This window comes from Mytilus galloprovincialis, chromosome 7, assembly GCF_965363235.1.
Source record: "Mytilus galloprovincialis chromosome 7, xbMytGall1.hap1.1, whole genome shotgun sequence".
Taxonomy (NCBI): domain Eukaryota; kingdom Metazoa; phylum Mollusca; class Bivalvia; order Mytilida; family Mytilidae; genus Mytilus; species Mytilus galloprovincialis.
The window spans coordinates 27,423,193-27,495,281 of record NC_134844.1 but is presented as its reverse complement, the minus strand read 5'-3'; the positions used below and the strand labels follow the sequence as shown (position 1 = coordinate 27,495,281).

Below are 72,089 nucleotides of genomic sequence, written 5' to 3'. Positions count from 1 at the left end.
TCTACTTATTTAAATCGATAAAAAATTAACAAAAAAACACGAACATATTGGCTATGTATGTGTTCTGTTTGTAGGCGGGGGTGTATGTTACCGGATATATTTATCCATTTTTGTTTCATTATTAAGTATTTCATATTATTTGTGTTTTCAGTGTTATATGTTTTCCATTCATATCATATTCATTTTTCATATTCATGTTTCTTGACGATTGACGACAATAATTTTGCGCTGCGTATTTTGAAATAAACTATAGCTTTGTACGCTATGTTTTGCTTTACGTACTGAATATTTAAATTAGTACAATAGAAAGTTAAAGCGATTCTTATTATTATTTAAATGATATATATTTATATTCAAATAGCATGAGTTATGCATGAGCTCAAAGCGCGGCAATACTAACCATATATATACTAATACCATTTCACTATTCGAGTTAGTCACTGGTCATTTTTACAATCAGGAAAGCGGAAGACTAAAGTCACCGCTGCAGGTACTTGTAACTTTATTTATTCTTTTAGCCATGTTTAAAATGTTTCAATTAAAGTAATGTTACTTTAGTATTTCATATATAGAATTCAGTATGGCTTGAAAGACGCTTTTTGGTATGTAAGTTAAGGTCACATTAAGCTTCCGTTGCATGCAAATATTTCAGTCAAATATATTGTTCGTATTTATTTGAACATAATTGTAAACTTGGTTTACAATTTGTATACTTGCAGATTATATAATAAAGTATATATAAATTGGACGACTCATTAAATGCAGAAATGGCTCACACGCATTACCACGATTAGTTTGTGGGTTTATGGTGACTTATTCCTCATCCCAAGTCGATGTTATATTGGTGTCCCATTTTTCCTGCGACATTTTGGATACCATGGAATCTAATTTATCGTCGAAAACTATTTGCGTTATTGAAAACACGTCAACAAATAATTTACAAAGAGGCTATATAGTAAAGCCGGGCGTGTCGTTACTAACTGTTATAATATTTCGGATAATATCGGTTTTTGGAATTATCAGAAATAGGATAAAATTGATTGTATTGTTCAAAAGAAAACTTTGGACTTCAGTTTATATGCCTATTGTGATTATGTCGTTGTCCGATTCCCTAGCACTACCGTTTATCACTAGTACGCAAACACAGAAGTTCCTGGGCAAGGACATTTATTGGCTGACAACACCGGTAAGAAATATTTTTATAACAAGTAGCTGCATCAGTACAATGACAATTGGAATGGAAAGAAGTTTTGCCATAAAATCCTTTAAAATTCAAGAAAACATGGAGCATTAGTCTAATGGTAAAACTGTATGTTGAAATACAAGTCGTTATGGTAATAATTGTTTTCATAAAACACGTGTATACAGAGATTAATGACCCGTTCTACGAAAAACATTTGTATGTGCCGTATTATATACTAATTTTTGAACTTCCTTTCTCTATTATCTTGCTGAAGAATATACTTCTTGTCTTTGGACTGCCAACAAATTTACCTATTTTTGAGCAAGATGACAAATAAAATGTCGGAAAAGGAGAGAATCCGACAGGAAGCAGCCATCACAAGAATGGTAATGGCTGTTACCAGTGTAGACTTCATCTGTATGGTACCTGGTCGCTTATTACTTGGTGTACTGAAGGCCGTCTTATTATGTAATGAACGTCAAATGATATATTCAATTCTAACTTACCTTGAACTCTCTAATTTTTTCAGTTAACACCGTTATTTATACAATAACAAGTTCTGATTTCAAAGAAGTTTACACGAATCTTGATTGTATCATGCTTTGGTCGTAGATGTAAACAGGGGTCAGTCGAAAGTCTCACTCAAATATCCTCACAATGGACTTTACGACGCTAGTTTAATTCTGTCAATATTGAATTAAATTAATGGGTAATGGTTATATCTAGTCATGTAATATTTGCTACTGGATTGCAGGAAACAACTATCAATAGTTGTTTTCTTTGATATCCGTTGTTCTCTTTTTATACTAGTCTACGATGTTTATTGAATATTTCCTCTTTTTTACGTCACCTGGGTGTACTATTTGAGCAGCGGGACATCTCTGGGTCCTGGTTAATTGTAAACCAAATCATCTGACAAGGAGATATTATAAAGTAATTGATTGAAAAATTGAAAAATTGATGTAAAATCTTTTTCATCGACATGTGTGAAAGAAGCATGAAATTTGAAGTGATCAATAAAGTCTAAAAAAAGGGTAGAAGTAAACTTGATTTTTCTTTTTTCTTTTTGTTCTCTGATCAAGAAGTTGAAAGGATAAAATGGATATTTTAAATTTCGTGTCCCTTTTTAATTATCTGCAATTTCGACTTAAATTCCGATTTTGAATATAAAACTTTCTGTAAAATCTAATAAAAAAGGGGCAAAAGATACCAGAGGGACAGTCAAACCCAAAAATCGAAAATAAAGTGACAACGCCATAGCTAAAAAATAAAAAGACTAACAGACAAATAATAGTACAAGTATAAGTTTATTTATGTGTGTTTTATAATCAGATTTGGTCGCGTTGTATGTTTTATTGGTAGAGCTTTAAAAAAATTAACAAGGAAATAATGCCGGACACTGAAAATGACGTAATCCTGTGATACATTATATCACACTTTTAAATCAGCTTACAAATCACCTCTTTTTGTTTATTCTTAATCATAGTTTATGTTGACTCATCTTCGCAAGCCAAGGGTTACGATCAAGTCCCCTCCTCTACACATTTGGCAGATTGCGCCTACGATTGATATTACAATGCTGCGCCATCTATAAATAAAAGTCACGCCCATTCCGTCATCCTTATCTTTATACAATGCCGCCACCTGAACTCTCTTCAATGGAGAGGTGTATAAATGATTGTGTCTAGTATTTACAAAGTTCATGAAGCAGGCACTGAAATATATGTTGACATTCCAACATTTATCTTCGAGAAAAATACCCAGGAACTTCAGTAAGTTAATTATTTGTTTGTTTCGTTAGTGTGCATTTTTGTTTTATTAGTTGTACATGTTTTGTATTTCGATTGTTTTGAGTTGTAATATTTTGTTTGAGTGTACGAAATCATAGTCCAACGGTCGGCATTCAACAATGTGGAAAACTTATACCATATAGTTGGCTATCAAAGGCCCCGATAAAAAAAAATTGAAACATTTAAAGCTAAAAAAACTCGCGAATTATTTATTGACGAATAACAAATATGATATATCTATATAGCCATTGTACTACAGGCTCCTGATTCCAGATGGGCGCATAAAGAATTAATGCGTTGTATTAAACATGTGAGCCCTCAACCCTCTCCCTAACTTGGAACACTGGTGTAACAGCACACCATGCTTAAAATAAAAAAAGTACCGTTGCAATTGGCTCAACTCAAAATATAGGTACATGTACAAGGCACACAAACAATACACATAAAACACGAAATTAGAGTAATCAGTGTAGTAACTGATAGTTATTTCAAAGCCAATTACAACTAAAAGGTAAACTATGTTATTCAAGACTAAAATACCAGTCAGTATATATACAACGGATCAAGTGTAAAGAATAATAAAAACGCATGAACTTGTGCAATGCCAAATATAAGAAAACAGTATCGAGATGATGAACGATCTCACGAGTTCTTATAAGTGTGGATGCATGGTAATAATATTTAGTTATGTTTAGGTTTTTCAAAATCAAATTCAATTGCTATTTAAACAACATCACGGTGAACGTTATGATGTGATATCTCGTTTTAAGTAAGAATTCGACAGGTGGGGCAAAACTTTCTAGCCAAATCTGAATAATCAATGAAAGAATTTGTTGAAGTCTATTGTCGTCTTTTGTTTTACACCACTGTCTTATTTTAAGCAGATGATGGACTTTCAAACATATTTAACCCATTCGCATTATGTACCAGTGACCCCAAAGGGTGACTGGGAAATATAGATATGGTAACCTTGGACTTTTTCCTAACTGCAGTAAAACTCTCGTTGAAGTTGGACACTCGTTTAACTGTGTGGATGTACAAGGCCGCAGCCAAGTACAGTCAGAATTGGAATAATATATCCAATTCCTCGTGTGTAGAGAGCACCAAGCTCTCTACACTTAACGAATTGAATCCTTGCAAAAACTCAATATGGGGTAACATTTTTGCATTTTTCCAATATACCTCATTTTATCTAGTGGCAGTCCAAACTTCCCCAACGTAATTCCGGTGATCCTCCCTCGAGAACCTACCTGTGTTTTGTGTCGGTACTTTGTGCTCATCCGGAACAAGCTTGAAATATTTGCAAGTGAACGATAAGCAACCAAAAATCAGCCATTAGGTACGAGTGTCATTTACAAATAGGGGTTTATAAAATTTTCAGGACCAACTTTGAAACGTCTCATTTTTTATTGATAACTATAAAGAAATGAAAGAAGCAACAAAGCAAATGTCTAAGGTAAGGTATATAATTGATGCTTCACCCAACCGCATTATTTGCCGATGACCCCAAGGGTTACTGGGGAATATAGATATGGTCCCTTTGGTTTTCTTCCGACAAACAACTTTTTGAGGAGCCCATAGGACGAAATTTTGAAGAACCAGTCCATCCCCAACCACCAACCCCATCTCATCCCTATCAACCTTCATATTTTATTTTGGTAATTAATGATTTTCAGGCATAAATATTTACCATATTACGCTAGGAAAACAACTATCAATCATATTGTACGTGCATCATGTAATCCATTTATCATGTGTTTCCTTTTTTCAAGTTCAAATAGAATAAACAGAAACCTGCTGACAATTTAGAAAATGGCAAAAAATAGTGTTTAGAAAAACACAAACTTTTTGCGTTTCTATATGTATTTTACCAAAAATCCAACAAACTTTTTTTTCAAATGATAGTTCACTGGGACTTAACAAGTTCTTCAGATTTGTGTTTTTTGTGGTTTTCCATCAAGATAAGAGTGTCCAATGTAACATACATAAGTCCAAATTTGAATGAAATTTATATGGGTGGTTATAGACTGTAAGATGCTTATAATAACCATAATGAAAATTAGTTGTGGATTTTGACATCACAGTAAAAAGACTGTAATATTGGAGGAAATTTAGCATAACCTTTATACCTTAAAGATATAAAAAACAAAAATTTAAGAAAGCAAACTAATTAATGATGACAATCATCTATTCGCCTTTACATCTCCACATGCATCAAAGAAACTGTATTAGTTATAAACAATGGCTTTAAAATAAACGTTCATTGTATTAACATGGTTTTAACTCTATCATATTCAATAACCCCCTTGAATTCGCTTCTGAGATTCAGGCCAAAAGCCTATAATCCAAGGATTGTCATTGATTACCAATGAGATAACTCTTCACAAGAGACCAAATGATATAGAAATGAAAAACTATAGGTCACTGAACGGCATTCAACAATGAACAAAGCGTATATCGCATATAGTCAGCTATAAAAGGCCCCGAAAAGAAAAATATAAAACAATTTAAAGGATAGAAATTGGCGGCCTAATTTATGCACAAAATACTGCAAGAAAAACAAATATATAACCACTGAATTCCAGGCGAATACAGAATGTTGCGAGGCTAAACATGTCAGTGGGAACCTATCCCTTCACCTAACATTAGATAGTGGTGTAACAGTTCATTGTATGTCAACTATTTAACTAATTACTATCAAAATGATAATCGGACGAGGATATCCGTTTGCTCATCTAGTGATATTAGCATTTGTCCAATAATTGTATTTTCTTAGCAATTTACACTTTCGTATAGATAATGAAATGTTTAGCATGTACAAAATACCTCCAAAAGTGTTTTAATAATACCACGGATATTATAGGTTACTGAATGCATCTTACGGTGGTAAATTGATTTTTCTAAACATGTACGTATATAGGTTAAAATCATATCGAAGCATTCTTTTATACATAGAAAATTCATTGACAAATACAATAGTGTCTCAACGAAGCGTACAGTAAAGAAAAGTGTAATGATAACGAACCGAACACAGCATGAAAACAAAGATACTTTAAAACGGGTGTTTTTGTTTTTGTTACTAGATACCACATAAATCTACGACCTTTATAAGTTTGTCAACTCTAAACAATGAATTTTCTAAAATGTATGTTTTAAAAACAATGAAACACGAGAAACATTATGTTTTAAATATATAAAAATACCAAGCATGCTTTTGTCAGTGGCATTGTCGTGCGTTTTTTTTTCTTCTAATTTGTGCCTGTAAAAATGTCACATATTAAAAAAAAACACTTAATGAGTATTCTAGTAAAGAATGTATTGGAGCTAAATATCCGAATTATGTATAGTATTTGCTTTAAAATTACGATTTCTTAACTGTCATAATTCAGTGGTACACGTGTACGCTGTGTTCGATTAGAACGCGTCGACGTCTGGATTAATCTGTATCAGGGTCATACAGGTGTGATCATAGACTTGTAATTGCAAGCAGTCATTAGATTTTATGAGTATTGTTTTTATCTGTGGATTAACGAAACAGATGATAACGTTAAGATAAATCTAATTGGTATATTGGATCATCTAAATTATAAGTTTGATACTAGACTTTCATCTTCTTACGTCTAATACATATTATTACTCTTCAAACGCTGACAAATTAAAAGAGTTCAGAGACGATGGAGTTTCGAAGAACATATATATAATTAAGAGATCATCAAACTAAGATCTGGATATACATATTTATTAAAAACATTATGCATATATTCTAGCTTTTTTCGTTTCTTTGAAAAACTAAGAAAATACATAATACTGTATTACTTTTGTGAACATCAAAACTATTGAATTATACATGCACATAAATTGAGTCAAATTCACCTAAATAATTATCTGTCCTGAATATTAAAAGTTTAGAGAAGATGTTATATATATGACCATCAAGTTACTTTCATTTATACGAAATTCACAAGGAGCCACAATTGCTACAAACAAACAAACACGAACTTATTGTTTTTTCTTTGTTTGAATACCATGTAATCAAATTTCTCATTGAGAAATAGTTGCGTTACTGAAAACACTCCATCGTATAATTTCCAAAGAGCCGGACGGTCGCTACAAACTGTTTTTGGATAACATCGTGTTTTGGAATCATTGGAAATGGGATAACAATTATTGTTTTGTTCAAAAGAAAACTTTGGACTTCAGTTAACATTCTTATTTTGATTATGTCAATATCTGACACCCTGGCACTTCCGTCTATCACTTGTATACCAGCACAGAAGTTCCTGGGCAAGGAAATTTATTGGCAAACAACACTGGTAAGAGTAGCTGCATCAGTGCAATGATAATTGGGATGGAAAGAAGTTTTGCCATCCGAAATCCTCTTAAATTTAAGGAGAAATGGAATATCGGCCGAACAGTAAAATTGTATATTGTTATACTGGGTATGTGATTTTTATTATTGTGAAACATTCTTTAAACCTGAATGTTGGTGTAGCTTTTGTCGATAGATACTTGTATGTGCCGTATTGTATACTAATTCGTGGAATTCCTTTTACTGTGATCTTGGTGACGAACATACTTCTTGCACGTGAACTGATTAAAACTAACAGACTTTTGACTACAATGATCAATGCTAAATTGGAACGGGAGAGAATGAGACAGGAAGCAGCCATCACAAAGATGGTAATGACTGTTACCAGTGTATATTTCATCTGTATGGTACCAGGTCGTCTATTAGCTGGTATAATGAAAGACGGACTTTTGCAGAATGAACGTTCATTGGTTTATTTAACCATTACATACCTTGAACTTTTTTATTTTTCTGTTAACACAATTATCTATACTATGACAAGTTTATTCTTTAGAAATGGGTACAAGCAGCTTATTGTGTCGTTTTTTGGTTGCAGATTTAAACAAAAACCGGCTTAAATAACAACCGAAATAAACCAGATTCTGACAGTGTGATATAAAATGGCGGCATTAAGTTCGTGTCTTCAAATGAATGATGCCAGTGGACGTCAAGCAGTATTATAACCAATCTTATATATGGACAAGTAAAACATGATCAACTGACATCTTTTTCAATATTTGTTTATCTTTATTCACAAAATAAATATTTCTATTCATAACTGACACGTTGCAAGCATCGGGAGCACCATCATATTCAGGGCTTACCATTGAATATTCCAAAAGGGAAACGGATCATTTGAAAATGTAAAGATCAGTTATGATAACCGCTGATATGAATACCGGTGAAAAAAAAGTTTACACTGACAAATTGTGATCATTTCATACTATGTTTAAATTCACATCTCTGTTGGATATCATGCATAATGGTTTGGCATTTGAAGTGAAGCAAATCATGTACTAATGTTATCAGTGAACAAGAAAAACCTGTTTACCTGACATATTTTTAAATTATTTTCTGCAAACTGTGGAATTGAATATTTCTATTCATTACTTGCAATTTGTAAGAATCGAGAGCACCCTTTGATTTAAGCCTTAGCTTTTTATTTGCCAAAGCGAAAATGTATATGGTTATATAGTAATCAATTTGATCATTTTTAAATTTCAAAAACGTTATCATAACCATTTTCCTGGTCACAAGCAAATATCTTAAGTATGATATTAATTTTATGTTATCGAATAAAACATATAACTTGACTAGGATAATGTATCCTTTGAAGAGGCATTTAAAGAAGAAGAAAGTGAGAAAAATAAAATTAATCCAGTTGAGAATGATAAGTGTTGTTTTCCTATAGATCTGCATGAAATAAAACTATATGGATTGAAACCTGAAACATAAGTGGGATGAAGACCAAAGTAATATTCTTTTCTCCTTACGATAAAAGAAGGTCAAAATGTAACAAAATCAAATCCACTGCATTGGTCGCAAAAAAAAAATTCGAAAATAACATTTAATTATATACTTCAAAATAATCTCACTTTGTTTATTCGTGAATTGTAAGCTTTTAATATAAATATATATTTATTTCATATTTTGGTCTTCAATTATATTGTCTTGTTTAAAGGAAATATCTAAAATAAGTTAATTATGCAACTTAATCAAAAATTCGTTTTAAATAATTATAATGATTCTCTTCAAAAGAACCTCATATCTTTAGTATAATGTTTATTTTGAATTATTGCATAAAAGTCTATACATATCATGACAAGGCTTTGGATGCATTGTTTTATTGAAAATAATGATTAAAATGAAAACAAATCAAAATTATTTAATTAATATATCTTCAGCTCTTTAACTTTTTATTCATCATTAACTTTCAAAAAATTAACTCTCATCGTTCATGTCAAAGGTTAATCCAGAAAAACGATTCGGACGCATACAATTTATAAAGTGTTATTTTTAGTCAACAGTTGAGAATGAGTTTTTTTGTTTAAATTTAGATCCGTAAATATAACAATAAATACATTGAATTTCAATTAAAGATACCAGAGGAACAGTCAAACTCATAGATCGAAAATAAACTGACAACGCCTTTGCAAACAGACAAATAATAGTACTAAAAAACAACATAGAAAACTAAAGACTAAGCAACAAGAACCCCACCAAAAAGCTAGGGGTGAGCTTAGGTGCTCCGGAAGGGTAAGCAGATGCTGCTCCACATATAGCACCCGTCGTGTTGCTTGTCTTATTACAAATCCGGTAAATAGTCTTATTCGGTGGGTCACATTCATGAAAAGGGAAAGATATTGTAGTTACGACATTAGGAACATATCCGATCAATTTCTTGTAAACGTTTGATAAATTCAATATTACATCATTGTACTTTAATAGTTTAATCTATGTCCTTAAACTAATACCTACCTACCTACCTACCTAGTCCTTATTATGCCCGGGGGCACATAGGGCAAGGACTAGTTCTTTCCACTCATCTCTTTTCTGTGCTTTCTTTTCTATTACACCCCAGCTGATTCCATGTTCTTTCATTTCAGCTTCAACTGTTCTTCTCTAAGTTGTTTTTGGGCGTCTTTTCTTCCTTTTCCCCTCAGGTGTCCATCTTAGAGCTACTCTGGTCAAGTCCTCTACTGGTCATCTAAGAACATGGCCAATCCATCTCCATCTTTTCTGCTTCAATAAAGTCTTCATGTTGTTGGATCCTGTTGTTTCATGGAGGTCTTTGTTTGTAATCTTACGCGGCCAGAATATCCTTAATATCTTTCTAAGGCAACCGTTGTGAAAACTGGAGAGCTTGTTGATGTCTTTTTCTGTCATTCTCCAGCATTCCGCCCCATATAGTAGCACTGCTAGTACACAACTGTTATATAATCTAATTTTGGTGTTCTTACTGATGTTGCTTGTCTTCCAGATGTGTCTTAGTTTTAAAAATGCAGTTCTTGCTTTTCCTATTCTGGCTCTGATGTCTTTGTCTGCTCCTCCTTCCGATGTTACGATGCTGCCCAAGTAGGTGAAAGATGAAGTGCAAACTAGGGGTGTCCCATTTAAATCTATTAAAGGAGGCTCTGAGGTGTTAAGGGCATGACTTCTGATTTCTTGATGTTGATATTAAACTAATACATATAATAAAAAAACAAGAACATGATTCCTTGTAATGTTTTCCTACATAAAAGATGTCACCTAAGTTTCATACTTTTGAAAAATAAAAATATTGAATAAATGTAATGCATAGTGTCTACGTGTTTATAAGTTCCAATGGTGGAATAATGTACTCTTGTCAAACATTGTCAAAGTACCTTGACCGAAAAGACTAGCTATATGTATTCTTATAATTTTTTTATTGAATCTTATGAATACTTGAAAAAAATATTTTTGCAGATATTTAAGCTTAAACCTCCCTGCCCGTTTTTACTTTTATATATACTTGCTAGGTTCTTAACAATTATTTTGTAGTGAAGTATAAGCGTTAGGTTGGAACTTGTGAATGCTGCGACATTAAATCGCTTGGAAACTTTGATTTGTTAACAATGTTTCAGTGGTACGTCTTCAAATTAAAAAACAAACTATTACTAAACCCATAGATACATATGAACAATTACATATAGGAACTTCTTAGGGAAAAAGATAAGAAGTTAGCAATATCCTTTAACTCTACTTTCCGCTATATAGATGATGTTCTTTCACTAAATAATTCAAAATTTGGTGACTATGTTAAACGCATCTATCCAATCGAACTAGAGATAAAGGATACTACAGATACAGTTAAGTCGGCATCATATCTTGACTTACATCTAGAAATTGACAATGAGGGTCGGTTGAATACAAAACTTTACGACAAAAGAGATGATTTCCAATTGTGAGCTTTCCATTTCTAAGTAGCAATAGTCCGGCAGCACCTGCATACGGGGTATATATCTCCCAATTGATACGATATTCCCGTGCTTGCATTTCCTATCATGATTTTCTTGATAGAGGGTTGCTGCTCACAAGGAAGCTATTTAACCAAGAGTTCCAAATGGCGAAGTTGAGATCATCCCTTCGTAAATTTTACGGACGCCATCACGAGTTGGTTGACCGTTATGGAATAACCGTTTCACAAATGATATCGAATATGTTCCTTACATCGTAACTAGAATCCCCTTCCCTTTCATGAATGTGACCTACCGAATTAGCCTATTTACCGGATTTGTTATCAAATAAGCAACACGACGGGTGCCACATGTGGAGCAGGATCTGCTTACCCATCTGGAGCATCTGAAAACATCCCCATTTTTTGTTTGGGTTCGTGTTGCTTAATCTTTAGTTTTCTATGTTATGTCATGTGTACAATTGTTTGTCTGTTTGTCTTTTTCATTTTTAGCCATGGCGTTGTCAGTTTATTTATGATTTATGATTTATGAGTATGACTGTCCCTCTGGTATCTTTCGTCCGTCTTCTACAATTCGTCGTACGGCATTAAACAACGCGGGGAAAATGTAAACAGTTCACTAACCAGGTAAACAGCATGCTGCATAAAAGTATAACAATAACCAAAAAAGCATTGTGGATACCGACAATCTCTGTATCTCAGGATATAGGTCTTGGACTGGCACATTTAGGATTGCTGAACTACTCCTAATTTAGAAACAGGTGTAATGACACAACACATAATAAATTGTTTACATCAGTTGGAAAAAAGTTGACTTATATAATTTTAAATATAAAAGACAAAACATATCAATCTGAGAGTACTTGCATTTACTTAAAGCTAGTTAGAGATTTATTTCCAATACACATCCGAATAATTCAATGTTTAAACAGTTATTTGAATAAATTCCTGTTCAATTGACATGTATAAAATAAATAATCGGATACACAATTAAATCAACTGCAATATTACCCTTATCGTTCAAACAAACGCAGATCTTCGAGGTCAAATCAAAATATTCTTTAAATAATAATAAATTGAAGCACCTTAAGGTGGTACCCAACACTTTTTTTTTAGATTTATGAGTTTGACTGTCCCTTTGGTATCTTTCGTCCCTCTTTCACTAAAATTAATTTGGTTCGTTTAATTTTCATAAAATTTTGTCAAAGTATTTACTTTAACCCTTTAACAAAAATATAAAACTTTGAACCAACCGTTTATCAGAAAAATTACACTGGTTATATAGTAGTTTGACAAACACCAAATTTGATCATTGAGAAGCCTCATGTTCCTTTTACAACACAACGTAATTAAAACGTTTAGCTGACTCTACAGAGTTATTTTCCTGTAGTGTTAGGTACCTACTTAAGCAAAATTTCGTGTGCAGTTTCAATAACTATAAGGCCAGGACCTGATAAAAAGATTTTTTTTCTAGCTGTCTTTTGATATTCTTAATTGAATAAAAACAAAGTACGAACGTCCCTTCCACCATAAATGCACAATTCATTTAAGGTCTCAACGGATTTCATCTAATTATTTAATTTAAAAAACTAATCAAATGAAGAAAACATTAAACAATTGTGACAAATGTAGCAGTATACGCATTCCCGTCATATATAGTATTTGTATTTCAACTTTCTTTTGACTTCCGTATGGATATCAGTTTGAAAGAAAAGATAAAAAAGAAAAAGAAAAACATAAAATCCAGTAAACAAATATCGATCTGACGATTTTTAAACCTAAAATTATATCAATACATTAGTAAGTCTCAATCATTTTAAACATTTGAACTTAAAGATGAAATTATTTTACTTTCAAAAGTAAGATTACATCATTATTTTTCATGAGTTAATTTATGTATCTATATGACATATAATTCTCTTTCATAGTCTAAACACAATGTTAAGCCCGTATTGAAAACAGCTACATGGACATGTTATAAAGATGAAAAACGAAGAAAAGAACTTTGGCAGGTTGTATGGTTGATGATTTGAATTTGTATTCAGGCCACCTTTGAAAGTATACATAAATAAGTCAATTTGTTTTACGAGTGAACATTTGGAAATATTCGTCTTTCATTTCGGGGTTCTAAGTGTTGTTGTATCATAAATCTCATCAGAAGAAACTAATGTGACAATATTTCGGCCAAATATTTAGAGCTTTGCCTCTTGTGGGGAAAAAAGACACATTGTAGCTTTACCTGTTGGACACAAACAAAGACAGTGCTCTTGTGGTGAAAAAAAAATAATCTTTTCACAAAAACACAGACAAATCAGTTAAATGCATTTTGCCAATAATTTTACATCATTATTTTACATAATATTTGCATAATCATATTCAGTGTGACATCTTGTATGTAGTGAATAATCACCAGGAAAAACAGGAATGTTTAATACATAAAAATATATACAAACATAAATTAAATGATGAAAGTACAAACATGTTATCACTATGTTAACGAACGTTTCCAATAACGAAAACGTGTAAAAATAATAGAGTATTTTAACAGTACATGTAGTTTTGTAAGATAAATGTACAAAAAACGCTGTTAGTAAGTTTCATTATTTCTTATGCACCAAAAATACTGCAAACTGATTGGTTAATTACCCCGATGTAAATAACATCCCACCCTTGTTTACCCCGGGATAAATAAAAATTTGCCAAAAAAATTTAAAAAATAAAAATTTGCCAAAAGAAAAAAAAAATCAAATGTAAAAAAAAAAATCAAAAAAATCAAAAATATAAAAAAATCAAAACTTAATAAATTTGAGGATAAAAATTTGAAAAATTTGAAAAAAAAAGAAAATTCTGGAAATCCCCTCCCCCCCCCCCCTCCAAAAAAAGAAAACAATTTACACTAAAATTGTTACACTGAAATTTCCATAGGCATTTTTCAGTTTTATATCCCGGTTTAAAAATGAGTAAAGGAATTGTTTCATTCGTCTCAACTCGGTCGATTCCAAGGAGAGTAGCAGATTATACCGAGGATTGTCGTATGGGAATTGTTCATAAGAAATAAATTCGTTATCTTTGTGTAATCAGGGGTGTACGGAATTTTACACCGTTGTTGAAAATTTATATACCCATTCGGCTGCGCCTCAGGGTGTATGAATTTTCAACAACGGTGTAAAATTCTGTACACCCCTGATTACACCAAGATAACTAATATTATTTCTTAGGCAGCAAAAATACTGCAATCTGATTGGTTGACTACCCCGGTGTAAATAACACCCCACCCTTGTTCACCCGGGGATAAATAAAATTTTGCCAAAGTTAAAAAAAAAATGAAACTTTGCCAAAAAAAAAATAAAAAATAATATTTTCACAAAATAAAGAAAAAAAAATTTAGAAAAAAATAATAAGAAGAAAATGCTAAAAAAAAAAAATTAAATTTTTAAAAAATATTTTTTTCTTTTTTTTTTTGTACTCAAAAGAACACAAAAATTTTCTGAATTTTTCCAAAATAAAGTAAAAAAGTATTTGACAATGTGAAGCAACATGGACATTGAAATAATATTACACTGGAAATTTTTCATTACCATTTTTACAATTTTACGTCCTGGTTTCAAAATGAGTAAAGGAATTGTTCATAAGAAATAAATTCGTTATCTTGGTGTAATCAGGGGTGTATGAATTTTCAACAACGGTGTAAAATTCTGTACACCCCTGATTACACCAAGATAACTAATATTGTTAATATAAATCATGTACACCAAGTAATCCCCCCCCCTCCCCCCCGAAGAGTGGATTCTGAATGTGCTTTTATCACGAAAGAGCAGTGAACATAAATTGACCTTTGCAACGAGTCCTCATTTGAGGTTTTGTGAGTTGTGATTTGCAAAGTTAGAAGTTTCCAAACCCTTTATATATATACAAGATCAGATCAAATTAAGTTAATCAACATACAAAAGCGTGAAAGATTTGTCGTATTATCAATATTGGTGGAACTATAGTTCGCCCAACTAATCTGACCAAACTTTTTGTTGATGTTTTCATAGCAATTAACAGGCAATAATGTTACAAGTGATGTGCTATCTGGAACCGAAACCGAGATGATAACACAGCTTTCAAATTGTATAGACCTGATTTCAAATGGTCTTTAGATCAATATTTGCTAATGTTTAGAATTATTAAGTGTAATATGTGTCATTGATGTTCTAATAACATTCGGATTATTTCATCAAATGTATGATTACAGGTTATTCTGACATCTATTTAATTTTTAATGACAGTCAAACCAAAAATGAAAGAGAAAAAAATCTAAAAATTCCAAAACTTCAGTTGCAAATAAAAAAAGGTCTTTTGAAATGAACACAATTATACGTTTCTATTAGCTGATCTGGTGTTGACCTTATTTGGCAAAATACTAGACTGATTATATTTATAGATTAAGTTCAGTCGTGTGTTTATGATTTTACTGATACATGTTTAAAAGCAATGCATTTAATGATTATCGTCACAGCATGGAAATAAAATATAAGGCTATAATTTAAAGGTAATGACAAATAGTCAGTATTTAAGTAACAAATAAATGTGCTATCTTACAGCTAGAAAGGTACGTGCGTTATTAAATATTAATCGAATATGATTTGTTTAGGAACTTTCTAAATTCAGATTTACAATTTTCTGTGAGTTATCAAATGTTGTCCCGCTGCCATATTTGGATCAATCTTTTTTACTTTTAGGATCGACTATTTCATCTTGGAAATCAAACCAACATATAAGTTCAAACAGATCACACTTCCTGTTATCAGTATATACAATGTAACTGAAATCTTAATAGTTTATGATAGTACATAAATGTAGACGAGAAGAATTATGTGAACCCTTATAAGATTGTATAAAAATTTAAATTATTTTCAATAACTGTTCTGATTTGGAGCATTACCTAATATAATATGGTTTAAATAAGTATCAAATCTTTCTTTTAGTTGACAATAAATGTAAGGAAAAGTAATCAAGCACAATGGTCCATTCCCCATCGGCGTATTATATTCCTCCTTTCTAAGTATATGATATCACCGACCTCATGCCATGACGGGTGCCACGAGTTAAAAAAAACACCCCACCCTCCCGGAGTACCATAGACCAACCATGGTGTTTGTTTTGTTTTGTATTGTTTAATCTTGTGTTGTCGTTTGATTGTTTAGTCATTTTGTTTGAACGTTATGTTTTTCCGTATTCCTTTGGGATGTTTCTTTTTTTATCAATAACCAAATAATTACAATTTTAACATAAAGATTTATTTATTTAGTGTCAGCATTTAACCAGTGTCAATTGGTATTTTGTTATCGACGTGCTGAAAATGTTATGTTCGAAACAAGATGTAACAGCTTTAACTACATACCACGCATACTACGTAGATATATATAAATATATATATATATATACCTGGCTGTTCAGATCTTCAAATCTTTACAGAAGAGGTATTACAACGACGAACATTTCTGTTTCGTCTAAGAAATTTCAATACAGGTTTGTCAATTGATAAATTATATCTTTTTACTTTGAATAAGTTTGTCTGAAATGATGCAATATTGATCTCATAGATATTTTGCATAAATAAACGCCTAGAATGATCGCGAAAATGAAAAAAAAATATTAGTATTTTTGCAGTTATTCATAAGAATACTTTGGATAAAGATTGCATAGAAAATGAGAACAAACTGTTGATGGTTTATGTCATATATATTGTCTTTTGTTTTATTTCTATACAAACATGACACACAGGTATATTTTTTTACTAGAATATATATAAGAGAATTATATTTGTTACGTTAGTGATTAACAACTTGCCGAAATATCTCCACTTTCATGAATTTGATCTTTAGAACAATGCATAGTTTGAGAAAAGACAACGCAAACATGATTTTTTTTTGTATATCGCAGAATTTAAAATCCTAAAAAAACAAAATGTAGATTCTGTATTACTGTTTTGTGGTTCGGGGCAACGAATTTGCAATAAAAGAACATCGTTAAATCAAAGACAATGTACCAATTGAAAAGCAATCGTTTTAACCGATGTAGCTGAACAAAGTGACAGTATTCTCTCCTGGAAAAATTGTCTTTAAGATTCGTTTATTTTCGTTTTTCATATGATTTGTTGTTATGTTTCATGATTCTTCGCTTATCTCATTAGTTTTGCATTTGTTTTTTATATGTCCATGTCATATTTAGGGTCAATTAGATATTGGATACATGTAATAGTTATCGGATGTTTTAGATTTCAGAAGTAGAGTTGTTAGTTAACACAAAGATGTATCGAGTATCAATCGTCAGCGCATTTGTCGGTAAGTTAATAACGTTTTACCTATACATTTCGGTGACAGTATTTTTCCTATTTTCAAGTATCGTAAATCTATTTGGAAGGGACAAATTAGGATAACAAATATAATAAGTCAGAGAATCGCATGAACTTAAAACAAAACAATACCAAGTGGGTCGATAGGGTAAGCGTCAAATATTATGTATCGTCACAAAAAGTAAATGTATTTCAGTCTTAAAAAGCCACTTTTATCTGATCATCAAAGTGAACGTTTGAACGATCAATTATTCAGTTGTATCTATATTATTGTCAGACATGGACAATACGGGACATTCAATACTGTTCAGAACTTTTGATTTCAGTACAGAAATAATTATAGCAATGAAAATGATTATACAAGTACAATTGTTGTAAAAGTATTTTCTCAAACGAATGCAATATAAAGATAATGCTAAAAAATACAATGTAATAATTATAATGATGATATTGAAAATTTAACTTTCTTGTGTATTTGTAGTGATCTATATTGCTTCGGTACGTATATATCATTTATTAAAGATCCAATTCAACTTTTATAAACAGTGTTGCTTATGAATGAACATCAATGTGTTTTAACATACATCGGTTTTTAAAGGAACACAGCAAACTTTGTGGTATCTTGCAATTCAAAAAAAAAAAGAAAATGAAGATTAGATTTTGTTTTAAAAGAAACAAACTAACGAAACATATTAACGGAACTGTAGTACTTCCTATGTTACATGTATGATGATATATATATAAAAAAAGAAGATGTAGTATGGTTGCACATGAGAAAACTCTCCACAAGACACCAAATGACACAGAAATTAACAACACTAGGTCACCATAAGGCCTTCAGCAATGAGCAAAGTCCATACCACATAGTCACCGTTTACAAAGCCCCGTAATTAAAAATGTCAATTAATTCAAACGAGAAAACTAACGGCCTAATTTATGAAGAAGACAAATGAACGAAAAATAAATATGTAACACATGAACAAACGACAACCATTGAGTTATAGGCTCTTGTTTTTGGAAAAGGCACATACATACAGAATGTGGCGGGGTTAAACATGTTAGCGGGATCCCAACCCTCCCCCTAACATGGAACAGTGGTGCAAAATTACAACATAAGAACGAATTATAAAATTCAGTTGAAACAGGTTTAACTTATCAGATGGTTATTAATAGATATACGTCTCACAAAATCTTTTGCATTCACTTGATGTACACGAGTTTAATAAACATATGACTAAGAGAGAACTAGAGAAAAAATGTCAAATTGACCAAAGGCTGTTGTTTAAATAGTTTATAAATTGATCAATGGACGTTTTAAGAAACGAACATGTTGTGAATAAAGTCAGTACCAAATCACTGATGGATAAATGATGACATCCACAGAGATCATCAGAGGTATCGAATCAGTGCTAGCAGTTAGAAACCAAACACATTTAATAACATCCCTGATGAGCAAACTGTAGCACGTCCGATTATAAAACAATAAATATCGTATCTTCTTGTATGCATTATGTCACAGAAAGTAACATCTAGCATATTTGTCTTCTGGTTACGGAGATAAAAGTGTAAAAGAATATGATGTTCTTGGCATGGCTTTGTTTGAATTTGTTTGTTTGCTTTTTGGTCTTGAATGTTTGTCCCTAATATTTTATTAACTGTGCATTTACATTCAGATATCGCAGATCAAATTTATTCGTTCATAGTGTTTTAATTTACGTTTTTTGATTGAGTTAAGCCTGTCGATTGATATTTTATCTTGTGTTTTTTTATGTTGTGATGTTATGCTATTGTTTCAGAAAAAGGGAGAAAGTTTGGTACCATTAAAACGTTTAATCCCGCTGCAAATGTTTGCACCTGTCCTAAGTCAGGAATCTGATGTACAGTAGTTGTCGTTTGTTTATGTAATTTATACGTGTTTCTCGTTTCTCGTTTTTTTAAAATTCAGATTATACCGTTGGTTTTCCCGTTTGAATGGTTTTACACTAGTAATGTTGGGGCCCTTTATAGCTTGTTGTTCGGTGTGAGCTAAGACTCCGTGTTTGAAGGCCGTACATTGACCTATAATGGTTTACTTTTTTAAATTGTTATTTGGATGGAGGGTTGTCTCATTGGCACTCACACCACATCTTCCTATATCTATTAGCTATTTTTGTAGAGAATCGGTTTTTATAATATAGTATATGAAACCAAAATTATATGTAGTTTTGAAGAATAAAGATACTTATATAGACCGCATACTCGACTTATCGCCTTATTTGATGTCTTCGATGTGATCCGTTACAGACATTATAATCTTTTTTCTTGGGAATTTGATTATGACAATTGTTAAACTAGTATCATTTTTCAAAATATGCTAAACTTCGTGTTTTAGGGGAAGATACGTTTTTGAGCTTCAATAGAATTGTCTTTACTTTGAATACAAAGTTATCAAAGGTACCAGGATTATAATTTAGTACGCCAGACGCGACGTTTCGTCTACATAAGACTCATCAGTGACGCTCATATCATGTCTCAAATTGATAATTATCTTTAATGGTAATTTAATGATGAAATTTGTTTTATTGTAATCAGAGAGAAAGTTGACAATTTTTATTATCGCAATAATGAAACCGTCTTAACTTGTTGATTTATTGATATTTTTTTGTTTTTCATTTCTCTAGTCGAAATGATTTTACTTGGGATTTGATAAAAAAAAAATATCGTTAGAAATAAAATTGAATGGAAAGTATTTTTCAATAACTTTTATATCAAAATTTAGACTTTTGCGGCTGATACAAGTGTAAAGATTATTAATGGTGAAGAGGCCAACATAGAAGATCACCCATGGATGGTTTCAGTTCAGGCCAGAGATAATGAAGGCGGCACTTTTACTCATATTTGCGGAGGAGCAATTCTTGACAGAAGTTGGGTTCTTACAGCTGCACATTGTGTCGTTTATAAAGCTTATGAGTAAGTTATTCTTTTTACAGTTAATGTATAAATCTTAAATTAATACAAAAGGGTTTCACATTCATGTGGAACACACAATAATTAAGCTAGTAGAGCTTTAGAGATAATTCGAAGTTTCTAATTGAGTTTATATTACTAAGTCTACACTATTCTTTGTAACGTTTTTTTTAAATTTTTGTTGATCGATTGTTGGTCAATTAATGTCTTTTTTCCTTTCTATTCATATTGCATTTTTGACCATGTTCTGACCTATGAATTTTGACTTTCCTTTCGTTATCCCATACTTTCTAATCTGTATAAATGTCCATGAATAAGATATTGTACGTTTGATATGAATTAAAAGAATTATGGCTTGAATCACAAACGTGTTTTTTCTACTTTTTACCTTCCACTTGTTAATTTTGGTTTGATAATCTTCTAAATTATTATTACAAAAATGATAACTCTTCAAGAAGTAGCTGATAATTATTTATTCCTACCAACATCCAGTTCATTTGTAATTGGATACATCAAGAACTTTGAAACATGCTTCTCAAAATGGACTTGTTTTGTTCGTTCTGCAAATAGTTTATATCGGAAACTACTTTAATTAAGATTTCGAGTATTTAATTTTTAATATTTTAAATAACCGGGTGCAATAGTGAACTAAGTAATAGAGGTAATTCCATAAACGTGTGAACAACCAGAAAACTTATATTGTTAAAATTACTGAACCATTTCCCCTTAATTTGTTTGTCATCAGCAATCGAGATCTATGATTTAACGCTCGTCTAGTCTTACAGAGGCCTGCCAATAGACATTTAAATACTTAAGAAAATAATATTTATACAGTTATGTTTGTGCACGGGAAAGAATAAAACGACACACTCCATCGCTCAGAAAAAAAAAGAATAGTCGGTGCATAATCATGAATACGTTGCCTAGTTTTTTTTTTTATTTTTGATATAGTTCTTTGCAGAACAGATCCAGTTTCCAATATACACCAATATCAAAAAAGCACGAAAAGACCGAAGTAAGGGAAAGACCATTCAACTTCAAAATGGGGGCATGTTTTTTTCCTAAAAAATATTTTGTCATCCCTAAATTATAAAGAAAAACGTAGTCAAGCAGATGAAAAAAAAATAATTCTGATTTCAGATATGCCCAATACCTTATAGGATTAAATTTTGAACTAAGTAATTTGATTGATAGCTTCCAAAAATAAATTCTGATTCAGACAAAAACATGAAAAACAAATAATTCCTGCTCATACCTTGCAGTTAAAATGTTTCTTCCTTATGTACATTTTGTGTATATTTTGTTTTAGCACAACTATTGAAAATTGATAATGGATTGTTTCTAAAATAACATTTAAGACAAGATAGAAATTATAATTTACTGAATGAAAAATTAGCCGATTGAAATTGTTAAATCTTAAAACTTTTTAAGTTATTAAATATGTGTATGTAAAATAATAATCATTCGATTTGACCTCAGATTACTATATAAGCGATGTAAACATAAATAAAGATATGAATAGATTAATTAAACACGTGCAATTGGATTTTTTTAGGTCTGTTTGATTTTATTTTATAGATTAAAAATAGAAGTTTCTCATTGTTTTTAACCGTATAAGAATGATTTTATGTGCATCGAATTAGTAATCAAATGATTTACCGTAGTTTCACTTTCATTGGTGCCATTCCTTTTCTTTAAATAACCAGTACACGTACAATACATGCGTTGTCAATCTCTAGCTAAGGGTTAAATTGAAGTTCACATGAATACGGATTTAAAGAGGTCGACTCATTCACTTGCAAGTGAATTACTTATTATCAATGTTTCTTAGCGTAATTTGACAAAATTGAACCGTTTTGGCTGCAAAAAGCGAATTGTTATTTCACTATTTCACTTTCATTATTGATTGAACAGAAAAAAATTAAACTTTAGATTTTTTATATATCTCGTAGCTAGTGCCCCTTTAACTGAAAAAAATAAGAAACATATATACCAAAGAAACTTGTTACATGACATGCATGTAAACCTCTCCAAATGACTTTTCTTCAGGACATGTGGCATACCTTGATGTTGCAACGCTTGGTTTTGTTTGTTCAACGATGAAATAAGTGCTGATGTGTCATATACTTGTTTATTTTCCATCATAGATCAAAGGTCCTTAAACTCGAAATTGAGGACAAGATCCTATGTCAATTCGACAATTTAGATATTTTTTTATGCTATAATTTCATGCTTAAACTTAATAAAACTAAAAGCTTTCATACGTCACTAACTTAAACTGGATGTAGATGATTTGTTTCAACGATATACTGGAAAACATATATTTTAAAAGTCCTTTTTAAACAGGGGGTACTATACGGGTTAAATTAAGTAATATGGAGCTTTGTACAAAAATCTCGAAAATATAATTTGCTGATGATGAAGATTGTGTCATTTGGTCTCTTGTGGAGAGTTATCTTTTTTGCAATTATGCTACATCTTCTTCTATATAGTATATTAAAATCTGTTTTCATTATATCGCTACAGTGTGATTTTATTTTTATTTTAGGCCAAAGAATATGAGAGTAGTAGCCGGAAGCTCCTTTTTGAGTCAGATGAAACAGATTATACCCTTGAAAAAATACTATGTGGTATGTGGACAATAAGAAGTGAATTATATACCGAACTATTCATTGACATAGGTGTATATGTAATATTATACTCATCCTGCTTTCCTGTTTCACTGTTTATACGTTCGTAAGCTTGGACAACATTAATTTGATATGTCGTACATTTCTTATGTATTACTGAACAAGATGACTTCATACATATTAACCCAATATTCATTTTAAATTGTCATTATGACATTAAAAGCTGTTAAAACACTTCCAATTTTGATTGATGATTGTCAGTTTATTTGCAGAGTTATCATCAGCTGTAAATTCAGAACTGTTCATACAACTCGCTTGTTGTCAATAAATTCCGAAGATTTGTTTACCTGCACGCTTAAACACGCTGCTCAATTAGCTGCAAAGCTTCTGAACAGATATAAATTTTATTTATTTAACATCGCTCAAGCATAAGCTCTCTGGATAACAAGGATCCACATTACATTTTGTATTCTACAGTATAAAAATCAATCGGTCTTCAACAGAAAAAAACGGACCAGAAAACTGGTCGTTACCGGACCAATTTAAATGTAAATTTACAATGAACAGTTGATTCTCTTTCAAGATTGATGTAATAAAACATGATCGCGATTCGCTAATTATAAAATTCTAATAAACATTATTTTTTAATCATATCTTCCTGTTTGCCGTTATTTGAATATATACGTTTGCGTCACCAGCACAAAACAGAATAATCTAATTTTGGATGTAACGTGTCTTCTGAATACTTGACGTCGTTTATCAGCCTATAGACATAATTTTGGCATGTGACCGTGACGTCATCAACGTTTTTCATGATTTACTCCGGTTTAAAATGGAATTAAGAATTAAATTATAAGAAATGACTGTAATATTGTTTTCTGCCTATTCGAAATAACATACGCGCATTATTAAAGTGTGCACCACATTTTTTATGTTATTTCTTCATAGACAGAAAAAGATTACAGTCATGCCTTAAATAACCTTTTTTTTTAATTATACATACATGTACTTTATTAAAACTTTAACATTTTTTGGTTTGATACAGAAAGTACCGGTACCTTAAAAAGCGTAAATAACTTAAATATTTTGGCAGCTTGGCATAAGTGGTTTATTAAGTTTTTATGCTATTTGAATTCGATACTTTACAGGGTACTTTTCATGATTTAGGAGAAATGCTGAAACAAATCGAAAGTCAGTTAAAAAAAAATGTCTGTGGCAAAACAAATTTTATCGTTGATTTGCAACATAATTGAAGTGTAACAAAAGTAGAGTAGTTAAGGTTTTTCGTGACACTATATATTTTATTCCTTTCCTTTGCTTTATCTTTTTCCACTTAGAGATAACTGCGTGAACATCTAATACTGATTATTTAAATGACAAATGGGTCATTGTATATATGTATTATCTTTTTAGAATCTCATATCCATTTAGAATCTCACATACTTTTTCGGCAAATATATTTAACAGTATTTTGCAGAAATAGCTAGTGAATGTAGTATTCTAATTGAAATTGTTGTAGAAACGATTATGCTCAGCACATTGTTTGATAGAGAGATTTTTTACTCAGTACCCACTGCACAAGTTATTCCAAGAATACATGTATAATAACACAACGAAAGGAAAATTACTCTATCTATGGAAAGTAATTTCAATCGCCCTTAGTTTTATCGTCTTTGGGATTATTTAGTCAAATAACTGTACGTCAAGTTTAAGTTGAATTATTTAGTCAAATAACTGTTTGTCAAGTTTAAGTCAATATCACGACTTTAACCTCCAAACATTTTACGTGGATATTTAGAACTAAACATTTAAGTGATTCCAACTCCGAAAGATTCTTTGATCGATCAAGTTTTATTAATCTATTAGTTGCTATTCCGTATATTATTGAATACACCTAAAATGACGTAACGTCAAAGGATATCATAATATTCTTTTCATGATAGTATTCCGCTTTCAAAAGTCATTACATTTTACCAGCAAGAAACATTCATAGTACAACTTCATACTCAGTTATAAAGCTTAAGTTCTTCTCGGAAGAAAACAATCACGATTTGTTTTTCTTTAGTTTTATATTTGTACAAACGTCAATCATATCGTTTACATATACTGATAATACAATAAACTAAATTGTGTTCAATATGTTTCAGCACGAAAAATATGATAAAATTGGTGAAGATGGAAACGCTGACCTGGTGCTACTACAGCTAAATACGCCGCTTAAATTTGAGTCTACCATTAATAAAATCGACCTGGACAAGGATACAGGGAAAAATTATACTGGTGAATTGTGCACAATATCTGGATGGGGAGCTACCGATGCTAGTGGTAAGATTTATCATGAATTAATTATAGAAATTAGAGGCTTAAGATACCAAAGGGATAGAAAAATTCATAAGTCTAACACAAAAGGACAACGCAATGAACAAACAAAAAACGAAAAAAAAAACGAAAAGACAGACTGTACTAGTATAAGAATAGCAGCACAACTAAATATTAATCAGATACCTTGACTTTCTAATTTGTCTTTTTTTTTCTCGAGAACGTTTAACAACAGGATTAGAAGATTCAGTGTTTGGTATTTTCAAGGTTTGAACTATGATAAAGAGAAGTGTAAGTAAAAGGACTTAATGAGAAAAACTTAAGAAAATAAAAAAAACAAATGACTCGTGATTAAATACCTAAACGACAGAAGTGCAAAAAATACAATAAATAAGATACGAGGTAAACTCAAATAACAGATATCTTTATATGATAATTAAAACAATTGTACAAATGGTTCATCATCAAACAGTACATCTAAAAGAAAGCCCCATACTAGTTGGTTAACCTTTTTGGTCCTGTTTGGAGTAAAGTTTTTAGCACGCAAGTAATTTAACTGTATTTTTTTACAATGACAATGCAATTATGATAACGTGTGTTGCCTTTTTTGTTATTCAATTACCAAAACTGATATGCAATAAACTATAGTACTTTGGCATGTAATTGACCCAGGTCTGATTTTAACATCCTTTCGTCTCGTATTCCAATTATATTTGCGTGTATGCCGTTAATAAAGCTAGCGACATCTTTAAAAGATAGGATTGACACCGCCATTCATGCTGGTTTTTAACGTTCAAGATTTTTAACTGGTCTTATATTTCTTTCTCCGTGATAAAGAATTTGTTTAAATGACATGGAGGAGGCTCGTTATTGTCATTAATTTCTGGTTCCGTATAAGTATAACTTATATAAGCAAAATCAACGTTCGTGATCTCTGACTTATCTAATGGATAAATAAACATTTAGCCATCATGCTACAAAAATAATAGGTGAATCTCTGGGTTTGTTTTGTAAAATTTCATACAGACTTGGCAATGCACCACCATTTACCAGGAGGAATATTTGTGTCAATAAGTTGTGATATCAGTTGGCAATTATGATAACCTTTTGCCTTTTTAACTAAACTGATATCTTAGATGTTTAACTTTATTTAGTTTGTCGACACCTTCGTGCTATGTTTCCAGGTCAAAACTATTGTTATATCCGGCCAATTTTGTCAAATATCTCTTATATATCTTGAATGTAAAAATTACGAATTTCGGTTATTTTTCCCAGCGATCTGGAAAGTTTTCTCTTTGTTTTGAATTGTATTTCGATGTCTTGTTTCTTATCAAGCTGTTTCTAAATGTTTTATCATTTGGCCTTTCCGTAATAGGTATATATCTAATGACAATACTTTAAAATGGTTTGACAAATGTCACATCTATATAATATATATTATTTGAAATAAAAACAACACCATCTCAGTCAGTACCGATCAACTGGTGGTTAAGAACATCATAATCTGCATGCGTAAAATCCCGAATTTGCCTTTTAAACGAGTTTTGTTTTAAAATATTAAATGAAATTTCGACTGAAATAACGTCATCCCAGTCAGTACCGATAAACTGGTTTTTAAGACCGTCATAATCTGCACGCTTACAATCACGAATTTGTCATTGAAATGAGTCTTGTTTTAAAATTTTAAAATTTCGATTGAAACGGGAGAATGATGACTGCATGTCGGTGTAAGAACAAATACTGATTTAATATAATTATTATAATTATTTAATATAATTTCGATAATTCACACATAATTCAATACAAGTGCCAGTTTTGGTTGTAAAGTAGACTCCCAAACATCAAAATCTAAATTTAAACGATTGAGTAACTTTTATTAAAAGGAATAGCTCACTCGCATGTGCAACTTACCTAATTTTATTAAAACGAAATCAAATTTGAATTTTGATGTTATCATTATACCGGCAAAACAACTGCGAAGTCCACGACAACCTACAAAATAAAAAAAAAATAAAAATGAGAAATATTTTATACATATCCATAGAGGTCTTAATGATGAACCAAGCAATGTCATACTGGTAGTATATAAATAGTTATCTAACTAAACGTAAAACTAAATAGTTATCTATCTAAACGTAAAACTATTTCAAAAATACAGGCATTCAAATGGAGGGGGGATTTACCTCAATTGCACTTCACTGAATAGTATACGAGCTTCGAATGACAATATAGTATGAAATTCAAAACAGTGTGGCTGTGGCCATTGATTGACACATTAAATTCATCCATTGACTGGGACAATTTACGTGAACGTTTGTCGGTAACGACCACTGTTCACGACGTACCTACGATAGACATTTAAACTGTGGGGTCACCAAAGGTTTCTTAACGCCTTTAATTATAAAGTAATTCGAAAAAATAATCAGGAATAACCTTTATGTTTTGATTTATATAATTGGTATAAATCAAAACATCGTGTTATTTCTGATTAATTTTTTCGAATTACTTTATTGAGGTGTTGAGAACCTTTGGTGGCCCCATAGTTTAAGTGTCTTTAAAAAGTACATAGTGATCAGTGGTCGTTACATACAAACGTTCACCTAAATTGTCCCAGTCAATGGATGAATTTAATGTGTCAATCAATGACCACAGCCACACTGTTTTGAATTTCATTCTATCTTAACTTACTTTAACAAGGAAACTATTTGTGCTTTAAAAATACAGAGCTATTTCCATCCCAAATATCATATTCAATACATTTACACAATGCGACAAATATTGACCAATCCGAATTATCATATATTTAAAATACAAACCTGTGTTTTGATATAAACATCAATAGATGACCGTTATTTGCATAATAGAAACACGTGTTTGATCAACTTTGATAAATACATCCATACTTATGTCATTTATTGTTTATGAGGTCTAACTTCGGAAGTAAACTACACACATTACTGTATACTATTTTGAAATCCTTTTTATTACTTTGGATTTTGCTCAAATCCTATAAAAGATGTTCTAATGTTTCAATTTCTCTATTACAAAATGTACAATTTGGATTATTATCAATATTAATTTTATGGAAAAAAAACTTGTTTGTAGCTAAGATTCGATGATTGGATATATACTGCAGCCATTGTAATTTAGTATTTTTTGAGAAAACAAATGGCAGTTAATATTTTTTCTTCCATGATTTTGACCAAAGCAAAATTTCAGTCCATCTTAACTTATTAATTGGGAACACTGATATTTTTATTTAAAATAACATACATATCTTTAGATCCTTTTGAACTTTTAACAAGTCTTATAATAGCAGATAGAGTTAACGCTAGTTCCAGTTTGTATTTTTTGTTTTCATTAAATGATTTTGATACTTGATGTTCAGCAGATATAGTAGTATCATATCTAATGAAATTCACATTTATCTGGTATATTTCTTCTAATTTAAAAAAAAAAAGAAAAAAGTCTTAATACTAATGTCACACAATATTGGACTAGCAAGAAAGCATTCCCAACTGTCATATTCATCTATTTTCTATGAGAAGTTGTCATGCTTTCGGAATTGTAAACTTGACATTAACGAATGCAGAAGTGAGAAACACATTTAGATTGTCTATAAATAGATTCTGGTAATACTGAATGTTTGAAGACAGATGTAGATGATATCCAGTAAGGTTAGTGTAACAATTTTTCAGTTACACCAAATTCGAAGGAAACGTATGTTTTCCGGAAAATGTCACAAGATGATATCATCGTATGACCTTGGTCAATGAAAACAAAGCAATAAAGTGACGTGGGTTTAAAAACATCTTTATTACAGTTTTACTGATACGTCACCTGAAAGAATGGTGACACTAATGTTACACATAATATAAATTTTACAACAACAAAGTAAATTTCAAACTTATTATTTTAAGGATATTAACAACATGATTAATTTGGACTATTAATCATTTTGATTACAGAGTCGAATTATCCTGACCGTCTGCAAGTAGTTTCGATGCCTGTTGTCACAAGTGACTACTGTCATACTTCCTGGTCTTTTCCAAACACGTTTTTGAAGAACATCATTTGCCTTCAGGATGAGAAAAAGGATTCTTGTAATGTAACTATATTTCATTAACCTACATAATAGATTCAAAGTTGTTAACTCGTTTCGGTAAATTTCACATTGGTTAGGTAATTTCAAGATAAAGGATATTTGATGATCAAACTAATAAGCTGTATTTGCTTTCAAAAATCTTTCGAGCTGTCTGACTATATCTAAATTATTGTGTACACGTATCATTACTCGTAATTAACCCGTTCCCTCGCGCGAAAGATTGTTGACTTATATCTGGACGTTTTATTTATAGATACATACAGAATAACCATACATTGTCTCGAAATATCAATGTTATTTGTACAAGGCTTAGAAACAGGTAGAAAGCGAGGCTGTGCCGAGCATTTCTACCTGTTTCGAGCCGAGTACAAATGAAAGATTGATATTTCCAGACAATGTATGTTTATTATTTATATACTGCAACTCTTATAACTGTTCAAAATGAAGTATTTAGGGTAAAAACCGTCATTCTTTAATTTTGAGCGGACAACGTAAAATTGCCGCGAACCTGTATGTTTTATTGACGTCATAAATAAAACCCTACGGAAACACATTGTCAACGTCATAAAGAAGGTGATATACAGTCAGTGACTGTATATCACAAATGAATATACGGTCAATGTAATTTGACTGCTCAAATAGCACAGCTGCAGTATATATATGATTACACTTCATATACATCGTAGAATATCGACACCACGTTCCTCGGTTCAAATTTTAAATCTGTTGATATATAAACGAGAGACTAAATATATCAAAGAGACATTCAAACTCATAAGTCAGACAATGCTACGGCAAAAAGGACATAAACATCAAAAGACAAACATTACACTATAAAACACAACATAGTAAACTCACGACTTATAAACACGAACTCCTTACAGCGGGATTGATCTCAGGTGTCAAGAAAGGTAAGATCTTGTTACACATATGTCACTTTCATGTTATTCGTAAAAGTAGAAACACGTCAATAAGTCTCATTCGGAAGGTGAAAAGTATTGTGGGATTATGATAGCGACGAATGGAATTCATCCGCCCATTAAAAAAAATGAGTTTCGATTAACGGTTTTTATTTACTCAAGAATTCGGTTTTGTACATTTACATTGTATTTATTTTAAGATATTTTTTTTATTCAGAGAGATAGTGGTGGGCCTTTGGTTTGCAGTAAAAAGCTTGTAGGAGTATTATCGTTTGGTCCTACCCCTTGCGATGGAAGGACTCCAAGTGTTTATATCAGAGTTTCTGCTTATACAGACTGGATTAAAGAAAAAATGAAAAATAAAAATAAGAAGAATAACAAAAATAAGAAAGGCAAGAACAATAAAAATAATAACAAAGGAAAGAAAAATGCCAAAGACAAGAAAGATAACAAAGAAAAGAAAAATAACAAAAATAACAAAAATTGAATTTGACACTTGAATAAGGCGAATAAAGAATGTTATGAAATCGTTATATGTTTATTGTTGACCTGATTAATTCCAAGTCTTAAATCTCACAAGTATGCCAAAATGTTTCTAAACTGGCATTAGTAAAGCTTTATCCTGTCAAGTTAATATTTCATTGATTAATAGATAATAACCACACTAGAAATAAACCAATCAAATTATCCCTCCTTTTTTCTGATAAAGGCTTAAATAACCATGTTACCTGAAGTTACACATTAATTTGTAGAAACAGCAAATTTATAAAAAGGATGGTTATTTATGCACCCAAGAATTTTTTCGCTATGAAATGCAGGGTTAATTTCCTAAAACTGTTAAAATGAACGGAATATTTGTTTTAAGTCCCTTTTCGTATGAATCCTGTGACGTACTCTGTGTCCTGTGTGTATCACTCCTTTAATGTCAATATATAGCTAAAATTGAGACCATAAAGCAACTATAAATAGATGTCTTTTATACCGTCAACAGAAATTTATGATATACATATTTAACGTGATTAAATGTTGATATCAATATACTGTGTGTTGTCTAAGTTTGACTTGTTAGATCAGATTTATCTTCCGATATGATCATGAGAATGCCAGTTTAGCTATGAGTATCCGACATTAGCTGTACAATATATACCATAAACATAACTATATATGTTTGGGATACTAAAGACAAGTTTATTGGATTAATAAAGAGTTTAATCATCTATGAAAAAGAAGATGTGGTATGATTACCAATGAAACAACTCTCCACAAGAGACAAACAAGACACATAAATTAACAATTAATAAAATTAACGGTATAAATAAACAAAGCCCATACCGCATAGTCAGCTATTATAGGCCTCAAAATAACAATGTAAAACATAACCCGAATAATCCAGTCGTTATATTACGATCACTATAGCTATGATCGTTCCATTGACGCCTGAATGCACTTACAGTTAAAACGCGTCAATCGGAAATTTAAAAAACGAGTTGCATCATGGGATCAATATATATTGACGTATGGCGCGAAATAGAGGAGGAGTTTAAAATTGTTTGTAAACATGTGCAATGGAGCAAGAAACGTGTTTTCATTGTACACACGTGTTTGATCTGAAGATTTTAACGAAGGAATGCAAAAGGAATATTCATAAGATCACGGTAAAATCAATAAATTAGAAACTTTGAAGTCAGTTTACCTGTTTACGATGATGTTAACTGCATGATTTCAGTGGTTTTGAACAGTAAGTGTTATAATATTATACAGGGTATATATAGGAGTCAGAAGAAACTTTCTACTTTATACCAGACTCTTTGAAAAGTGTAGCATATACAAAATTTGCATCGCTAAATCCAGAAAACACAACTGTAGTAACGCCATGGATCAAATCATGTTCACTTGCACAGGAAAATCAATCTCCAACCAAGAAAAGATCGAGGGAATGTTTGACTCCAGTGAAGTCGGGATACACAACCCATGGAAAGAAACCATTGGCAGCATTATGTGAAACTCTAAAAGCAAGAAGAAAGAGATTAAATTTCAACAAAACCCCACGACGGACCCTAAATCTACTAGAACATCTCCTGTCAAACCAGATCCAAAAGTGAAGGTTAGTCGTTTTATAATAAGATAGAATCACATTCTACATGGTATTAAAGTTAATGTGTTATCAAACAGTAAAATGTGTACTTTTTAAGTTTAATTCAGTGCCACACTTTTGTGCACATGCAATATGGACATACATGTACATGTATACTTAAGGATTTGTATAGTGAGACAATTTTCTCACATAACTTTATTGCTACTGAGTCTGCGTCATCCATTTGTTATCTGGACATGAAATTAATCACAGCAGGATTTGACTTCTGAAATCAACTGTTAATTGATCCCATCTTCTTTATGTGTGAATTTGACATCTTATCTGTGGATTTTTAAATATTGACACTTACATTGTATGTGTTATATGTCTCTTAGATCCTTTAATGTAGACTACATGTACATGTTGATTGGAATAGTATGAATATTTTTATTGGTTTTTAATTCCTATGTGCAATATGTCTCTTTGAACCTTTAATGTAAACTACATGTACATATTGATTGGAATAGTATTAATATTTTAAATTTATTGGCTTTTAATTTCTAAAAATCAAAACATTATAACAGGTGAAATCTTCTAACCAGGAAAATAATAACCCTCTTTATCTGTTTTTGTAGAATAAACAGATATAGATATAGATGTTAAAGGTCAAGACTGTTATCAATTTATGAAACTGTCTTTTATGTTACTTCCTTCAATATTGTTTTTTTTTTTATATCAAACAATATTTATTTTAACTGAATGTTTGAATGTTGTATTTCTTTTCCATTTTCTTATCCATTACCACTAACTCGCATATACATGTATTTATCACTTGCGAAACATATAAGTTTGGCTTCATGGTGTCTCAAATTCATCAAGCTTCTGGATTTGCCCCTGTACATGTACATGCAAATTACTCCCTTCTTTTTTTACATGTTTATACTGTCTTCACAGGTACATCTGGGATTTAAAGGAGGTTGAAGACAAACTACATTGAACGAATCAACAAAACTGGCTTGCAGAGCAATTGTGCTCAAGCAGTACAAAACAGTAATTAACCATTTACTCAAGATTGAGGATTTAAAGAAGGATATTTTTCAAATAACCAAAAACAAGATGAACCATGACCTGCAACAAATATGTCAAGCAAAGCAGAGTGTGTTAAGAACAAAGAATCTAAAGAAATTTAAATGAGAGAGAGCTTACATTGAACTCAAAGAAACATGTCAATTGGTAACAGAGTTGATGTTGTTGATTGCGGGAAATAAGAATAAACAGATACCAAGATTTGTATTCAGCATAGCCATATTGCTTTTAAACAGAAACACACATATGGGTGCAAAACAAGCCATTGATAGTATTCTGATGTTCAGGGGTCACATTCGCACCACGGTAAATACATCTTTTCATGATAACATATGCATGTACAATCTAGGAAGTGTGGAACAAGAAATGTTTTGTGTTACAGATCTGGAGGAGCTTTGTCACACAAAGAAATAATTTCAAGATGTACATGTATATAGATTAAAAAGATGTGGTATGATTTTCAAGAGACAGTTCTCCACAAGACCAAAGGACATAGGAGTTAAAAACTATATACATGGTACAGGTTACTGTATGAGCTTTAACAATAAACAAATTCATACTTCAAAGTCAACTATAAAAGGCCTGAATATATGAGAAATGTTAAAATAGTTTAAACAAGAAACTTGTATATAGATGATATACCGGTATGTAACGAAAAACGAGTTTCTGTCAATCAGTATTTATACTGATCGTTGAATTGTTTCAATTTAAATATTTGATATGTTTTGTTTTTCAGATTTACACTACATTTAACTGTGCAGGTTTGTGCAGCTCATACAAATCTATCACCAGACATGTAGACCAGATATGCCAAAACTTTGACCAGCCGGTTGGGAATTGGACTAATAGAGTAGCCAGTCATTACACCAAAAAATTGAAAGAGACTGCACATTTAGGTAATTAAAATGTCTTCAAATTCTTGGCCTTTAGTTGAAATGCACAATTTATTTGATAGAAATTTATTTACATATAAAAAAAGAAGATGTGGTATGATTGCAAATGAGACGTAACTCTTCACAAGAGACCAAATGACACAGAAATTACATGTTATATAACCTGATGTTAAAACACATGGACTTGTAGAAACCGTTAAGTAAAAAAGAAAATAAGCAAGACAAAAAGAAGTAATGACAGTCAAGTTATTAGTTTTGATACAAACAGCACTCTTATATCAATATTCTTTGATAATTTAATTTTTTTTTTCGTACAATTTGATTTCAACAGATATAGATACACCTGATCGTACATCAGCAGAAGTCTTTACAGGGTCTCCTTACACCACCTTTATGGCGACAGAAACAGAGGACATATCTTCTTTCAAAATTGTTATGAACAACTTAAACATCATGACAAAAGCTAGACACAAAACAGAAGACACGTCTAACAAAATGCATAATCTTGTTCATGCTTTAGCTGTTCAAAACAGAAATTCTGCACATGACCTGGAGGACTGTGTACCTCAGGCTGACATCTTAACTATACCAAATGAAGCTTTCCTACCAGGTAAAGAGGACTACACTCAACTAAACTAGGAACACAACATTTTAATACAAAGGGTTCTTGTTGGAAACATAAAAGAGTTGAAAATTGCAAGGAACTCGTTGTTTATCATATACCGGATCAGTTTTCAAAAGAATTCGGGGAAAAAGTTGCTTGGTAAGTCCATGTATTTGTTTTATTTTTCTGATAAATGTGTAAAGTACTTTAAACCAGTCTTAATTCGAACAGATGTTCAGTTTATCAGCATTAGGAGGCTGAGCTACTATTAAGTATTTTTTATATTTAACAGAAAGGAAGTTGTTGCTGCTGAAGTTATATATGTTATAACTATGAGATAATTTAAAGATAAATAAGCTTAATGGTTACAATCAAGTCAAGTTTAATTTAAATACATGTCTTTAAACAGGAAAAACATTAAAAAAAGGTAAACTCATGTTTTTATTATGTGTATTTTTGAGTGCATAGTTGATAATGAATGATAATAACATTTTTCAGATACCACTTGGCATTTTGGAGAAAGACGAAAATTAAACTGAAGAAATGATAGAAATTATAGAACATCTACAACAGTATACGCCTAATGCTACGATAAGATGATGCCAATTTTGATGGGAGGTGATGAACTCTCTGTTGAAAGAGAGGAAGGAGCACAGACGGCAAGGGTTGATGGGATTTCACAAGAAGATCGCCTAGAAGGTTTTATTTGGAAAAGCGAAGACTGGCATGCCCATGTCATATCATTGCAGGTGCGAAAAGTATTTTATAATATAGTGCCTAACAAGATTTTGTGAGGTAGACGAAATTGACTTTAAAACGATCGTATTGACTTTTGATGTGCAGAAATAGGCAGATCGGACATATTTTGACTTTAGTTACTTACTTCTTAAGTTTGGGATTAATTGTAATCAACATATTCCCATGAGACTGAAAAATGCTTTTTTTTATTATGATAAATAATAATTTTACCTGCCGTAGTCGTGCGTAAAATATATTTCGGTATTTCTCTTACGAAAATGACTTGTTTAATGGAACAAAACGTATTATTTGTAAACTTTCTCTTTACTCTTCACAATAGGCTTTTGAAAAATAACCTTTCCAACTGTATATTCCGAAAATTTTGTGAAAATCGAATAAGTGGCAATTCTTACCTTTCATACCTTAACTTTCATTGATAAAACATAATATTGACTCGTCCAGTGTCCAGTTTGAAGGTCATTTTAGTTACCGGTCACATTCATGCACGTTCTAATTAACCAATAGTCATGTATGAAAAGCATAAACAAGTTTGAAGGTAAACTAATAACAACTTAATCCAATCAAATTGCCTACGATTCAATAACAATGACCAGTCCACATCATAAAAATGTATAGGGGTAAACTGGGTAGGGAGAACATGTCAGATATATTAAGTTCATTATTTTGCAATAACGAGTAAAAATTTGTTAACCAATAGATTTGTTATAATTTCATAATCATGTCGTTATGTATTGGTATAGTTTTTGGATCTTTCATTAGCGTATTTAAGGCTGTAGAAAGTTTGGCCTTCAAAAGTCAACATAATCATTGACTTTATAAAGAAAATTCGCCTTTTTAAAACATTGAATGTTTCACAAATAATACGCGACAACAAAGCAAAATCATTTCTTAAAACACTGCAAAAAAAATAATTCTGATTGATGCAGTGGTATTGTCATAAATTGCACTGGAGTGAACAGTGGTACATCAAACGTCGAATTCCCTCACACAATGTTATCACACACTATAGCATTTAAACTTATAGTAAATTGCACTTATTTTAATAACTCAAGTAATTTATTGTTCAAATAACAGAACTAATTTTTTTCATTGTATAGATAAAAGATGGATAAGTTGTATATGACTGCCAAAGAGACAACAAGTATAAATAAATAATTATAAGTGATTTTTTTCCATAAAAACTTTTAGCATCTGAATGCATGTACAATACCGTGCAATTCTTTGTTTAACTTGTTCAATGACATTTGATATCACCTGACCAATGAATAGGAAAATTAATTGATAAATGGTACCCATTCTGATTCAATTAAAGTTATATTGTGAAACATCCTTTCAAAGCTACTTTTTATACCACTAACTGTTCACATTTTTACCTGTAGGACACATTCAACCAGCTGTTTGATGGCACTTCCTCACCAGAAAGGTGAACCTTATTTCAGTTACGGAACCTTTTTGACCACAATGGTGTTAAGTCTGAGGTATGTATTAGTATATGTATATAGATAAGGAAACATCACAGACACAAATTGTACGTTTAAAGTTATCAAAGTAGAGTTCACTAGTGATCTTTGCGAAAAATTGATTTAACAAACACTTTTATGATAAATATTTTTTATGAGAACAAATATTTGTTAAATTTAGGAATTAAACTATGCTTAAGATAAAGGTTAGTGGTATCCATCCGTAATTCAAAATCAGTACATGCACAGCCCCTCTCCCTCTATTGCTGTTCTTAATCTCATTGTCATATATATATTTCTTACTTTGACCAAAGTTGATGATCAGATGACTGGTATCTTAAACATGTACGTTTACATAAATAATTAATCTACATCACACTGATATCTGATTTAATTGGAATAAGAAAAGCAATAATATGTTCTTCAGACCAGATCTTTTCCTTTTGGTTTGATATGTACCATTATTGTATTGCAGGTAAAAAATGCTGTAAATAGTTGTCTGGACTTCCTGCGTTTTGTGACACAAGGGTATGTCATCCTTGCTGCTCTGAATATGCTAAATATGCACTCAGTGAATGACATTGAAGAGAGCCTGAGTACTTAAACAAAGGAAGGGAAGAAGACTTTTATTGAAAATGTATCCAAAAATATAGTTTCAAAATTCCTTCAAAAAGAGATGCCATCCTTAAAGCATCTTATCACATTATTATTTATAGACCATGTGGTGTTTCGTGCAAGTGTTGTTGACATAATTTTAAAGTACATTTAGGGTATATTCCTTTCATAACACAGTTTAATTTTGATTTACATTAATATTTGTTGTTATAGTGCTGTATGTGTCTATGTGTGTACAAAAATGTACTTATCAGCTAAGAACTATGTTTTATTAGTGCTTGTGTTTAATTTATCAAATAGAAAATTTTATTGATGGATTGAAATATCAAAATTACCCCTCATCTTTTCAAAATACCTATTCCTCAGAAAGACAACTCTTCGATAGGGGAAGTAACTATTGTAAATAACTAAAGATTTGTGTGGTAGAATTCACTTTAAATTGGAGGAAATCTGTTAATTTTTCTTTCTGACTTAGTAAAAATTAAACAAGTAATAAGAAATTGAGTAAATTAATATATTGTTTGTACAAATGTTTACTGCTTGATTATTGTTTGAAAAATAAATACTGTTTATTGATAACAACTTGCATTGTTTCCTTTACTTAGTGTTCTTTATGTGCAAAAACCGTACGACATATGTTTACTTTGGAACTTGATTGCATTGATTGTTGGATTAAAGTCAATGACAATTTTTCATGCATGCCTTTCAAATTTTAAAAGGTTAAGCAGTGATCAAAACCAAAACCAGAAAACTCCTTGAAAATAACTGGAACTACTCACAACAACTATACAAGAAATAGGAATATTTGATTTCCCATCCTGCCACCAAAGTCGTATACTGACTGTCTGACTATTTGGATACATCGATACCTTGTTATCGAATTCCGAAGCTTGTCTTTCAGTGGTTGCTGTCTTTTATATCATTTGTTGTTTTTGTTTCTAATAATTGATGACTCAATATTTACGCATTAATTTAACTAATTGCTGGCCATGGAGGAAAGAGCAGGCCATAATATGGTTGCATAAATTCATGCCCAGAGACAAAACTGACACGTTAGAAACAAGTGATAAAAAAATGACAATAGAACTAAATAAAATCATGTATATATGAACCTGTTAAACCATGACACATGCCATATGTACATGTACATGTTAGTTGTACCAAGTCAGGAGCCTGAAAATTCAGTGTGGGTAGTTGGTGTGTACCACATTTGTTTTTCTTTTATTGCTTTTTAAATCATGGATTTAATGTAATGATAAATTATGTAATTAATTTTCTTGTTTGGTTTTACATATGTCTCTGAAGTCTTCAAAAATCTGCTTGTCATGAACTTTGCTCATTGTTGAAGGTCTAACAGTTGCTAAATACTTTTGTGTCACATGTTCTCTGGTACCAGGAAGAGAGTAGTCTCATTGGCAATCATACCACATCTTATCAGTAAACAAGCAAACAACAAAAAGAAACTGCACTGCACAGGTCAACGCTTGTCTTCTTTGAATTGAAGCCCTTTTATTGAACTTATATTTGGTAATTTCTGTTGTCGGATAATTGCAGCACTTCTAGTGACGTTTACCTTAACACCAAGTTAATGGGTGATGTGATTCTTCTACATATCCAATCTATCTGATTGGGGGAAAATGAAAAAATGAAACTTGAAACAAAATCCTCAATGAAGGACGCTGAATTTATTATCGAAGCAATTTTGATTGCTGACACATTGACCAATTTGCAGATCATGTGTAAACACCATCATTCCAACTATACAAATATTAAACACTTTGAGTTTGACACTATGTTGCAGTGATGGGTGTCTAGAGCACAATAGTAATATAATTTGTGGACTGTTTCTTCACTAACGTTGCATGCATAGTTGATTCATGTTTTCAATAAGATGAATAATTTAATAACTATTGTCTAAACAATGTCGATCTCTTGTATTGCTCAAATCATCACTTCGTAAATATTTATTGACGCCATCACGAGTTGGTCGCCTGTAATAGAATATTCGTTATACAGATGAAATTATATACTGTCCTTATGTCATTATTACAATATCGTTTCCTTTGCACGAATGTGATCTACCGAATTAGACTATTTACCGGCTTTGTAATAACATAAGCAACACGAAGGAAGCCACATGTAAAGCAATTACCCTTCAAAAAACACATGAAATCACCCCCAGTTTTGGTGGGGGTTGTTTTATCTTTTTATCCATTTATGTATATTCCATCTTCTTTGCATAATAATATTCCATACTCATGTAGGCTTGAGTATATTAGTATGCAAAGCAGATGGAATATTCATAAATGGACCATTGCAATGTTTGTTAATTGATATCTCTAACTGGTTTTTCTATTATAATGCGACGAAACACCTGATGTAGTGTTCATGTGAATATGTTTGTCTTTTTGTCGTCTTCTGGGTTTTTTTTTTACTTGACGTTGTCAATTTATCTAGACTTTCAATTCCAGTTTTTCTTTGAGTAAAGGTATGAATAATTCAAATAACAATTGCGAAGTCTACTGATGAGTTCCATTTTAAACAGAGTAAATGGTGAAAAACCACTAAGCCAAACAGCCGCTTAATCTATAGCATTTTCAGTGTCATTAACAATATTTTTTACTGATATTCTGAAATATTGATAATTCAATATCTCATAAAAGTCCTTTTTCAAAAAAAATCAATCAACTATAATTTTTAATTCAACATACAGGTGTCTGCACAATATGCCAAGCTTTAAATCATTTAGATTCCAAACATGTTTTTTTTAAATATTTGTAGTGTTTATGCGCATTTATTGGTGTTAAATATATATTATTATTTGGTATTTCAAAGTCCGTAGATCTGTCGTTTCTTTTTTTAGTGTTTGCAAATACTTACTCTCAACAAATAATTGCCTTATTATCAAGTAAATAATTGTTCAGATTTGTTTTAGAATATATTTCATAGAAACGCAATTGAGTATTGTGTATTTGTGGTCTTGTTTTCTACTATTATGCAACAATGATAGTCCCCGAGGGTAACACCAGCCCAGTAGCCATAACTTCGGTACTGGCATGGAATACGGATTTTTTGTTATTTAAATTTGCTGTTACAAAATGTACCAAATTTTGGAAATTGTTTTAAATACAGAAACATATCTCCCTCATGCAAAGCTCTGATTCCTTGCCCGATTTTGGCTATACATTTTGTCCTTTTTTTGTTGATAGCTCTTCATATTTTTGATAAACTTTGGGTTTACAAATATTTTGGCCTCGAGCATCACTGAAGAGACATTGATTGTCGAAATGCGCATCTGGTGCAGAAAAAATGGTACCGTTTATGTTTTAACTACCACCACTGGGTCGATGCCTCTGCTAGTGGACTGATAGACCCCGAGGGTATCAACAGCCCAGTAGCAAGTAATTCGGTACTGGCATGAAAATACAGATTTTGTGTGATTAAAATTTGCTGTTACAAAACTTGTTTTAAATACAGAAATATATCTCCCTCATGTAAAGCTCTGATTCCTTGCCTGGCTTTGGCTATACCTTTTGTCATTTTGTTTGGTTTATATCTCTTCATCTTTTAAATAAGCTTTGGATTTATTTTTTTGTCCTCGAGCATCACTGAAGAGACATTGATTTTCGAAATGCGCATATGGTGCAGAAAAAATAGTACTGTTCATGTTATTTTAGTTGTTATTATTATTCTGTTTTATATTACAGTTTTGCGTTTGCGGGCGAATTTCTAATAAAACAAACCAACAGCAAAATAAGATATTAACACAAGTTCAATAACAAAAATCAGCAATTGAATCCTAATAGGTGTTACTACAATTCATTGATGTATAAGTCATCATAGTTTTATTGATTCTTGCCAAAAATATACCAGACAGAGGTTAACTGTAATAAACAAAACAAGATCTTCAAATAAATCAATATGACAGAAAATGTAGGTCGACTAATTATAAGAAGAATTGTTCTTTTTTAAAGATGCCACTATTTAGCCGTTAAATTCGTCATATAAATTGAAATAGACAGAGATAAACTGTGGATAGCAAACTCTGTCTACAAAGAAGTCGGATAGCTGAAATTATCAGTCACCTTCATTGACGATCTTAGTCCTATTCTTGCGTTTTCAGCAATGACATTTGAAGATAGAGAGAAACGTGAATCAACAAAAACAATAAGCAAGACAAGATGCCAATACTAATAAAACGATGAAATCATCAGCTGATTCCTTATAGAAACTATCTCCCCAAAGGAAATATTTATCCGATGTTGTATTAAAGACAACCATAAAAGATAAAGATTATCTTGAAACACCAAATATTGGTAAAATCACCTACATAGGAAATGCAAATAAATTAATATGACAGCGATCGTTATTTGTTCGATATGAAAGTCTTCATCCTTCATTTGACGATTTTTCTCAGTTCTATTCTATTTTTCCCAATCTCGGCTGGATTTGATTTGCAGAATAATCACATTAATTTTGGATGGAGGTAAAGGTAAACTTCACAAGTAGTACTATAATGATCGAACACCAGAATTGACAGATCTTTGTTGATAGTAAAGTGTCCATTTGAATATTTTAAAAAAGGACTAAATTATTTGGAAATTATCTTAACAGGAAATATTGTATATCAAACGTTTTAGCTTGTTAGGTCATCTATACAACGTTTCGGGTCAAAAGTAAGGTTGAAAAACTTCGTTGTCTTAAAAACAAGCTAGTATAAATGAATAAGACAAAAGAATAAGAAAAGCTGAAGTTAACGTTTAACTAAAAGTAAAAGGAAATGTCTGGAAGATCTTCATGTTTAACGATTTAATTACATGTATGATTCACATTACTAGGCTTCAACCACCTGCAAAGAAATAAGTCCCATCTGTTGCTATATTTTAGTACAAGAACAATTTAATATCCGAAACAAAGTTGTCTACTATCTGAAGCTGAAAGTTTCGTAGCCACCAGAAGCTTTAAATTTCATATTTAACCAAATCAATCATTTTGATACAATTTACCCAAATTTTTCGTATAGAAATAGAAGACCTCCCCATGTAAAAGGAAACTCAAACATGTCATACATCTTAAATTTTCGCTTAAAAATTCAAAAATCAAATATCTGAAAAGAGGAAATCTAGTTGATTCAAATAGTTGCAAATATTTCATGCATATTCAGGACGAAATCTAACTAAAGTCGGTCAACCGAAAACAAACGTTGGAAAACATAGTTACTTGAATAAGATCGGACGTTGGAAAGAGGCAACAAGTATGAATGTTTACTTTTGGAGAAATAAGTTCGAAACTTGACCTTTATCGTAAGACAAGCGTCTATGCCCTCTCTGTTTTTCTACACAATAGACACATGCCAAAAAAGAAGGAAAATATTTATAATGATAACGGCCACCTTTTAACATTCAACATCCATTTCATTTGAACTTTGGTGGATAGATGTTTCGTTGGCAATTATACTTCATACTCCATATGTTTATAAGTAAAAAGATGTGTACTTATTTGACATTATAAATTAACCTCTGATTTTTGTATTTTTGTTATTTCATTTTTTACAAAATTGCGAGCAAGAACGACCAACTCTTTATCAACCCTTTGATATCCTAAGGGTAGATAGTGTTTGCCTTACAAGAATAAGTTCGAACCTTGACCTATATCGTTGTTGATAATATACTACCAGTTTCAGACAACTAGAACAATAATTTTAATATGAAAACAAAAATCTGACTAGGCAAATCAAATCTAGACGAAACACAGCATATTTATATCAAGATGCAATCTCATTGAGTTTGCATATCATAATTGTCCCCTTAAGATTTGAAAGACATCAATTAACCATTAGATTGATGGCCTCGTTTTCACTCCTACTGACCTTGTATATTAAAATATTTTTTAATTTTTGCTTAACCTAAATTTGGAGCTAACTATACGATGTTGATATTGGTTTTCTTTAATTTGACGTCCCGGATATGTTTTCTAGAACTTTTTCTATTATTTTTTGCTTTTGCTTTTTTGTTTCAGTTTCATATAAGTAGATTTCATTTGTTTAGCCCCTTTAATTCTAATATGAAGAAACAATTTGATAACGGCTTTAAGTGGGATTCCGTCTGTGAGGATGTAGATGCTGGGGAAACTAGCTTTTGTTTCTGTAATCGGCTGTAATTATACTACATGATAAAACAATTGTAACATCAGGTTAGATGATTCGGTACCAAAATATGATATATTGGGTTAAAGTTAATGCATTAGAGTCTAGATCACAAGTTCATTCACATCCAAGTCCGCAGTCCAATCCAAGAAAAAATAAACGAATTGGTAAAGTCTTAATTCTTTTCGTATGTAGAGTCAAAATAGGAAATGAAACAGTATTACGAATTAGTAATTCGAAACCAAAAGAAAATACATCTGCTTGCGTTGGAAAATCTTATCGCAGCTCATGTGCTCTTGTTGGCATATCCAAAGAGTCCCCAAATAATAATTTATCTTTCTTTAAATACTAAATAACGTTGCTTATACAATAAAGTTTGTAATGGTAATGTTGGCAACAGAATTAGATAACGCATTGATTCCGTATATCAAAGAGAATTATTTAGGTGCATGTTTATCACACATAAAGATAATTGATGAAATAGAAATATTGAATTACCTTACGAGTTCCATCTTGACCATAAGTATTCACAAATATAAATTTATAATCTAGGTTTTAGGTGTAAACAAACATTTTGGACATTTTAAATACATTGTGATTTCGAGATCATTACTATGAACAAAAACTAATATTTTGATAGAAGACATAGTTTATATAAAAGAATAATTACTTGGGTATGTGTATCATACCTGTCCTTACATTTTAAAAGAGATCAAACAACCAGTTGCTTTATGACCTTGATTTCCTCCTACTGACCTTCTACGCAGTCGCTGATAAAAAAAGCACACAAAATGTTTACTAACTTTTACTTATAACATATCATCTGTTTAGAAAGTAAATGTTTATCCATATATGAAAATATTGAAGGTACTTATAATATACATGTTCAAAACTTAATCGTACATCCTTCGCAATGTAGTCTGGTAGTCTGGTAGTTTCTATTTTTTAAGTGCTTTTTAGTTTTTCACCTCATTAATAAATTTTTCTTTTGAAAGAAATTCAAAAATCTCCGATAAACAAGTTAACAGCAACCTAATTAATTACGTACGTTCTTTATTTCACTTTATTGTAGTTACAATTTTAATTTCTGTTATTTTTTTTCTTTTTCTTTCCCTTTCCATTCGTATTGGACTTCTTTTTCTTATCTTTCTTCTTTTTCTGCTTTTGTTTATTTTTCGTATTCATTTTGTCTTTAATCCAGTCTAAGTAAGCAGAAATTCTTGTATGCACACTTGGAAAAGAGCCATCGCAAGGGCCTGATATACCATATGAAAGTACTCCTACAAGTTTTTTACTGCAAACCAAGGGTCCACCACTATCATTCTGAAAGAATAAAAGTAACTTGAAATAATAGCCACAATCTTAAATTAATGCTCATTTCATCAGTCTTACTTTTGTCGATGACTGTCAGTAAACTCTGCGTAAAAGATTTGGCACAGATATTATACATTTGTTATAAGCACAACACTGTTTATTCATGTTAATCCATTTTTAAAGTAAATGGTAGGAAATTTATTAGTCGTTGTCTTTGTCATATTTGTTAACGAAATTTAGTGGATTTTGGATAAAAGATCTTAAAAGGCTCACTCACTCGTTTTCTTCTAAACTTTGAAATTCTAAAGTGTGACACAGGGCATATTTTCTACTTTTTTCTAATTTGATATTGATGTACTACTGAATTTTGTTTTATTGTTAGTAGTAACTGTTTCATAGAGGTATATTAGACAACTCGGTTTGCTTATTGTGATTTCCCCTGTAACTTGCATTTCTGTAGATATTTACAATGCAATTTCCCATAGGAACTCATTTTACAGCTAAAACTGTACCACTTTTACTATGAAGTTTGAAAAAAATCTTATTCTAAAATTGAAAGTTCATGTACACTTCAATTGTTTACAAAGGTCAAAATATAGGGTTGTGCGGCATATTTTTAATGTTTATATGCCCTGAACTTCTCAGAGTTTAAACTAACACTAATTTTCTGAACTACCCCTACCTCGAATGATGGTTTACCATACATTTCAATATAAACAATATGCACATGTATATTTACTTGCTACATTACCAAGTTATGTCTTTGTGAGATTGAATACGGTCAGGAGAACTGGGAACCAGTATGTAAACAAAATTAATTTTCTTTACATATTCAAGATCTCCCCAAAAGAGGCGTAGTTTGAGAAACAGCTGTATTTACAAAGTGCAACCTATACAATAAAATTGAGAATGGAAATGGGGAATGTGCCTAAGAGACAACAACCCGACCATAGAAAAAAACAACAGCAGAAGGTCACCAACAGGTCTTCAATGTAGCGAGGAATTCCCGCACCCGGAGGCGTCCTTCAACTGGCCCCTAAACAAATATATACTAGTTCAGTGATAATGAACACCATACTAATTTCCAAATTGTACACAAGAAACTAAAATTAAAATAATACAAGACTAACAAAGGCCAGAGGCTCCTGACTTGGGACAGACGCAAAAATGTGGCGGGGTTAAACATGTTTGTGAGATCTCAACCCTCCCCCTATACATCTAGCCAATGTAGAAAAGTAAACGCATAACAATACGCACATTAAAATTCAGTTCAAGAGAAGTCAGAGTCTGATGTCAGAAGATGTAACCAAAGAAAATAAACAAAATGACAATAATACATAAATAACAAGAGACTACTAGCAGTTAACTGACATGCCAGCTCCAGACTTCAATTAAATATACTGAAAGATTATGATTTCATCATATGAACATCAGGCACAATCCTTCCCGTTAGGGGTTTAGTATCATACCATCATAACATATATGAGAAGAACATAACCCGTGTCATGCCAACAAACATTTATTCAAATAGAAAACTCTCTACAATCAGTTTTTCTCACATTAATACTCATTTATCAGAAGTAAAACCATAAAGAAATCACTGCATATACTCTTAGTTTTTCTTTACTGTACATTTGATACCCCCTCCCCTGTTTTAATTTTTAAAAGAATTTGAAAAATAAGACTTTTATTATTGCCAGCTTACCCTATTTGCACATTTTCTGATATAAAATGCCTATAACCTGTTTAAAACCATTTTGGTTACATATTGAAAGCATATCAGCATACTATAAATGTTTAGCAGTCAATCATTACAACATTCAAGATAACATAAAGTATCCAATCCTGCCTCTGTCGCCAGTCCACATCTTACTGTATGCCTATTTGTCAACTAAAGTTCATATTTTCTGTCTCAAATGGTCAATTTAGAATTCTTGTCGCAACAGTATCATTTGTAACCATATATCTGATACAATTTAGATACTATATTTAATAGAAGTGTTCAAACAAAGCCATATTTGCAATAGTTGTATGTATGCATATACCAGTCGGAGACATAAATTCACTTAAAATGTTATAGAGATGGCTCCTAACATTTGATTTTTACATAACTTCAAAGCATAGTTATGGTTGTCTATATCAAGAACTTTAAAATCATAAAACCATAGCAGTTACAAGTTAAGTTATATGTTTTAAGACCCCGGGGGTAGGCAATTTTCTATATTTGTGACCCCTGGGGCCTCTAATTATCTGAATTATTCTGCTGTTTCTAACAATTTGGAATATTTAGTACACATTTAGGATAGAACACACTATTGTAAGTTTTGTTGAGATATTTTTGTATTTCTAGCTTGTATTTTTTAGGCCGTGGTGACAAAAATGCAGATTTAGGTGTTGCGGCTTACTTTTAGGCTACCGACAGGACACAAACACCCCGTAAATAATATTCAGGAAAGATCTAATAGTTTCTATGACTGTGAAGAGTAAATATAAGCACTTCTTAACAATTTAACTTACATATATGCAAATATTATGAATTAATTTAGTATTGAGGACTTTAACATGTTTAAGTAAACTATGCATACTGTCAACAGTAAATTAATGCTGAGTCATCATATCTAAGGACCAAGATTCTATCAATCTTCAGGAAATTCTTATAAAACTTTATAATTGAGTAAATTTCTTTAAAATCTGTGAGAAAAGGCAAATTTGGTTATATTCTGCATGTTCTCTTTTTTCACCCTATATAGTTGCATTTCTGTAAATATTGGCAATGCAATTTCCCATAGAAACTCCTTTTTACGGCTAAAACTGTACCACTTTTACTATGAAGTTTTAAAAATTTTTTTAACCTAGAATTGAAAGTTCATATGCACTACACTTTTTTACAAAGGTCAAAATATAGGGCTGTGCGGCATATTTTCAACGTGTATATGCCCTGAACTTCTCAGAGTTTAAACTGACACTAATTTTCTGAACTGGTCAGAGACCACAATTATTTCGTAGTGCATTTCTTTTAGAAGATTTCTCTATGAAATTTTTACAGTGTGTTATACTACTTTTGGGACAAATTATATCAAAATTATAGAAAACTTCATTGGCTGTAACTCAAAATATGGACAATTTTATGTTTAGGGCGTCTTGAAATCTTTTGACAGCTTCCTAAGTGCTAATTTTCAACCTTTTTCAGCTGGACCAAATCACTTTTAAAATTCTGAACCCAATTTTTTTTTAAGTGTAATTTCACCCCCCTTCTTGCAATTTGAGGCATTAAACATGGAGAAATAAATTTGGAAGGGTATAAAATTAATGGCAAGTAACCCACTGTCAACACTAGGGACTATATTTGTGAACAACGAATTTTCTATGCATATTCAAGATCTCCCCAAAAGAGGCTTGGTTTTAGAAACAGCTGTATTTACAAAGTGCAACCTGTAAACGTCAAATGGGTCATAAAATGTGCCTGATTAAACCTCCAGTTTTGCTATAGGAAATGTGATTTTTTTTATTGCATGGATGGTAAAAAAAACACTGTCAATTGATCAATAATTTTGCCTTGCTTATTTCGTGTATTTCCATTTAGATAATCATTCCAGATAACGAAGCATTATGCAACTGTTGTTTGTCTTTTGTCTATTACGGATGATGCAATGGAGTTGTCATTGTGTTACGTTTCTTGTCATAGCGTTGTCATTTGTTTCAACTTATAAGTTTTAATATATCACTTTAAAATAACATCAATTTATGTACGGAAACAAGAGACGAGAAGTGTTGGAATGCTATGATAACTTTGAGGTTTTTGAGATAAACATATGTGATAAATATTCAGGCTTCTACGACAAAACGTTTGATAGTTTTGGCATCATTTGCACATGCTTTAAATGCGAATATAACCGGAGAATGGTATTTTTTTATAATGAGTTTTCTTAATTGTAAAACATAAACTAACTCAGAATGTATAAACAAAGGTATACAGAATGGTATTTTCACAGCAAAGATGTTTTAAATCAAAACAACAATCGAATATATAATGGTGCAACATTAGGTTAAACATAAATAATCATCTAATTGTAATGGAATCTTATTTCGTTCTTGGAATATCTTTTTGTGGTGTTTAAATCAAAATTAATTAAACCAAAATTCTACATTTATTAATTAATATATAAAAGGGACCCGGGGCTCCAGTATTTGTTATAATCTTCACCAGAGAGGTTTTTAAAATGAAAGCTCAAAAATAGATGTTCTATGGTCTCTGATTCGTCTTTGCCAAATTTACATATGTTTCTTCTATTTATTTTCATCTTGCAAAGTAGTGTATTAGTTCTCAGAATCCAAGGAATACTTCTATATTGGAACCAGCAAAGCTTAGTGCTTCTTGTTTATTTCGTACATGAAGTGTTTATTTTTTTCTAGTTATCACCAGTCATATTTAGATGGTTTTACCATTTATCTTTTGCAGCAAAAGTAATATATTTCTCATTCGATATTTTGTACATGTCCTTTGACCCTTTCTTTGATTCAAAGAAAATAATTATATTGAAAGGTAGCATAATTTGAATTTTTTTCTCCTTTACATCAACATTGATCGAATTTAACCACTGTTTAAGCGAATGTTCTATACCAAAATAATGTAAAAAAAAATGGCCTAAATTGATATAATTTTAGGAAATTTTGAAATGACATAATTTTGCCCTGATTATCTTACAAGTCATGCACTGTCCAAGTTCCAGCTTCAGTCCAGTTTTTATAGTAGATACTTAAACCACCAATCTTAATGTTTTTTTCCCTCCCATAAATGATAAGACAGAACTTCATCAATGCGTCTTGGTTTTTCTAATTTGATTAAGGGTTTTCCAAGCATCATTCAAAAACCTCTTGCCAAAAGTTTGATGACTCTCATAGGACCAATGAGACTTATTTTAATAAAATTAATTTGATCAACCATAGGGCCTAATCTGTTGAAACCACTTATATAATAATCTTGACAAAAAATATCTCGCTTGACCTTATCTGATTTTATATCCCAGATAAAAGCATCATTTTATTTGTTCAATTACGTAACATATTTTCATCTGGACTAGGGATAAATAGAAACAGATGATTTAATTTAGATATGACCAAAGTTTTTAATGGTAATCTTTCCAAAGGGGAAGAGATATTGTTATGACCATTTTTTCAAAGTGTTGTCTATATTGTTTAACACTGGCCTATAATTCAAAATAATTTTTCTATTTAGGTCAACTGAAAAGGTAATCCCAAGGAGGTTAAATGTACTTGTGCCCCATTTCAACCCACACTTAACAAACATTTGATCTTGGCTATGATTTATGCTACCTATCCAAATATTTTTTTTTCTATATTAATATATAGTTTCGAGATTTCAGCGTAAAATTGAAGAACACGAAGAGATACATCAAGTGATTCTGACGAGCCATCTAATATCAATGATGTATCGTCTGCATATTGAGAAAGTACAAATTTTGTATTACCTATAGTAATGCCCTTTATCTCCTTACTATTTCTTACTAAAATGCCTAATATTTCTCCACATTGCAAGAAAATATAAATATAAGGGCACAAAGTATCCCCTTTTCAACAGCCTCTCTCTACAGGGAAGAATTCTGACAAAAAATTGTGTTGTGTCACTTCAACTGTTATAGTATTATAGAAAGTATAAACCAAGGATAAAACTGAATCGCCAAAATTAATATATCTTAATGTATAAAAAAGAAAAGACCAAGATATGGAATCAAATATCTGTATTTTTTCTCTAGACTTTGGGTTTTTTATATTTACATAATTATGAGTGTCAAGATTGAAACTTTGAATTAGGTTCAAATCAACACAAAGAATACAAGACTGGATATCAAATTCATCCATTATGTCTGCCACCTTTTGATAAGAGCAAGCAGTGTCTACATTTTGTCCGAAAATATTAACTAAGGTAATTCTTTTGTTCCTCAATTTTAATATACTATCGAAGAAGGTTACCGCCATCATCTTCCATAACTTTGTGTATATAAAGATAAAATTTTTCATTAAAAAAAGATGGACACACCTGGCGGATTGGATGTAAATGAATTCAAAATGCATTCTCTCTTCCACTGAATTTTAATGTTTAATTCGTCTCGTTCTGTAAAATATGTGTCCTGAAGACAGTAGATATTAAAATTCTTTGACTTCAAATAATTCAATTTGACAAAACATCTCTCCGTTTCTCGTTTGTATAAAGACCTTGACAATTATCATAAACTATTTTAAGTATTTCACCCTTTTTACATGTGTTTAGCTGTATCAATATCTATTACTCTAATGATTAGTGAAAATACACGAATGCACCAGGGTATTTGTAAAATCTGTATCATTTTCAATATCTGTAACACCTTAAAACAGGTTTGTAATGTACAAGAAATGCATATATATGAAAGCATTAAATTCAAGAACGAGAGAGTCAAACATTAAAATCAAAAAATAAATCTGCACTGTGAGACATTCACTGTTGTTGTATAGGATATTCACTATCTGGTCAAAGGGAGATAACTCAGAAGAAATTTTAATCTCAGATAGAAATCTACATAAGTAAACCCTACAATGAATATCTGTATAATTCATGCTATGTACATATTTTGTAAGATGATTTCATACATATACTTATCATTTTACAAAATATTTCCTTTCTGTCATTTATTCCAATTCTCAAATAAATGGGTTTTTTTTCTATTATGTGTGGTTATGGCAAAGACGAAAAGATCACACAAGAATCCCAACTATACAAAATGTCCATTGTTTTGTGAATTCAAATCTCGAAAACAGATTTAGTTAAATAAACTACATATAATCTAGATAAGCATATTATTTACAATATCTAAAGTCTGTCAGAGTTGTTCAATTTACTAGAAACTAATATAGTAGTATTTCTATGTTCCACTTTTGTATACTGTTTTAAAAACTCCAGTGTTAAATTTACAAATTTATATGTATTATTGTTTAAAGCAATGCGTACTTTGGGACAATGTCAAAAATTTAGAACTCTGACTGTCTTTAAATGTCGAATCACTCTTGACAAATATCAATGAGTGGAGAATATTATTAATCAAAATATTATCTTCGCCTGAAATTTATTAAACCAATATTAGATGCAAATGTGCGTTTGTCACAATGATTGTAAGGTATGAGCCAAATGAAATGTAGTTACCTCACAAGAATCCTTATCCTTATCTTGCAGACACAGTATGTTGTTCCAATATGTCTTTGAAATACGGTGTTTAATTCCACAGTATTCATTTGAGACAGCAGACATAGACAGTACTTGTAAACGATCAGGAAATTTGCCTCCTGTAACCAGATAAGGTTTAATAGTCAAAATTATTAATAACCTAGACACACTTACTAATTTTTGAACGAATGATTTAGAGATTGTTCTGTAAGACCCATGTTAAATTTTGCCACATCTTCATGTGTCTGTTCCAAGTGAAAAGCCTGTAATTCAGTGGTTGTCGTTGGTTTATCTCTGTCGGATTTGTTTTTACTTGTTAAAGAATTATACCGTTAGGTTTTGTTTTTTTTTGTTTGAATTGTGTCACATTTTTCCTTTTGGGCCTTTTATAGCTGACTATAAGGTATTGTTGTTTTCTCATTATTTAAGTTTGAAAGATGACCAATTTGTTGACATTTACGCCATCCTCACAGCGGTGGATTGTTGTCACATTGGCAGTCATACCACATCTTCTTTTATTGGTTGCCTGTCAGAGGTTCTTTACAAATCCAAACAGCCTTTTTGGAATCTATTCAAATTAAGTATAAGCAGAGTTTTGTCATGTATAGACTAATCTGGTTTGTGTCGTTCTTTTTAACTTCCCTTAGAATTGGGCAGAAGTCATTTTGCATTACATAGTATGGCATAAACTACAATTTGAGCGACGAATGGCAAAAACCTTAACAACGAAATGTCCATTTACAGTTGTTAAGATTAGCATTGGGAGGGGTCAACATGGAATTGCATTATTTTTTGCATTCATTTAATCTTTTTTAATTCAGAAAACAAATTCAGCAGTGCATAAGTGAAAACAAGAATTGTCTTTTTAAACTTTCATGCAAATACTCCGATCCAATGCTGAGTAAGTATTCATAAATACATTTCAAAACGACAATTTAACTTACTGTACATAATAATTAAAAACGCTTTATTTTTAAGGTGGTACCTAACACTACAGGGAGATAACTCTGTAAAATCAGCAAAACGTTTTAGTTACGTTGTGTTGTGAATGGAATATCAAGCTTCTCAATGATCAAAATAAGGTCTTGTCAAACTACTATATAACCAGCGTAATTTTTCTGATTAAACGGTTGGTTCAAATTTTTTGAATTTTTTATATTTTTGTCAAAGTAAATACTTGGTTCAAATTTTAAGAAAATTAAACGAGCCAAATTGATTTTAGCTAAGGTGTTGGGTACCACCTTAATTACTTTTAATTGTTATTTGTTGCGAGGTTATTTCATTTACAGTTTTTAGAATATAGCAAAGTGCTCTCGATCAATTGTATTGTAGAATTTAATGTTTACTAATTGCGAGATAAATGTAGATCAATTTGTCCTATTGTTTAGGCCTGCGTACAGATTAAAACAATGAATTTCTATAAATGAGTTACAATTACCAAACCAGCTACAAATGATTAATTACTGCAACTATCTTAAAGTTGAATTTTGAAGAACAATATCTTAGCAATGCAGAAGGCCATGACATAGAAATAAGTTTTAATGTTTGATAAGACATACCTACGTTGACATCTGTATCTCCCCATCCTGTTATTGTGCACAGGTCTCCTGTATAATTTTTGCCTATTTCAGTGTCAATGTCGATTTTATTGATTGTAGACCCGAATTTAAGCGGTTTCTGAAGCTGTAGTAACATAAGGTCATTTTCCAATGTGTATAGATCCCATTTGTCGTGCTAAAAGTAATTAAATACAATTCAACTAATCAGTATATTGATGATTTTCGTCTTCCGGGAACCATTATTGTTCAAAATTTACTTGTTTGGCTTTTTAACTGTTTTCATCTGAGCGTCACTGATGAGTCTTATGTAGACGAAACGCGCGTCTGTCGTATGAAATTATAATCCTGGTACCTTTGATAACTATTCACAGGGATAGTTTGTATTAAGAATTGTCTTTTACAGGCTTATATATATATATATATATATATATATATATATATATATATATATATATATATATATATATATATATATATATATATATATATATATATAATTATATACCTATGTGGGGGTTATTGTCTTTCAGAATGACAGGTCTTTCTTTTGAAGAATCAACCCGGACGATACCAAGTTTCAATGAAATTTGCTTCAAGGCATAACATTATGACCTGTGCAAGGTCATTATTTTCCTTGATCAAAATGCAGACTATGATTTACTTAAGCATTTAATTCATTTGAAAGTTTTCGTGTGCTGTGGATAAAGGCATAAATAATCCTCTCTTCCGTTTTTTTGGTTGAATTACAAAATCGTCGTGGACGCACATTTTACCTTTCGAAACAAATACTGTCATTTTTTTTTGGTTAATTTATTGCTTCAACCGAAGAACAATATTTAAAATGAATTTGATAATGCAAAACTCTTCTTCATAACACTTTTAGAACAAGCCAGATTTAACATATTCGTGAGTAGGATTTTAGAAATCTTATTGAGTCGCACTGTATACGTATTTGAAATCATACAATGACCTATCGTAATTGATATTCGTTGTTCGTGTAATATATACATATATCACGATTTCGTGCCATATTTTGTGTTAGCTCTGAATTTATTACATCTATATATACCTGTACCTTTTACTCTATCAAATGATCAAATTACCAAATATTTCAATTTCTATAGATTAACAGTCACCTACTTTGTGATAGGTTTGGGTTTGGGGAGGGGATATAATATTTAATATTGACTAAATTCTATTTTTAAAAAGTGTATTGCCATTCAAAAGTGAAGAAAACAATAATTCTGAATACCTCTTTAAAAACTGATAAACAAAATAATCTGCTTCTTGATGAAAATGTCAGGAAAAAAAAATAAATTCCTTACAAAGTGGCTTCATACACCGTTACAATTCATTTGTGTCTTGCTTCATGCATTTAACGTAATATTTCTATTGCAACTGGATAATGATTGCTAAAGCTAAAATCTAGATAAATTAGTGAGTTTTATTTCACGTTACAAATGTTCCGTAGGGTGTATTAAAACCAGAACACATCAGAAACGAATATTCCACTTAAGAATGGTCGGTAAAATAGGATAGAAATCCTGCAAATTTTCGAAGGAAATACTATTTGTTGACGGTATATAAGTCGATAATGCATATTTTTAGGTTTTTCTTGTCGTATAAAAGGTAGGCAGTAACAAACAAATAACTACAGAATAAATCTTTTCTAATCAAATTGACCGACATGAACTTATATTTTTATAAATGATGCAATATTGCCTCAATTCTCTTATATAATTGGGTATAATATATTTCACGAAAAGTGCATACTTCGTAATACTTTTTCACAGGTATTTTTACTTTCATCTGACTCAAAAAAGAGCTTCCAGCTGCTACTCTTATATTTTTAGCCCTAAAATGAACAAAAGATCCAAATGAAGAGTTATATAGAATCGAGTCTGATGAGAGAATCTCATTAGTTTATAGTACAATTGACCTCTTGAATTGACTGACAAAAGCATTAAGACTATTTTGTCTATAATTAATATAAAGCATCTTCTTATTTCAAAGTTCTTTAATGTAGAAGGACTTTTTTCTTATCCATAGTGTCGTGTTAATATTAGGTAATTGAGCAGTGTTTCATCATTATCAAAAGCATTGATTTTTATAACTTATGGTTAAAGACTTGTAAATTTCCTGCCCAACAAATGGAAATGATTCAATCAGGTGTCTTATGGAAGAAAACATAGCGGTTTTAATTAATTAGAATATTTTTGTATAACGCGCCATACCTTCTATTTAAACCCGTTTAGTACCCTCTGTTTGAAAAAATATACATTTGTAGTTTTCGTCTTTTAAAAAAATCATCAGCTACGGCCGGTTTAAATAGTGACTTTCGGCGTCAACTAACAGCTTAGTTTTCACTACTCCCCAAAATATATAGTTCAACCATTAAAATGAGGGAGATAATCTGTAAACCCTATCAAGACCATCGATGATGTGTCTCAATTCGGTCAAATCGGTAAATGCTATGACATGAGAAGGTTCTGATACATTCTGTGTCTTGTCAAAACAAATGACCAAAATTGTTTTTCTAATTATATAAACCGACATAAACTAATATATATATATATATATATATATATATATATATATATATATATAAACGAATCTAAATTGAAAACTACGTTCAAACCTATGATTGCGTTGGATAAAAACCGCAATTTTATACGTGTGCATGTAAAAAAAAAATTCGTTGTAGAAGGGTCTAAAAACAGCACGAACAACATTTTCCAAAAGACCAAAAAAGTGAAAAAGTATATTTAAACAAAACGCATTTGACTAACAGGTCGAACAACTGATGTTCTTTAACCCTGCTGACTGCCAATGGCGATTGCCAAATAAAATTGATCACAAGATGTAACAAAATGGATCTTAATATAAATTTAATACTAAACAGGAAAAAAAAATTAACTTGTGGCCACAATGTTATGCCACAAACATACGGTGTCAATATTTTTTTAGTACACCAGATCCGGATTGCGACAATAAATGTCTCTTCAGTGATGTTAGGGATCGAAACGGTATTTGGAAGGCCATATAAAAAGTACCCTAATTTTTAGAAAAAGTACCCTCATTTTTAGATAGACTCTTGAATTTTAAGAGTCAATATAGAATGAACGGATCATATATATAAACCGGAGGGAAAATATGATACAAGCCCAAACGAAAAAATATAAACGAGTCTAAATTGAAAATTACGTTCAAACCTATGATTGCGTTGGATAAAAACCGCAATTTTTATACGTGTGCATGTAAAACAAATTTCGTTGTAGAAGGGTCTAAAAACAGCACAAACAACATTTTTCAAAAGACCAAAAAATTGAAAAAGTATATTTAAACAAAACGCATTTGACTAACAGGTCGAACAACTGATGTTCTTTAACCCTGCTGACTGCCATTGGCGATTGCCAAATAAAATTGATCACAAGATGTAACAAAATGGATCTTAATATAAATTTAATACTAAACAGGGAAAAAAATTAGCTATATATATATATATATATATATACTTACACATGTTATATTATGGACTAAAGAATTGATCAGTTAGCACATGTTACCCATACCGGATAGAAAAGAGTAAAAGCGAAACTTCGCTATAAAACACATTTACGATATAATATGTAATATATAACATTATACTCTAAAGTGTGATGGTTGTCGCTTACAATGGATGGTGTGGTCCGCAAAGTTTGATGCTTAAAGTTGCATTGTTAGCTGTCTGGTTAAAGTACGATGGTCTACCACGCTAATTATATATATGTATAGTTTCTGATACAGTGTACATTATTAATTAATTAGCAAGAAAAGTTATAACATTGCCAAATATATATAAGTGCCTAGAAAATCAACCTAACAATGTAACTGTAAATAAGATAGCTTACGGTCCTCCAGTATTGAACACATTACAATGTGCCGCTGTAAGAACCCAACTTTTGTCAATAATTGCACCTCCGCAAAAGGTGGTAAAATTAGCATTTTCATTTTGTCTGAACTGAACATTGACCATCCATGGATGATCTTCTATGTTGGCATTGTCACCATTAATAATCTTTACACTTGTATCAGCCGAACAAACCTAAAGTATTAAGATATATATTTGTTATAAAGTGCCAGGTGAATACATAAAATTTAGGAAATGCTACTGTCGTCATCAATAAATCTCCAAGACTGTTTCTTTATAGCGATGACAAATAAAGGCAATAGTAGTAGACCGTTGTTCAATAGTGATTAATCGATTTAACTGAAACAAATCAGGTTTACAAAACAAAACTGAGGGAAACACATCAACTATAAGAGGAAGCAAAACGCACCAACAGAAACACTGAACTGCTACAAAACAAACGCCAACATGCATATAAACGGACTATGGGATACCAACTGCCATATTCCTGACTCGGTACAGGACATTTTAAGAAAAAATGTTGGATTGAACTGTTTTAATTGCAAGCCAAACTTCCCGCTAATATGGCAATGTTAAAAATACCGCTAAAATTGTTATCTTTAAATTATCATTTAGGACAGTTCTCCTTTAACGATAATACGATTGTCATCATGAAATCACCGAATAAAGACAGCTTATAGCGATTGTACAATGCTCATCATCAAATTACATAGTAAAAAGAGTTCGCTTATTGCTATTGTACAATTATCATCATCAAGTCTTTAAGTCAAATCAGTTTCCTTATAACGATTATAAAATCACCAAAATGAGTGATTTCCTTATATAGCACAGCAATCGCCTTCACTCAATTATCGAGAACATTTGCTGTTTTGCTTTGAAAACCGATGTTAGTTAAAACACATTGTAAAAATTGCATTATATTCATCATATATTGGAATAATATTTAAATACTTACTGTAGCCATATAGAACACTACAAACACATAAAAATGTTTTGAATTAATATCATTATTATAATTATTATAATATATTATTTTCATTACTATTATTACAATGTATTCGTTCGAATATTAATTGTCACCGATATTGCACTTACGTTTTTGTTTGGCTACGTGTTGACTAGTCTATAGATTTTTGTTGGGCTACGTGTTGATTAGTCTATATATTTTTGTTGGGCTACGTGTTGATTAGTCTATATATTTTTGTTGGGCTACGTGTTGATTAGTCTATATATTTTTGTGGAATGTATACGGTTGCTTTTCTTTTGTTTTTTTCTTTATTTGCCAGGGCGTTGACAGTTATTTTTTTACCTTTGAAAATGAAGGGTATTTATCGCCTCTCTTTTGAAATTGGCTGAAAGCGAATGGTCTGACCAGTACTGAATTTATCGCAGTAGGTATGTCTGAAAAATCGCAGAACGCTTGAATATACTTGAATATTTGATTGTGCAGACTTTCACATGATGTCAGGACTAAAATGGCTGTTCAAGACTCAAGTTCATTTACTTGTGTGATGCATTCAAGAGCTTGCAGCTGCTACTCAGACTTTGTAAAACCTCACCAGTGTCTGAGCAGAAAGTTAATGAGCCAAGGATTTATCAAGGAACGTCTCGTCCTTTTTCTAAAGAAAAGTTCATCGGAAGATACCAAAACATTGATGATAAATATTCCGTATCAACTTCACAAATAATACACGATAGTCTTGAAGTATAGATTCTGGATACTGACGTTGTTTACCATCTAAATAGCGTTTAATAGTATTGCTTTATTTGTCTTTTTGAATATCACTTGAACTGTTTATTCTAGTGTTGGTGATATCCATTTGTCGTGGCTCGGTACTTATATATCCCGTCATTGTATTCTTGTCTTTCAGTTTTTGCTATGTGATTTGTCTATTTGTGTTTCTTTGTTGTGTTTCTTTGTTGCAATTGTTTTTGTTTTTATAATGATGAGGATTATATTACAATGTTGACTGTTGTACCCCAATTTTGACATGTTTACCTATAATGTCTGTTTGTTTTGTTCACACATCGTTGTCAATATATTGGAATTTTAAACGACTGTCATACAAGAAAGAGGTAGCTTGCTATAAGACCAGGTTTAATCCACCATATTCTGTATTAAAAAAAATTCCTGTACGAAGTCAGGAATATGACAGTTGTTATCCATTCGTTTAATGAGCTTTTGATTTTGCCATTTGATTAGGGACATTCTGTTTTTAATTTTCCTCGGAGATCGGTATTTTTCTGATTTTACTTTTTTCATAGCATTTGACGCTTATAATATCGACGTATTCTGTCTCGTTCCTCTTAGGGTTCGTGTGATGCCTTCAGTGATTGAAATTTACTTGATTTGTCGTTTCCTAATCGATTTACAATATTTGAACCTAGGTAAACTATTGTCGACTTCATTTATTAGTCACATTATCAACTTACCAACAAATGCACCGACAATGAACACTCGATACATCTTTATGTTTCAAAACAATCACTCTTCTGAAATCGACATAAAATTTACAATATCTATAACATGCCTCTTATTACTTAATACCCCTAGACATGAGGCATCATTTAATCTGTGTTTTTTACAAAAATCTCATAATCTAATGGTGATATCTCAGAATAATCTAAAACTAAATTTGATAAAACCTTTATACAATGCTACAGATTTAGGCATCTTTTGATAATTTTCATCTCAGTACAATATCCTGTGAAGTTGGTATATTCATCAATGAACTAATGTCGTGGATAGTTGGTGTCTTGTTAACAGACCGCCTGTTTATGTTTTGGTTTTAATTGATGATAATAGTTAATAACCCTGATATGTTTCAAATATTTTGGTTTGTCTTTGTAGAAATTGCGATTATGTAAGGTAAGATGTTTCTTCTCGATTTTCTTGTCTCATATTATAAATTACTTTAAAGATCACATATAGGGGATTGGATGTACTTTGGTGAAATTTTTAATCACTAACTTAGCAAATATCAGTCTCTCGCAATTCTTTGTAGTAAATAATCTTTACATTTTTGTATATAAATAAAAAAAAAATCATATCAAATGCCCATACCTTATTGCAATCTTCTATCTTAATCAAATCAGTCTAATCTATATCAAAATTTATAATTATAAATCTAACATCTAACATTTATATCAAATTTCTTTTTTTCGATTTTTGTAGCCGTCAAAAACTTCCCCTTTATTTAATATAATTGTGAGATCAAAGATGACATCATTTAAGACAAATTTCTTCACAATAGAAATATAATTTATAGATTAACAAACCTGTTTGAAAATTTTAAAGTTGAAATTCAAATTTCGTCGTTATATCTACCTCATCTGTAATGATATGATGATATGACGAACCAGGTATATATACATATATCCATCCACGTAGTGCGTGGTATGATGTTGAAGCTGTTACATCTTGTTTTGAACATAAAATTTGTCAGAATGTCGATAAAAATTTACCAGTTGACATTGGTTAAGGAAACTTTAATAAAATCGTTATGGTTATATTCATGTTACTCTATGGTCTTTTAAAGAAGAAGAGACAATAGAAAGGGCAAATAAAATCCATCAGTCAACAAAAAAACAGCCTCATAGCAATACAAAAAAGACAAGGTTCAAACAACATTCCACATTACACTTAACAGACAATGAAAGATTGAACTTCAAGAACCAAACAAACACTAGGGATGAACTATAGTACTCCGGAAGGGTGGGGTTTTTCATGTTTCGCTAGTGGCACTCATCATGGCATGTTAAATTAAGATGAGTTCGCATTCGATAATATCTTAAACAAAAGAAAAGAGGGAGTAATATAGCGACGGGAAATATAACAAAGTGTTTGGCTATGTTCCTTAATTGTCAACTAAAACACTAATTTAGATAATTTTAATTGGGTTATTCTCCAAATTCAACAATTATTGAAAATAATAAAAATGTTAATTAAGTCTAATAAGGATTCAAATAATATTACTCCTGTACAAAATATCTATGAGGATTTCAGTGATATTGTATGATAGGATAATGAGAAGTGTGACCTGTTGAACAAATATTTTGGTTTAATTTCCAAACTCGAGTAAGAAAATTTTCCTTATCCAGAGTTTGATGTACAAATTAATATTAATATTCAAAATACGTATTTGCATGTAAAAAATGAAATAGTCCATATTTAAAAAAAAAACATATTGATCTAAACAAGGCATCGGGACAAGATCAAGATTTGATGATTCACAGAAAGTTGAAAATCTACATTTAGAAAGTGGACATTACTTTACAAATCATATTAGATAAACGTCTGTAATAATGCAAGTATCTATATAGCCGTGCGCTTGCAAATTTCATAACTATTTTCAATATAGGCGATTCGTCTTTACAATCAAACCAGGCTCTAATCTTTTTTAATACGCTGCGAAGGTAATCATGGAACGCATTGTGTTTAAACAAATGTATACTATATAAATCATGAACACAGGAATAAACTAATTTATGAATATCAATTCTTAACTCCCTTTAAAAGAACATTCTTATTTATATGTAACTGAGGTTTTGGATTTGTTGGATTGCTTTTCTATTCATTTGTTTTTGTATGATTGTCATTCTAAACTAAATTGATGTCAGAATAATCTGCAAGCATTACGCATTTGATGAAATATTCCGAATGTTATCAGAATCTCGAAGACGTAACTGACACTGCAAAAAAACAAACAATGAACTATAGCTAAGATTTAAAAACGATTTGAACACAGGTCTATTTGATTTTTAACTGTTTTTACTTTCATCTCAAGTTAGGATTCGGACCACACACTGCTATTAACATTAAAGAACGTTGTTTTTTTTAAAACGTGATTAAAACGTTTCGAGATTAGTTAGGCATAGTACGTTCCAACAATATTCATAATACGGCTTTTATATTAAATCTTACACGCTTTGGTATGTTGGTTTACTAATTCTGATCTTATTTTGAATAAATATGAAGTACTTAGAAACTTTTATTTACGTATGGCAATGTTTTCTTTGATCACAAATAACAAAATCTTTAAATGAGGATTCGTTGTGAAGGCCAACTAATTTATGTTGATCTATCGTGATGAAAAAACGTGCATTCGGAATCTTTTCTTCTAAACTACCTGTTGTATATTACAAATGAAATTTACATCCAACGATTTTCATGTATCAGCCAAAACTGTATGTACTGTTAATTTTTTCAAACGTTTCGCAAGTTTTCTCTATTGTAAACGTTCGTTAACCCATGGGCTTACAAGTTTGTACTTTAAGATTTTAATTTATGTTTATATATTTTTACCTGTTAAACAAAACTGTTTATTTTCTTTTGATTGATCTCTACACACAATATGTCACATTGAATATAATTATGAAAATATTATGTAAAGTAACGATGTAGCATTATTGGCAACATGCATTAAATTAATTTGTGTGATTTTTGGGGTCCAATGGAAAAAGCTAAAATGTCTCCTTTTCCACCACAAGAGGCAAAGCTCTAAGTATTTGGCAAAATATTGTCACATTAGTTTCTTCTGGTGAAATTTATGATACGACGATATTTAGAACGCCGAAATGAAAGACAGAAGTTTCCAACGGTTCACTCATATAAGTATTTTGACTTCATTGTGCATACCTTTAAAGCTGACTTGAATACAAATTCAAATCATCAACCCTGCAAACTGCCAAAGATGCTTTTCCTCGTTTTTCACCTTTATGACATGTCCATGTTACTGTTGTTCAATACGGGCTTTACATGGTGTCTAGACTATAAAAGGAGAACAAAATATCAAATTAATACATAAATTAACTCATGATAACAAAATGATGTAATCTTACTCTTGAAAGTAAAATAATTTCATCTTTAAGTTCAAATGTTTTAAAAAATGATTGAGACATGCTGATGTATTAATATAGTTTTAGCTTTCAAAAACGTCAGATCGATATTTGTTGGCTGGATTTTATGTTTTTCCTTTTATTTTTATCTTTTCTTTCAAAATGATATCCATTGGGAAGTTAAAAGAAAGATGAAATAAAAATACTTAATACATTGTAATATGACGGGAATGCATTTACTGCTACATTTGTCAAGGCCAGAAACGACCTTATATATTGTAACCATCATTACAACAAAGTTAAAACTAATGCTGTATCGACATAAAATGTGGGCTTGTAAACAAGAATATTGAAATACTATTATAATGCTGAAGACACATATTTGGTTCAGTTTGAGACTCTTTGGTAAATATTTATTTTTATAAAAGCAATATTTAGGGGCCTAAAATTTATCAAATATTATGATTGGCATATTCAGCCACTTAACGATTTACATAAGTGATATACTATTGACAATACCCACATGTTAAAGACATATTATTTTTATACGCCCGTTTAAGGGACGTATTAATCTATACCATTGTTAGTCTGTCCGTCCGTCGTCAATATGTCGGACATTAACTCAAAAACGATGTAATCAATTTGCATAAAACTTTGTTGAATTGTTTATCTTTTGACATAATCTCCCTTTAGTTTTTTATCAATTTTAAAATTTACGTTTCCGAGTTGCAAGTACTCTCAGATTGATATGTTTTGTCTTTTATGTTTTAAATTATATAAGTCAACTACTTTCCAACTTATGTAAACAATTTGTTTTGTTTTGTGTTGCTGTGAAGGCTTGAACATGTCTAAACATTTTATCACTAGTGCTCTTTCTTTAGATAAGTCAAGGAGTTTTTATAGTCCAATATAAAGGTCAAAAATAAAAACATTTGAAAACATGACCACAAAAACAAACCTTGAATTTAAATCGGAGGGGAAAAAATTCAGGTCACATAAATCCATAACTTCTATTTAGACGTGCACTGATTTTGGCAAAATGAAGAGATGATGTTGCTATAGAACATGTGCTGTCACATTTTAATTTCCCTTTTTCAAGATGACAGCATCATGAGAAAATCATGCAAGTTGGATTTGGTGAAGCAATTAGAATCTGAAGTCTCTTGTGCACTTTCCCTACCTTCCTTTGTACCATCACTCACAACTTACATCAGAGATGGTATTGTATTGGTTCAATGTACTGATGTTAAGAAAGGGAAAACATTCGGTGACTTAGCAGCTGACTATTAAAAAAATATGTCCCAATGAATTTCTATAGCGCACATACTAGCAGATGTTTTTGCCCGCTACGACATGAACAACTCTATAAAGTCTGCCGACAGGGAACACCACACAAAGACTACAGCTTCCACCAAAGTTTATTAGATTAGTGAGGGGAGAAGTATTCCTAACTGGAAAACTTTGACAAATCCGGCCTATAATTCAACCTGATATGAGCATTAGATAGACAGAACTTTGTAAATTCCAAAATTGTCAAATACAATTGACCGTTCCATCATAATAATGATTCAAGCTTGCCACCAGTAAAGATGTAAGTTTGGTCAGGTTATCTCCCTGTGAGACGGCACTGAAATAGCATTTTGTACGTACTTAGTTTCAAACTTATACAAATTGGGACCGCATTACAAATTGCTTATCCCCCATCTGGTCACCTTTAGAAAACGGTTGAGTTAAATGATTCATTACACCCCGTGTATTTTAAAAGACATATGTCCGCAGAATTCTTGAAGGGTCTTGTGTTTTCACTGAAGGGAAAATCTTCATGTAAAAAAGTCATGTGTTTGTTCTCAACAAAACCTTACATGTTCGGAGCTTGGCTCCTGTAAAGGATCATGATTATGTGGAAATTTCCAATCATGTTCCTTGACACATTGACAGATGAACAAGAAGATACTCCTAGCATAATTCTGTTGTGTGGATTTCTTTGATTGGATGTTTGAATTGTAACTGTTTTCGAGGTATTTAGTTCTTTTTAGTTTTAATGAATTACACGAATGAGCTTATGCTAAATACGCTTCATGATAGTAGGCTTCACCTAAAAATAATATTTATCATTTATTAATGAGGTTGCACGTCAGCCGGCAAGGTAACTACTGTTACTTTCACAGAATATGTGTTGATCTTGTATAATAGATAGATAAGATATACTAGTATGATAGAAAACGTCAATTTCCAAAATAAATCGATTTCTTATTCATTTTTTTTTTATATTTTCGAGATAATTCATTGTTAATTGATTTGAAAAAATGTTTGTATCTGAAATTTAACCTAAACTGTTGTATATATCTTCAAATCTTGAAAGTATGGAAGAAAACAAATAAAAACAGAATTTGATCTTTGACCTTATTTTATGCAAAACTATTACCACATTTCTTTTTGACGACATCAATATTTCAATAGTACTCATCTTTCCGAATCCAATGATATATAGTATAGCCGTATAGTATGTTTGACGATTAAATCTAAAAAATATTTGGTCTGGTCACCTTACTATAAACACTGTTAAAGGGAAATTCCGCGATTTTTTACTTATCATCTAATTATGTTCATCTTAACATAAAAAACACATTTGCAAAGTTTTTAATTTATATTCCTTCTAATAACGGAGAAAATCAAGTATTTGTAACTTTTTTGGTTGAATTCTCGAGTGGGTCGTGACGTTTTAGCCCGATGTGTTGAATTCTGGGAAAAAATAAAATCTGTTTAACTCTTATAGCTTATCGACAATATGCGTAATTAAAAGCGCACAGCTGACGAATGGTCGTAGTTATTAACCACAATATAAGAATGAACGAAAATGAATACGCATATACCGTTTTGTATTGATTGAATTAAACTCCTATAAAATTATCTCTAGTAAATGTTTTCGAATAAATTTCATTAATTATTGTTGAGATTTTTTTCATAAAATATTTATTTAACATTTTTACTGATATTGAACTGAAAATATTTCAGTTCTATTTACCGTTATTGTTTTGATAATCATTTCAATGCAACTAATATGTGAGCAGAGTGTGTATATTATTTTGTAAAGGTCACTGTATATTTCTCGGCTTGAGGACAATTCGTTTACCTTGTAGCTATTTAGCCGCAGGTGTGAGTTCAAGCGTACACAGGTATGAATGTTGTTATTTGGAAAGGATAACTTGACAGAAAGGATTAGAAAGAGTATGCTGTATTTAATACACTAAGATTTAATACACGATGAGAATAAAGATACAATAATTAAATTGTGTAAATTAATTGAAAATAAAATTCAGATTCGTAATTCCGAAAGTGTATAAAAATAAAAGGAAACAATTTTTTATTACTTTCTTAGCGGCAATTGGCGTAAAGATTCAAATATGAAGTAAAAAATAGTAGTTTAAATCTTTAATAAAAACTAAATGGAATATTACCCTATTTGATATACCATTGCACATCTGTTTGATATCATTGACTTTACCGGAATTTCTTAACTTGTATTCAAATCTGGCTGTGTTTAAATGCTATTAAAACTATCGCAATTTTAAAGTTTTTAATTGAAAAAAAATACAACATACAACATGCATGATTTTTTTTTTTAGTTTCTTTTTAACATTTCATTCTTACATAATTAAATTCATTTGACAATTATTTACACGAACTTTTTGTGAAAAGAATACCAATTATCTAAGCTAAGGCATTATTTTTTTTGAGGATTTTTGTACATTTTTTTTTTAAATTCTATGATAATATTTGTGCAATGTTGAACATGATAGCCGTCATTAATCCAAATAAGTAATACAGTAGTTGTAATAAAACTTATATTTTAGTCATGCATAACTGATATTGACGAATTTAGAATAGTTCGTCCATACATCGTTGTTCTTGAAACAGTCGTTATTAGTATACATGTAAGTTTCCTGACGTATAAGCGCCATTGAGGATGAGCTCTAGAGAAAGCAGACTAGTAGCGTTTCGTTAGTTTGTTTGTTGGGAAAGGAGAGGAAATGCAACCACTTGTACAGATAAACGACAGAATTATCATACAAGCATTTATAGTCAACACAACCAGAAAGAGTTCCCATCGTTGGACGGGGAATATGAAGGCTTCCAAGAATGAACAAGTGACATGTCTAACTCTGAACAGTTAGAAAACGGAATATCGACATCGACCGCTTGTTCTTGATATTTGAAACTGCATGCATATATACGTATACGTTTATGATAGTGATGAGTTCTTGCGTCTGACAAAAACTAAATTCCTTCATGGTTATATCTTGCCATACGTTTATAAGGTGATTACTCAAAATCGTTATTTGAAAATCCTGTTTGTGAGATGTAGATTCATTTCAATACAGAAATTTCGTCTATATATTAAGTTTCACAAGTGTATAACACGGAGAAGCTCTGAAGGTACATTACTCCCATTTTGTTTGGGTGTGAACCATCGATGTTTACAGCAATATCAAAGAATAAGATGATGATGGTAGAAAGAACTATGGGCGTCATGTGGCAAATATTACATGTATATCGGACCATGAGTTGTCAATCTGTATGAAAAGCTTTCCAATACAACCATATTATTGAGAAGGAATGTTTACATGCTATACTCTCGTACTAGTATTACAGGGTTCTTGTGGCGTTCACCTTAGACACACATCGTTTTAACGATGTTTAAAAAAAAGACAGAACCAATTTAATGTCATATTTCCCTATTTTTTGTATATAACTAAAAGTCTTTTATCTGACAAGAATACCCCTATTTAGCGGACAAGTAATTTATTCTTTTTTCTGTTATTGAATACCAAGAAAAAAAATAAATCCCGAAATTAATTTGAAACTTTGATACTCTATAGTTTCCCAGCAAAATATTCACATCCCTTGGGGATAATCAGTGTTCGTCCAGTGGCATATATAACAATTGTGATGACGAATTCCTTCATTTGTTCGTGAACAATCTTATTGAAATATAAATCTGTGATTTTACTATGTCCAGAACTTCGATGAACCAAAGCAAATTATACATCGACCTTTATTTAAATCAAATTGGTTCTCTTCTTCTTCTTCTTCTTCTTCGTCTTCTTCTTCTTCTGGTATACAATAGTCTATCGACATTCGATGATAACATACTGTTGGCATACGTGGACTAGTCTATTTACAAATCTTTTACCCCAATTTATTCAAAATATATGTTTTTTTCTTATTTTCAATGTATACATGTATATATTTTAAATTGCGCTATAGTTCTGTAACTTTCTACCCAGTCGTATAAACGAATCATCGACAAGTGCGTACATTTTTTTAAATCAATATTTTTGGTTTGTTCCAATCTGTCCTTCACTATTGACAATGAGTATATATTACATTTTCCCAAATTCACCCTTGGAAAAAATATTTAAATAGAGTTTAATTTCATCAAATCTTATTTTTTGGGTATTATTTATATTTTTACGAATAATATTCTTTACACCAGAAATGTTATTTATAAACAAGCGTATGAGTTTAGTAATGACAAGTAAGACAGAGTTGTATATTATACATCTGATAGTTCAAAATGGAAAGTTATAAGTTATCGGCCGTGTACACTGATCAATACCTGCAGAAGTGAAACGATTTTCCCGACAGGAAATCGCTTGAATACCTGGACGTGTCACCTCACACCCCTCACAATACCTTTGGAAGTAATACCTTTAGCCATGCTGGTGATCAGATGAGGGAAGATCAGAATTTTTTTGAAAAAAGTTTATTACTGTAAAGAATTATGAACAAATTAGATTTTCGAAAACAATTTTCACGGAACACTTATTTATGATTTCAACTTTGACTCTTTACCTAATTCCAATATTAACAGTTTAAAAACAACAGACCATGGTAATTTAAAAAAATAAGAATATTTTCCGTATCAAGTTAGTTAGTCGGATAAAACAACCGTACGATTGACAAGATATCGACACGCAATTACGACTACATCGGTTACTGTAGTTTTGTTCCTTTGTGGTTTATAGACATATCGTTGTTATTAATCGGGAAAGAAGACAAAATGGCCGAACGCAGAGAATTGATACTCTAAATTTAAAATCGATGGTGATCGCTTATCTAGCGGAATAAAACTTTAATATCTATGAATTTGAGCATTTTTATACAGAATGAACATAATATCAATTTTTGATTTTTTTTGCGAAATTTCCCTTTAACAAATTAAAGTTTCCAAACGATTGAATGTCGAGACATTCACAAGTACAAACATAACGTTTATACTTCACTACAAAAATATAAGACAATAACGATCAAAACCAAGGAGTAAACAAAGACTAAAAACCAAAGGACATGTACATCAACAGTTATAAATAAGAAATAATTAACAACACGAACTCCACTAATTACCGGGAGTGAAATCAGGTGCTCCGGAAGGGTAAGCATTTCCTGCACCGTATACGGCACCCGTCGTGTTATTTCTTTGTTCAGTTCGGTAATGATGGAAGGTTACTATGACTAAGGAAGAATATAAATAAAGAATCTAGCAAGTATGTATAGAAATAAAGACGGGCAGAGAGGTTTCACCTGCAGTGTCTGCAAAAATATGTTTTTTAAAATATTTATAAGATTCATTCAATAAAAAAATTTAACAATACACTTAGCTTGTCTTTTCCGGCAAGGTACTTTAACAAGAGTACATTTTTCCACCATTGGAACATATAAACACGTAGACACATTATTCAACACATTTTTTCAATATTTTTGTATTTAAAAGTATGAAACTTTGATGACATGATGTATGTAGGAAAACATTTCTCGGAAGCATGTTCTTGTTTTTTATTATATGTATTAAAATAAGGACATACATTAAACTATTAAAGTACAATGATGTAATATTGAATTTATCAAACGTTATTATTTTCCAGTTTTCGGACAACAACTCAAGAATCTTTTCACCAAACTTGCAAGAAATTTTGTTGAATTGCTTATATCTATTGACATGATGTCTATTAACATGAGCTCCCTTTCAATTGTTCTAAGTTTCCATAAGCCAAGTCAAACATTTATTCAATATGACATTCACTTAAAAATTGAATGTTTGTTTTTGTAATTCGTTGGGATGTAAAAGCGTTGATCGAAGTACATTTTGTATGAAGCACGATCAACGCTTTTACACCCATGTATGGCGGATGGGACGTTATTACTTTGTTTTTATTCAATTACGAATATCAAATTAAAAGACAGCTAGAAAAAAATACTGATTTTTCTCGGGTCCTGGCCTTATACAATGTAATTATTGAAACAAGCACACAAAGTTTTGCTTAAGGTGCTTCATTCTATTATTATTTATGTAGTATTTTGATATGACCTCGAAGATCACCGTTTGTTTGATCGATAAAGGTAATATTGTAGTTGATTTCATTGTGTATCCGATTATTCAATTGAACAATAATAGTCCAATTTTATTCATAAACTACTGTTTTAACATTCAATTATTCGGATGTGTATTGGACATAAATCTGTTACAAGCTTTCAGTAAATGCAAGTTCTCTCAGATTGATATGTTTTGAATTTTTTGTTTTAAATTATATAAGTCAACTACGTTCCAACTTCTGTAAACAATTTGTTTTGTTTTGTGTTGTGTTATTACACCATTTCCTAAACTAGAAGGTGTTCAGCAATCACAAATGTGGCAATCCAAGACCAGTACCATGAGATACAGAGAGTGTAGCTTGTTGCTGTCCTACATTGTTGTACTTTTATTCAGTCTATTATTGTTCTGGTTTGAATGATTTCAATTGTTTTGTCATTAGCATTCTGTTTACCTGGTTAGTAAACTGTATACATTCTTCTCATTGTGTAATGCCATACGATGACCTGTAATTATTCACATTTTCGTCAATTGATTTAGAAATAGTTTTGTCTTCATTTGAAGCCGTATCACTTTACACTGTAAACCAATTAAAGTTTCCAAACGATTTAATGTCGCAACATTCATAAGTACAAACATAACGTTTATACCTCACTACAAAATAATAATAAAAAATCTAGCAAGTATGTATAGAAATAAAGACAGGCAGAGAGGTTTCAGCTGCAG

The 72,089-nt window shown here is 31.1% G+C and overlaps 1 protein-coding gene and 1 long non-coding RNA gene across 3 annotated transcripts; one reads left to right on the top strand and one right to left on the bottom strand.

Annotated features, from left to right (window-relative positions):
* Window positions 1-25,332: 25,332 nt before the first annotated feature.
* On the top strand, window positions 25,333-31,049 carry LOC143082672 (uncharacterized). Its single transcript, XR_012980435.1, has 3 exons — window positions 25,333-25,499; window positions 29,462-29,601; window positions 30,736-31,049. It is a non-coding gene; the product is annotated as an uncharacterized LOC143082672 (long non-coding RNA).
* Window positions 31,050-45,007: 13,958 nt separating this feature from the next.
* Window positions 45,008-64,011, bottom strand: LOC143082670 (chymotrypsinogen A-like). 2 transcript variants are annotated; one of them, XM_076258477.1, is made up of 8 exons: window positions 63,792-64,011; window positions 60,587-60,646; window positions 59,109-59,125; window positions 58,134-58,327; window positions 56,017-56,098; window positions 54,244-54,418; window positions 52,664-52,803; window positions 45,008-45,477 (listed from the first exon to the last, which is right to left on the bottom strand). In XM_076258477.1, the coding sequence occupies exons 2-8, from the start codon at window positions 60,618-60,620 to the stop codon at window positions 45,235-45,237; spliced, it is 885 nt and encodes a 294-aa protein (XP_076114592.1). In that variant the 5' UTR covers window positions 60,621-60,646; window positions 63,792-64,011; the 3' UTR covers window positions 45,008-45,234. The 2 variants fall into 2 exon arrangements, with proteins under 2 accessions (XP_076114592.1, XP_076114591.1); XM_076258476.1 differs by lacking the exon at window positions 63,792-64,011 and adding an exon at window positions 61,433-61,610.
* Between the last annotated feature and the right edge of the window lie 8,078 nt (window positions 64,012-72,089).

Bases quoted from the DNA above. Each gene is read 5' to 3' on its own strand.
- LOC143082670 (XM_076258477.1), bottom strand. From the start codon at position 60,620: ATGTATCGAGTGTTCATTGTCGGTGCATTTGTTG. The intron at 56,099-58,133 runs GTAAGCTATCTT...TGTTCATTTTAG, and splicing joins GTGTTCAATACTGGAGGACC to GGCTAAAAATATAAGAGTAG. The intron at 54,419-56,016 runs GTATGCACTTTT...AATTACTTTTAG, and splicing joins CTGTGAAAAAGTATTACGAA to CACGACAAATGGGATCTATA.